Source organism: Podarcis gaigeae (assembly GCF_964106915.1).
Source record: "Podarcis gaigeae genome assembly, chromosome: Z".
Classification (NCBI taxonomy): Eukaryota; Metazoa; Chordata; class Lepidosauria; order Squamata; family Lacertidae; genus Podarcis; species Podarcis gaigeae.
In genome coordinates this window covers 8508141-8580229 of record NC_139691.1, presented here as the reverse complement: position 1 = coordinate 8580229, position 72089 = coordinate 8508141, and the positions used below count along the sequence as shown (strand labels likewise).

At 42.8% G+C, this 72089-nt stretch overlaps 1 protein-coding gene across 1 annotated transcript; it reads right to left on the bottom strand.

Annotated features, from left to right (window-relative positions):
* Positions 1–26402: 26402 nt before the first annotated feature.
* On the bottom strand, positions 26403–60411 carry TNFSF8 (TNF superfamily member 8). Its single transcript, XM_083721901.1, has 4 exons — positions 59788–60411; positions 48631–48676; positions 43930–44007; positions 26403–26868 (listed from the first exon to the last, which is right to left on the bottom strand). Exons 1-4 carry the CDS (start codon positions 59983–59985, stop codon positions 26435–26437), a joined length of 756 nt encoding a protein of 251 aa, XP_083578027.1. The 5' UTR covers positions 59986–60411; the 3' UTR covers positions 26403–26434.
* Positions 60412–72089: the final 11678 nt, after the last annotated feature.

Below are 72089 nucleotides of genomic sequence, written 5' to 3'. Positions count from 1 at the left end.
AAGAAGGGACTAAAACTGTCCTATGATGATCAACACTGCGAGATCTACAAAGATGGAGAGTTGTATCTTTCTGCCAAAGAGAAAGATGGACTGTATTTGTTGACTTTTGATCAAGTGATTACATGGAATGTAATTCTTATGATTCTAACATGATTTCTTTTGCAGGTGTAGCCAAGGAGAACACCAAGAAGGTGACCTCGAGGGTCAACAGGGCATTTCAGCGGGTGTATGCTGATGTGATTGGTCCTTTAGCACCATCTAGAGGCAATGCAAAGTATTACCTAATATGTGTTGATTCTTTTACAGGTTTTGTCTGGATTTATCTTTTGGAGAGACCGCAAGAAGCCTTAGAAAGGTTTAAAGAGTTTTGTGACAAGGTTAAAAATATGCATGATGCTGACATAAATTGTCTTTGCACAGATGAGAAGCCAATTTTTCTTTCACAGGATTTCCAGAAGTTCCTGAAGAAGAAAGGGATAAGACACAAAATTGCTAGTTCCGAAGAAGCTTGGAACAGATGTGTCTGTGTATGGGTGAACAAAGAATTGCAAAAGGGAATGGAAGCGCAATTGATTAGTTCACATCTGTCACATGAGTACTGGGCTGAGTCGCTAATGTCATTTTGTTATACGTGGTTGAGAAAGTTTTCAAAAGAGTTGGGAAGTTCTCCTTTTGAGAAACTGTTCCACAGAAAACCTTCTGTTGCCCATTTCAAGGTGTTTGGGTCTCATGTGAGGACAGAAGCTCCGGGTGGAGTAAAGAATGCCAGAGGCATTTTTGTGGGTTATGAAAAGGGTCTCTACAGAGTAATTTTGTCTGAATCTGGTAAGGTGATTCTCACAAAATTTCTAGAGAGTGCTCCTGAACAGGAGAGAGTGATTGTTCACACATTTCCCACAGGAAGTGATGATGATTCTGATGATGATGATGATGTTGATTTTATTGAGTTCAGTAGTACTGATGATGACAGCGATAGCTCAGACAGCTCAGTTGTCACAGTCATTGAGAGGAAATCTCACATAATGACTAGACCCTCAGAAGAGGAGGATGAACCACTGTTTACAATTGGTACTGGTTCTCCAAAGAGTCCAAAGGTTGAACCAGAAAGCAAAGAAGAGCAGCACCTCTTACGTAGGTCTGAGAGAGCAACGAAGGGTGTACCACCCAAGAGGTATTCACAAGAGTTTGCTAACTTAGCTGTTGCTGTTGTAAACGACCAAGGTCAAATTGAAGCTGTGTCTGAGTCAGAGACAAAGGCACAACAGAGAGTTGTTAACCAAGGTAATGCAGAAGCACTCATTCCTTGGAAGTCACACAACCAGAGAGGTACATTGGTAAAACCAGTGGCGGGTAGTTCCAAGGGTGGAACTGAAACAACAGGGGAATGTTATAAGTATAACAACTGTTTGTTTTCTTCTCTGGATGACGCTTTGCTCGCGGCACGCATTGATACTTTAGGGGGAGTATGTTATTCTAAAGCAGCAATGCTGCAGCAAGCAAAGGCTCTAGCAGCTCAGTCTGCTGCTTGTGGCTGGAAAGCCAAACAGGAAGTATGTGACTGTTGCCATGAAAACGAAGGGGCAGTCCATTCTCCTTATTGAGCACAGGATGTGAGCTCAGGATGTGTCATATGACCTGTACAGGATGTACGTGGGTGGAGTTTGGAGTTTCTCTCTGTTTGTTGAAGAGAGCAGACATCTTTTACTGTATGGCTGCTAAAGACAGGAATAAAAGCATGTAGTTACATTTCTGTCTGTGTCTGATTCCCCTCCCTGGGGATATGCAGGGAGCAGGGAGGAGGAGAAGCAGTTGGTGTGTTTTTCTCACAGCCTGAGGAAAATCGCCGGAACGGACCTCGTATGTTTTTCCTGCCGGGAGTCGCCGGAGGGAGGTCAAAGGAATTCAGCCGGTGCCTGAACAGATAGGCACATACCTCTGACCGGGCTAGAATTCCAACACTGACTACTGTTCGCTCACCTGCCTGTGCCCAAGACTAAGCACAGACTGCCCTGAGTTTGCTTCCCACCTGACCCTTGCTGTGAACTCTGCTAGTTTGGATCCTGACCCAGAACTTTCCAAATTGTGTGTTGCGGCACGTTAGTGTGTCGGCTGCAGTGTGTAGGTCTGTCGCATGAATGCTCCCAGGGCTGGAAAGGGCTTAGTTTTTTAACCTCCGTTTTGCCAGTAAAACAGAATTACTGGGTCACGAAATGATGCATGCCTTAAAAAGTGTGTCACCAACATGACAAGTTTGGAAAGCTCTGCCTTAGAGTGTTCAGATTTAGCATCTCAGATTGTGGACTCTTACTTAGATGGGCCCTGAATACTGCTTTGTTGCTGCCTGCTTGTTGTTGCTTCTGTCAAGTCCCCTGTTTTTTCAGGAGCCTTGTGAGAACAGAATATGGCCTGGATTAAAACTCTTATTTGTAAAAAAAGTAAATGCCTTTCCAAAATTAACCCCCCCCCCCCGCGAGCACCAAAAAAATGGAACACATATTGGTCAGACTCATGTTTGTAGCTTCAAGAACACTGTCCAACCATCTCGTCCTCTGTCATCCCCTTCTTCTTGTGCCCTCAATCTTTCCCAACATCAGGGTCTTTTCCAGGGAGTCTTCTCTTCTCATGAGGTGGCCAAAGTATTAGAGCCTCAGCTTCACGATCTGTCCTTCCAGTGAGCATTCAGGCCTGATTTCCTTAAGAATGGATGCTTTTGATCTTCTTGCTGTCCATGGGACTCTCAAGAGTCTCCTCCAGCACCATAATTCAAAAGCATCAATTCTTCGGTGATCAGCCTTCTTTATGGTCCAGCTCTCACTTCCATACATCACTACTGGGAAAACCATGGCTTTAACTATACGGACCTCTGTTGGTAAGGTAACGTCTCTGCTTTTCAAGATGCTGTCTAGGTTTGCCATCGCCTTTCTCCCAAGGAGCAGGCGTCCAAACGTGATCCACCTGGAGCAGGAACCGGCAAGCCACTCCAGTATCCCTGCAAGAAAACTCCATGGACAAAGACAAATACATGTCTAGGAGTTTCAAATTGCCAATATTGTCCACTTCTGATGGAAACATAAAGCAAAGACTTGTATGGTGGGTTACTTTCCTACAAGATTTTGCAGGGCATGTGATTCCACTGGACCCTATGTCCCTCTCCCATTGAGCTACATAAAAGACTAATGAATCAATAATACTGTAAGAGATCCAGTGCAAGAGTCAGCACTTATCTAGTTTCTTAAGAAAAGGCATTATTTTGTGTGTGTGATTTTTTTTGAGAGTGAGGCTGAACCAGGAGTAGACATATTTATGAATCAAAACATGCAAAGGTGATACATGCTTTCAGTGCCTGAGTCAGGTACAAAAGGGCCTGGCAGGAACCTCTCATGGTCGTAAGTGAGAAAGTTCAGATAGCCTAAGTGACTCAGTGATTGTGGAATGTGGTGGATCTTGATTTGCTTACACAGGCAGTGAAAGTTCTCCACCTAATCCAGGGTTGTATGTTAAGATAACTTCCTGAACACTAAATCAGCTTGAGCTAGGTGAGTGACACCCTTATTTTATCAGTAATGATATCTACCTGAATGAACACACACCCCTCATGCACACACTCTTACATCACTGTTGAAGGGATACTGTTCTCTGTCTGCTGTATGCAATAGTTTGCTTTGTGTTCACCTGAAAAGGCAAAGGAAGGCATTTCTTTCTTTCTTTTGTTGAACAATATATGCAGGCTGGGGAAAACAATGGGAATGGATGTTTTTATTGGCAGAACAGACACATCTCTAAAAGAGACAGACCACACACACAACAGCTTAAATCTCATGTTGCAATAGGTTTTTATTGCTGTTATAACTAAATTGGCTTGTTTTACTGTTCATTTTATTTGTGGGTGCTCTTGTACTGAGGTCCTGCCTGCGAGATTCCCATAGGTATCTAGTTGGCTAGTGTGAGAATAGGATGCTTGACTAGATGGGGCCTGTGGCCTGATCCAGCAGGATCTTATGTTCTTCAGTGCTTGGTAAAGGTACCCCTGACCATTAGGTCCAGTCGCAGATGACTCTGGGGTTGCGTGCTCATCTCATTCTATAGGCCGAGGGAGCCAGCGTTCATCCGCAGACAGTTTTTGTGGGTCATGTGGCCAGCATGACTAAGCCACTTCTGGTGAACCAGAGCAGCGCACAGAAACGCTGTTTACCTTCCTGCCGGAGCAGTACCTATTTATCTACTTGCACTTTGATGTACTTTTGAACTGCCAGGTGGGCAGGAGCAGGGACCAAACAACGGGAGCTCACCCCGTCACGGGGATTCGAACCCTGACCTTCTGATCGGCAAGCCCCAGGCTCAGTGGTTTAGACCACAGCACCACCTGCATCCCATTTCAGTGCTTGGTACCTGGCACCAAAATTAAGGCAGTGCCAGCACCAGGTGAACTTCCCAAGAAGTGAGCAGCTAACTCAAAAAGACTCTGTTTCCATTACAAACCATAGCTGATAACTGCATTTAGATACTGTGCAGTTTCAGGGGAAGACAAATCCAGCAGTTCCTAATCTACTCCCAGGGCAATGCAAAACGAAAGGTCTGGTTGCAGCCAAGGTCAAAATAAAGGGAGAGCAACATGAGAAGCAAAGTCTGGAAGCAGTCCAAGGTTGCATCACCATTTACAATACAAGCTGAGTCATACAGAAGAGCTAGTATGAATACAGTTGTAGCTCGGGTTAAGAACTAAATTCGTTCTGGAGGTCTGTTCTCAACCTGAAACTGTTCTTAACTTGAAGCACCACTTTAGCTAATGGGGCCTCCCGCTGCTGCTGCGCCGTCGTCATGCGATTTCTGTTCTCATCCTGAAGCAAAGTTCTTAACCCAAGGTACTATTTCTGGGTTAGCGGAGTCTGTAACCTGAAGCATCTGTAACCTGAAGCATCTGTAACCCGAGGTACCACTGTTTGTCATATCAATACTCTGCCAGGATCCACACCCTGAGCCAAAAGGCATCTGATATTTTCCAAACAAAGATTTAAACCTGCTCCTCCATCTCAGGAACCATCTTGCCAAATTGGGTGCCAATATGCTTAGAGGAACAGTTTAGCCTGCCACCTTCATTCAAAATAGAGTTCAACAGTATCCAAACATAGATCAAAACCAGCTTAAACTTAAGAAGTTCCAAATGCACAGAGAATGACCACACCGGGGTGGGTGGGGTGGAGAGGGAATGCTCAAAAGATATAGTAGATAAATCACAAACAATAACTTTCTCAAGCTTCCTTATAGAGACAGTAATAACAATAACAATAACAATAACAATAACAATAACAATAACAATAACAATAACAATAACAATAACAATAACAATAATAATAATAATAATAATAATAATAATAATAATAATAATATATTATTTATACCCCACCCATCTGGCTGAGTTTCCCCAGCCACTCTGGGCGGCTCCCAATCAAGTGTTAAAAACAGTACAGCATTACATATTTTAAACTTCCCTGAACAGGGCTGCCTTAAGATGTCTTCTGAATGTCAGGTAGTTGTTTATCTCTTTGACATCAGATGGGAGGGCATTCCACAGGGCGGGCGCCACAACTGAGAAGGCCCTCTGCCTGGTTCCCTGTAGCCTCACTTCTCACAATGATGAAACCACCAGAAGGCCCTTGGCGCTGGATCTCAGTGTCCAGGCTGAACGATGGGGGTGGAGATGCTCCTTCAGTAGGTGGCTTCATCATTCTTTCAGTCTTACTGTCCAATCATATTTGTATTTTCTTGTAAGTTAAGACTCACTGTGTTCAGTAGACTTTACTATCTAGATAAGTGTGCATGGGATTGCTGCCAGAAGCCTCCAGTCTGCTACATGATAATAACAGTATTTGTGAACCCAGTGCTTTTTTTCGGGGTTTTTTGTGAATCTATGTTTCGCCTCATTGAGGGGGATTATTTCAATGTGAGTGGGAAAATGAGAGTACCTCTAAACATTTTTTTAAAGAAAAAAAGCAGGGGGTGAACCTTACAGGAACAGTGTAAGGACATGTGTGCTTTGAACAAACCAATTGCTCCATATATGCTGAAAACACATTTCATTACCCTGGCGTTTGGCTATAGTCATATAGCGTATATAGCCTGACTTGTGTTGTACTCCTTTTTATAGGATATTTTAAGATTACTGGGGCCCACCCTGGGGCCTTATGCTGAAGGTGTGTAACAAATTGCAACTTTAATGATAAGGATAACATTTTATTTATTTCTTTATTGAAATTTATATCCCTCCCTTCCTCTCAAAGATGCTCAGAGTGGCAGACAATGAGTGATAAAACCAACAAAACAATTCCAGTACAGACTCTGTCTGTGGGAGTTTTCAATTTAAAAGACTTGTTGGAAGAGGAAGGGCTTCAGTTAGGCACTGAAAAGACAGCAGAGGTGGTAGCTGTCTAATATTCCAGGGAAGGGAATTCCTCAAAGGATTGCTGCCACAAGAGGAAATGCCCTGTTCCTCCATTGTGTGAAGGGATTTCCTGCTGAGATGGTGAACTCCACTGAACAACCCAGCTGTCCCCAATTACTTGGAATCATCCTCTTTTGTCTGCAGGCAGGGGTATGAAGAGGGGGATAAACCAGAAGAGATAAGGGCCTGCCAAGAGTGCACAAGCTTCAAGTTTAAACTTCCCATGCTTGGAAAAATTAAAAAACAAGGTGCGAGATTGGTTGCACTATGCACAAATTCAAGAGGTTTTTAAAGTAGACAAGAAAGTTGGATTCCAGGTGGAAAAATCGAAACTAGAGACAGAACTGCTAGAGCCAAAAAGTAAACTACTTTCGAGAATGTATAACCTGCTGCTTAAATGGAATACTCAGGATGAGACAGTCAAATCCGCCATGATAAAATGGGCGCAGGATTTGGGGCATAACATTATGTTTGAAGACTGGGAAAGGTTATGGAACACCGGAATGAAATTTACGGCATGTAGTGCCTTGAAGGAAAACATTATGAAAATGATATACTGGTGGTACATGACCCCAGTCAAGCTTGCTAAGATATATCACCTGTCTGACAATAAATGTTGGAAATGTAATGAGGCGGAAGGGACATTCTTTCACCTCTGGTGGACCTGCCCGAAAGTGAAGGCCTTTTGGGAGATGATTCATAATGAACTAAAAAAGGTACTTAGATTTACCTTACCTAAGAAACCGGAGGCCTTTCTCCTGGGCATGGTGGACCAGAGAGTGCTTAAGAAAGATAGGACTTTTTTTATGTACGCCACTACAGCAGCAAGGATCCTGATTGCAAAGCATTGGAAGACACAAGATCTACCCACGCTGGAGGAATGGCACATGCAGTTGATGGACTATATGGAACTGGCCGAAATGACTGGCAGAATCCGAGACTTGGGAGAAGAAACAATCGAGGAGGATTGGAAAAAATTTAAGGACTATTTGAAAAAACATTATAAGCTGTACGAATGTTAAAAGATGCACCTTTTAGGAAATTCTAGCTTCAGCAATGATAAATTAATGAAATGGAAATTAAGGCACAAGAAGTCAGAGGTAGAACAATGAAATAACTTTATTGTGTTTAAATGAAAAGGTACATGATTTGGGGTATAACACATTTGATATTAGGTAACATGATAAAATGAAGGATACAATAAGTATTGAAACAAGGTAACAAATTGCTGATGTTCTGTATTACAGAGAATGCAGGGTTGGGAGGATGTGGGGAAGTCCATTAGATTTGATGGAAAAAAGAACACGGAAATTCGTAACTTTTCTATTTTATTTCTATAATCTGTTTTCTACTCTTTTTTCTGTACCTTATAAACTCAATAAAAAATATTATAAAAAAAAAAATAAACTTCCCATGCCATAGAAGTGAAGGAGGCTTTCAGATGCCATATGCAAAATAGTATACTGATCTATTGTGAAATCAATATTCTATTGAACTTCATGTTTTTGTTTGCTTAGCAAAGAACTCAGAAAGCTCTTACATTTACAGTCAGATGCTAACATAACCAGTTTTGGAAGTCAGCACAGGACCCACCCTTGGTGAGCAGATACATAAAGTGTACAGCAAGCAGGCAGAGGCAGAAAGAAAACGTCAGCAAAACACAGGGGTGGGGGAGGTAATGAGGCACCTAATCATAAGCCTGCATTTTTATCAAAGCTTATATATTGCAATCAAGGCTTGTATTTAAAAATGAGCTTAAAAAAAGGATTTTCAAATGTTTCATGCCAGGCAGAAAGAACCTTGGCAAGAGGTTTTTCTCCTAAGACAAGGGGGCCCCATTGATTTATAGTAGAAAAACAATTCTCAAAGTCATAAAAAGGGAGAATTACATATGCTGCCCCAAGGCTGAAAAAAACACAATTAAAGGCAAGGGTAAATAAGTAAAATAATACCAATGTGCCTCCCAGTAAAATGAGCCAGATCTTCTTTCCAAGGTTGAAAGGCCAAGAGCAGTGAAAAAGGCAACTGGCTTGGCTAGAAGAAAAAAGAGCATTTTGGGGAAATTTTCTAAAGCTGTTTCTTTCTTAAACTGAGAGAGTTAAAAAAGGCAATAAATGTTGGGAAGAGCTAATGGGAGAAGCATCTAGCTGGCTGGGAAAGGAGGGGGAAAGGGGGGAGGTGTACACTGAAGAGGTTTATTTTAAAAGCTGTGTTTTTTTACTGAGTTCCTTCCTTTTTACTTTGAGAAGCTTTATTCTTTTAAAAGGCTACCTATGATAAATGAATGAAATATATTAGCTTAAATATATTGGCTTAAATGTAATTATGCAAAGGATTTAAGGAATGCTAGATTCTTATTTCATATGGTTGTAAGAGTTGTATTTATCCTGAAATTAAGTCAGCCACCAGCCTAGCCCCCCTGCCAGACAGAAGACGCCATCCAAGCACTCTTGATATATAGTTGTCAGGCATTTGTTTAGAAACTTTCAAATGAAGGAAATCTTTCAATATTGATGTGAAACTCAAGATCCTTGACATCTGTTGAACATAAAAATGTAAGATTAAACATTTGTTTTAGAAGGCAATAGGGCAAGGAGGGCAAGAGGTGAGCTGGTAATTAAGATTCCATGTAAGATATATTATTACTTATTTGTCATATATATAGCTCTTTGTCTCCCTTATAAGGGCAAGGAAGTGGGTGTATCTTTTGTGGGTGTATCTTTTGTGATTGGTTCTAGCAAACAGCCAATAGGAATATTCAACCAGGCTGATTGGACAGAGGCAGCCACAGGAGGAGCAAAGGGGGCTGGATTAAGGGAATATAAGTGCTGGCCAGGATGGCAAGAGGCCAGGCCAGAGCTTGGTAACCATATACCACTGAGCCTCTCATTTATTTGTCTGACAAATAAATTATTATTTTAATTTCTCTATTGCTGCGTTGAATATTTCATTCCAGCTAAGCGTTAACCACAAGCAGGGTGCTACATTTTATGGTGCCTCTGTGACTCGGATAAGTGGTCTGCTGGAACGCAGCCCCTTCGCCCTACTGGGCAGGGTACAAGAGAGAGGATCTCTAAACTGCTTACCCAGCGCGCACTGGTAATTTTTTCCAGGGGGAACGCAGAAGTCTCGTCTGTCTGATACCCTGCTCATTGGCGGCGACGGACCGGGGGAAACAGGGAACCAACCAAGGGTAAGTGCACAAAGGGATTTTTGGCCCTCCAATTAATTAGGAGGAAGAGAAGTCTTGATCAAACTTCTGCGTCTCAGTAAGGGGAAACTGAGTACGCTAGGTGGTTGGGTACATCAGATGGTGATCTGGTGGAGGAAAAGGGAAAATTGGGAGGTAGAGTGTGGTGAAGTATCCAGCGCATTGTATGTGTGAGAAAGTACAGAGCAATCTGTAGCTGACCTGAGTGTGGAGTGGGTAGTACTTCGGTTCCCAGTGAGGCGACTCCATCTGGGCAAGGAAACTCACGAAGTGTGTGTGCGAGTGACTGAGTGGATACTTCACAGGGCCATACAATGGGAGTTGGGGGTTCAAAGGGGGAAAATACACCTCTTGAGTGTATGTTAAATAATTTTAAGAAAGCCTTCTCAGGGGCATATGGAGTCAAAATGACGCCAGAGCGCTTGAGAACGTTATGTGAACTAGAATGGCCGAAACAAAATACTGAATGGCCATCTCAGGGAACTTTTGATATAAATTTAGTAAGCAAACTTTGGTCTAACATCGCCAAAGAAACTGGAGGGTGCCCAGAACAATTTCCATATATAGATTCCTGGCTGAGCACATTAAATAAAAATCCTCCATGGATAAGGGAATGCAAAGTCAAACGATGCAAATTATTGGCTGTAAAAGCTGAAGCTAGGAAAGGAATCTTGCCAAATAAACTCAAACCCATTTTTGAAGGACCAGAGGAAGAGGTGCTTCCACCTCCACCCTATGCTCCACATCGAAGGGAGCTTAATTCAAACACTCCACCAGTTGTAACCCCAAGGCAAGAAAGTGGAATGAATAATGGGAGTGGAGTCACAGAGCTTGATTCCTTGATAGATTATGATAAATATCTTCAGGAGGCATTGGAGTCCTATAATAAAGCCCAAGCAGAAGTGGTTATTCCACCTGTGACTCCTAATAGACCTGCATCTAAAGTCTCCTTTAGTGGAACAACTGATTGCCCACCCCAAACCCCTGTACATCCAAGTCCTAGAGAATTATTACAGAAGTTACAGGGAGACCTTAATCGGTCAGCAAGCAATACAGCCAGGCGTATAAAGCTGCTAAAAGAACGCCTTGGGACAAATACCATCCCCTATGATTTGAGGCCCCTAGAGCAAAGCGAAGAGAAAGATCACGTAGTAGCCCCTCTTAGAAGAGTATTTGATGCACTTGAGGAGCCTGCGCTGGTTAACGGGCAACCCGGACCACGGCCACCTCGAACTTCGACCCTGCAATATATTCCATTCACAACTACAGATTTGATGAATTGGAAAACACACACCCCATCTTTTGCAGAAAAACCTCAGGCTATGATGGACTTGGTGACTTCAATAGTAAATACTCATAGTCCTACTTGGACAGATTGTCGCCAGCTCCTAAATACTCTTTTCACCACTGAGGAAAGGAGAGACATAATTGAAAAGGCACAGATATATTTGCGTGAGCAGGCCAGAGTGGGAAATATTTTTAATATTGACCGTCATCTCCAAGATAACTTTCCCTTGGAAGATCCTAATTGGGATCCAAACAATGGAATTCACCTGGCCAGACTTACCACCTACCGCCAGACACTTGTGCAAGGTATCCGCAGGACATGCCAGAAGCCCACTAATATGTCTAAAGTCTCAGAAGTAGAACAGAAACCAAATGAGAGTCCAGGAGACTTTTTAGAGAGGCTGCAGGAAGCCTATCGTATATGGACTCCTTTTGACCCTGAAGCCCCTGAAAACAGCAGAATGATTACTGCTACATTTGTGGCCCAGTGCGCTTCTGACATTCGTAAGAAAATTCAGAAATCAGAAGGATGGGAAGGGATGCTGATGAGCCAAATTATGGCCATTGCACGCCGAGTTTATCGGAATAGGGATGAGGCTGAGAAGCAAGAGAAGAAGAAGTGGCAGAAGGAAAAGATGGTAATGCTAGCCACAGCAGTGAAGCAAGACCACCGCCCCTTAAATGGAGGGAGAGGGCGAGGAAGGAATCCACCACTGGGAAGGAATCAATGTGCAAATTGCAAGAAGGAGGGTCACTGGAAGCGGGAGTGTCCTGAACCCCTGAGGTTGGAAGAAGTACGCCCAGGCCCAGGCCCAGGCCCAGGCTCCGGCCCAAGAAACCAGGGACGGGGACGGGGAATGATCCGAAATGGAAGATATCAGAGACCAGGACAAGGACAGAGTAGAGACAATTTCATTGGACTGGCAGAAGAGGATTTTACTCAAGACTAGGAACGACCGGACTCCATAAAGTTAGGCTTCCAGGAGCCCACGGTCACGATTCAATTAGGGAGCCATTTAATAGACTTTATGATAGATACTGGGGCTGAATACTCAGTACTCCCAGAACTATTGCAGAAAAAGGCATCCAAAAGTGTAGTCATTAAAAGTGCCACTGGACAGTCAGCTAAGAGGTCTTTCCTCCAACCTTTGGAATGCCAGATTGGGGGACATCGTTTAACCCATCAGTTTTTGTAAAACTGAAAGAATGAATCGGACTCTGAAAACCCAATTGGCAAAATTAACCCAGGAAACGGGATTGGGATGGGTAGATGTGTTACCCATAACACTGTTTCGTGTTCGGTGTGCACCCACAAAAAGACTTAAGTTGTCACCTTTTGAGCTCCTGTATGGGAGACCGCCCTCCTTTGTTCAGGATATTCCAGCTGACCTTAAACAAATAGGAGATCATGTGACACAGGGACAAGTGCAATCTCTCTCCCGTGTTTTTGTTTCTCTTAACAGGTGGGCCCTCGAACGCACGCCGTGCAGCATTGCCGAGCCGATTCATCAGTTCCAGGCTGGCGATAGCGTATGGGTGAAAGAGTGGAAATGCGATCCACTTGCACCTAAATGGCGTGGACCTTACACCGTCTTGCTCTCTACTCCAACAGCGGTGAAGGTAGCTGAGGTGACCCCCTGGATTCATCACTCTCGTTTGAAGAAGTCCGAAGGCAGTTGGACGTGCAAAGGTGACCCCTCTAATCCTTTAAAACTAACTCTCTCCAAAAACCCCTGTATCTAGCCCTACCGGGAACGGGCTAGGTCACGGGCAACATTTGACGACCGGCCTGCTGCAGCCACAACCTGGAAGCTGGCTGACCTGCGCACGCCTGAAGCTTGAGGAGCGTCTGAACCAGCGACTGTGAACGGAAAGATTCTCTAATACAATTGATTGACTGCCCCCTTGTGGAACAATTATCAGAGATATTACTCATTGGGGATCCTCGGGATATATGTTTTGGTCTTGGTGGTACCCCATTTCTGTCACTGGGGGAATTATATTGGGGCTAATAATTATTTGCTATCACAATAAGGTAATCTTTTGTGGAAGGAATGCATATGCTAGACATCAACATGATTTTATTATTAATCCTGATCCCTTGGGAAGGGGAAGGGTCCTTGAATCTGACCAAATTGGCTAAATATGGATTCAGCCATGACCACAATATGTGGGTAGGTTTAGCTGAAATGGTAGCCAATGTTGCAAATAGGACCAATTGCCTTGTTTGCTCTCTTGGGCCAGATGATTCAGAGGGAGGTATGCCCTTATTACCGATACCATTAGATGCCATTGGTATGGTAAGCGAAATGCCACACCAAACAGAAATACAGAATTTCCCCGGATGGAACTCAACTAAACCATTACGAGTTATACCTGTACAAGGGGAATTCTGTGTACATAAATCATCAGATGCAGCTGATTCTCCCATGATAGGCTCTTCTCATTGTCACTATACTTGGGATTATATTAAGAATAGTCATACCTGGGCACACGGTACTACCTATCGAACTCGGAATACCTTGCCCTGTGCACCTCCTTTTATTCACGCATGGAAAGTGGTGTGGAACATAACTGTGACAGAAAAAGGCAATCTAACATACTGCACTGTGAACTCTCTACCTCTTTTGGTATTTCGCCTTCTGTACTCCACGTACCAAAAACCTCAGACCCGATGGTTGTGGTGGATATGTGGAGAATGGGCATACAAAAAGCTCCCTTCCAAATGGAGTGGGACTTGTTTCTTGGGTTGGGTATTACCACCAATGTGGATTATGCCCACTAGTTCGGCCAGGCGAACACGAAGGAATGCTGATATTTCTCATATAGCAGGAGGAAGTACCCAAAGTTGGAGCGGTACTGATGATTGGCCGCCAGAGCGCATTATAGCCTATTATGATCCTGCCTCCTGGAATCCTGGTGAGCTCATACAAGGGGCACGGGATCCTATTTATAATCTAAACAGAATAATTCGATTGCAAGCAGTAGTGGAACTTGTAACCAATGCAACGGCACAGAGTTTGAGACTTATTGCACAACAGTTGGATGAAAGTAGAGCCGCCATTTTGCAGCTGAAAATGGGAATGGATTATGTACTTGCCAGGCAGGGAGGCCTATGTGGAGTCTTGAACTTGACAGGGAATGCCTGTTGCTTTAACATTTCAGATAATGGTGAGGCAATCCGTGTGTTGGCCACAAAGATGGAGAATATAGCACATGTCCCAGTACAAACATGGGAAGGATGGGATATGGGATGGCTCACCAATTGGTTACCTAATGTCACAGGACTCAAAGGGATACTATTGTCTTGCTTATTTTTCTTGACAGTAGTGGTAATGGTTTTATGTATGATGCCATGTATCATTTCATGTTTTAGAAGTACAATTAGCAAGATGGTTTCAAATGGACTCTACCTCATATCATGGCCTTATACAGAGCTTTACCTCAGGAATATGATGAAGGTCAAGCTATCAAGGACATTTGGGATGAAGGTCCTTGAGCTTGAAAGGGGGGAATGAGGCACCTAATCATAAGCCTGCATTTTTATCAAAGCTTATATATTGCAATCAAGGCTTGTATTTAAAAATGAGCTTAAAAAAAGGATTTTCAAATGTTTCATGCCAGGCAGAAAGAACCTTGGCAAGAGGTTTTTCTCCTAAGACAAGGGGGCCCCATTGATTTATAGTAGAAAAACAATTCTCAAAGTCATAAAAAGGGAGAATTACATATGCTGCCCCAAGGCTGAAAAAAACACAATTAAAGGCAAGGGTAAATAAGTAAAATAATACCAATGTGCCTCCCAGTAAAATGAGCCAGATCTTCTTTCCAAGGTTGAAAGGCCAAGAGCAGTGAAAAAGGCAACTGGCTTGGCTAGAAGAAAAAAGAGCATTTTGGGGAAATTTTCTAAAGCTGTTTCTTTCTTAAACTGAGAGAGTTAAAAAAGGCAATAAATGTTGGGAAGAGCTAATGGGAGAAGCATCTAGCTGGCTGGGAAAGGAGGGGGAAAGGGGGGAGGTGTACACTGAAGAGGTTTATTTTAAAAGCTGTGTTTTTTTACTGAGTTCCTTCCTTTTTACTTTGAGAAGCTTTATTCTTTTAAAAGGCTACCTATGATAAATGAATGAAATATATTAGCTTAAATATATTGGCTTAAATGTAATTATGCAAAGGATTTAAGGAATGCTAGATTCTTATTTCATATGGTTGTAAGAGTTGTATTTATCCTGAAATTAAGTCAGCCACCAGCCTAGCCCCCCTGCCAGACAGAAGACGCCATCCAAGCACTCTTGATATATAGTTGTCAGGCATTTGTTTAGAAACTTTCAAATGAAGGAAATCTTTCAATATTGATGTGAAACTCAAGATCCTTGACATCTGTTGAACATAAAAATGTAAGATTAAACATTTGTTTTAGAAGGCAATAGGGCAAGGTGTTGGAGATAAGCAGTGTCCAGTGCACAGCGGAATGATGAAAAGTACGTGCCAACATGCTCTATATTACTTTATTTACACTTCAAAGCTGGTAATTTACAGAAACACATCTTCCCTCTGCCGGAGCAGAGAAAGACATCCTCTCTCCTCTAAAGCACGGAGAGAATGACACTGAACTGCAAAGAACAGTGAAAAACAGGAAACCAGTGTACGTCACATCCAGTCTCCTTTCCCGTGAGAAAACCCAACAGCACTTGACTGTTGAATGTAAACATTGTCTTGTGACAAGCACTTCGCTGCTCAGTGAAGGAAGCAGAAACCAACATCCTCCCCCTTTCTGTGAACATCACTGGGCAGCGTGTTCGTACAATATTAGTACAAACCCAACTTCTGCACATAGGTACAGTGTTGATCCCTTGATACAATCTTGGACAATACATCAGCAGGAATTTCATTACCTGGCATATAGGACACCGTTACGAGTCCCTTTTGAATACGTTCCCTAGCATGTTGCAACTTCAATTGCAAGTGCTTCGTGCTTTGCTTACAACCTTCAGAATTCAGCAAAGCCAAACATGCTTTGTTGTCCTGGTAAACCTGGATTGGACATTTGACAGGAATTTTCATGTCTTTGCACAATTGTAACAACCATTCACAATCCTTAAGTGAATAAGACAGTGCATTCAGTTCAGCTTGACAAGTACTTAAGCTAACTGTTGTTTGCTTCTTGCATGACCAATCAAATAGACCCTGATTGTACTTATAGCAAACTCCAGACGTACTTTTCCTGTCTGTAGTGTCACTTCCAAAACTTGCATCTGCAAATATCTCAAGACCACCAGACTTCTGATTGTTAAATCTCAGTCTGTAATGCATAGTGCCTTTCAAATACCGCGCTATGCGTTTCAGAGCTTTCCAATCCTTAACAGTAGGATTGTTGACTTGTCTGCTTAGCAAATTACAGCTAACAGCAATGTCAGGTCTTGAACATCTGGCAATGAAGTTTAGCTTGCCTAGCACACTTCTGTACAGTGTAGTATCAGAAAATGCTTCTCCAGTGTCATCTACCTGATAACCTGTTGTCATCGGTGTGTCTACAGGGTTAGCATCCATCAGGTTTAGTTTGCTTAACACATCAGCAATTTTACGTGACTGGTGTACTAGAATGTTACCATCTTGATCTCTCTCTATTTCCAGAGATAGGTAGTTGTTTACCTCACCAAGATCTTTCATGTCAAAGTGCTCTTTCAATTGAGCTAGGGCATTATTGTACATTGTGACATCCTTCCAAAAGAATAAAAGATCATCAACATAAAACAAACAATACAGTTTCTTTTGCCCCTCCTCTTTGACAAATACGCATGGATCAGCTTTCCCTTGCTTAAAACCTAGAGAAAACAATACTTCAGTGAGTTTTGTGTGCCAACACCGTGCACTTTGTTTGAGACCATAAAGGGACTTCTTCAGAGCACAAACAAATCCTTGTTTTACCTTTACGCCATCAGGTGGAAGCATATAAAGTGATTCATCTAGAGATCCATACAGAAAAGCTGTATTCACATCATGGTGACTAATGTGTAGATTCTCTTCTGCAGCTAGCTTGAGCATAAGCCTAATGCTCTCATACCTCACGGTGGGTGAGTAGGTCTCGTGATAGTCTTCACCTGGTACCTGTGCAAAACCTCTGGCTACCAATCTGGCTTTGTGTCTGACTATCTTGCCATTTTGATCAGTCTTCGCTTTGAAGACCCATTTGCTTCCAAGCAGTTTCATTCCTGGAACTACTGGAACAAGATCCCATGTTTTGTTCCTTTCCAAGGAATCAAGCTCAGCCTTCATGGCATTTAACCATGGCTCTGCTTCCTTTGAATCCAAATCCTGGATTTCTTGGAAACTTGAAGGTTCAAATACCTTCTTGGAGCTTTTAACAGCTGTTACTGCTATCTTAGCAAACTCATCAGCAAATCTCTTTGGAGGTCTGCCTTTTGTTGCTCTCTGTGACCTGCGAATTAGCCTTAAGTCTTCAACACTCTCCTCTTCCTTCTTAGGAGAAAAGTGACCTATTGTGAACAATGGTTCCTCTAATTCTTGATCAGAGCTTTTAGAGGGTCGCATAGAGGCTTTCGCACTCTTGAAATCCTCTGAATCACCCGATTCAGTTTCAGACTCAGAATCAGAACCTTCATCAGTGGGTGTGGGTTGTTGCGGTTGCTTTTGACTATCCTCAGTTTCATCACTGTCATCAGGATAACATTGGAAAATTCCCACATTCCCCCCCCACTTGGCATTGTACTCAACACTTCTTGTGAGCTTAATTGTCTTAGAGTCAGTCATCATTATTCTGTAAGACCCTTTCTGATAACCTAGAAAGATACCATGCAATCCACGCTTGTCTAACTTGGAGCTTTGTGGTGAGTGAACCCACATGTCAGAACCAAAAATTTTCATGTGTTTGATGTATGGCTTCTTGCCAAACATCTTCTCATAGGGGGTACAACCAATCGCTGAAGATAACCTGCGATTATAACTGTAAGTGAAACATGAGAGAGCTTCGGCCCAATAACTCTCTGGAAGATTGGCATCATGCAGCAAGGTTTTTAACCCTTGAAGCAATGTCTGATTTGCTCGTTCCGCAAGTCCATTCTGCCATGGCGAGCGAGGACTAGACAAATCGTGTTGAATTCCTTTCTCAGTCAGAAAAGCTTCAAACTGCTGAGAAGTGAATTCTCCCCCGCGATCAGTGAAAAGAGTCTTTACCTTCTTACCATGCACATTTCCCAACCAAGCACAGAATTCCTTGAACCTTGGAAAAGCCTCTGATTTCTGCTTGAGATTGTACACATAAATATACCTGGAAAATGCATCAATGAGAACCATGAAGTACCTGTTTCCACCCAAAGAGGGCGCTAGTGGTCCAACCAAATCAGCATGAACAACCTGGTATGGTTCTGTAGCTTGCCTACTAGACACCTTACCTTTCGCAGCCATTTTTACCTTGTTTGCTGCGCATGCCTTGCACTTCATGTGGTACCTGCAGGGTTTAATAGTCATACCTTCAACCAAGGCAGGCATTTTAGATACTGCCTCAAAATGCAAATGACCAAATTTTCGATGAAAATCATGAATACATTCTGCATGCAAACTTTTGTTAGAACCTGCAATGCAACAAGTGTCATCCTGCACAACATCATCAAAATACAAAACATACAAACGATCAACATATTCAGCATGCAATACATAATCATTTTTCTTTGTGATGATGCACCTTTTGTTCTTAAAGGAAACGTCAATTTTCCGCTCATTCAGCTGTCCAACGCTGAGCAGATTATGCTTGGCATCTGGCACAAAAAGCACATCCTGTATCGATAAGTCCAAACTGTGAAGAACAACAGTTCCGTAGCCTTTACTGGGGATTGTGTGGTCATCCGCCTGGTGAATCGCACCTTCCTGCGGTGTAAAAGACACGAACAGTCGCTTATCGTTGCACATGTGGTGGGTCGCCGCTGAATCAACAACGAAGAAAGATCTAGACGTCTTCTGGACCTCTGCAACCTTTGGAGTGAAGCGTGAGACCATTGCCTTGTGCTGCGTTGTCCTGGACACCGGACCTTTGCCTTTGCCTCGGCCTTTTCCACGCGATGAGCTTTCGCTGCGCTGCTCTGTCTTGGCCCTGGGATATCTGCATTCCCTCTTCATATGGCCTAGACGTCCACACGAGTAGCATTTCACTGCCTTCAAAGCTTTGGCGCCATCTGGTGGTTCCACTGCACTCTGGGATGACGTCTGTGAAGACTCCCCCTTGCCCATGCAGCTATCACCCTGGCGGTCTGCTTCATTCTGAATCATGGCAGTATCACAGGCTACTCTGAGTTGAGCATTTGGCTGATTGGCATCAAATTCCCCACTTGCCTCATCCAGCCTTCTGCAGCTAGCCATCATGACTTTGGCATTAGCCTTCTGCGTCATCTCTGCTGCTTTAAATCAGGCTGCTTTATACATGCTGCGTCTGTGTACAGTTGCTTCAATCCAAAAGCAAATTCAAAAAAAAAATACTTTCGATTTCCAGCCTCTGCCTGTGAGCCTGTGCCACTCTGCTTATCTGCAGCTGCTGCAAAACCTCATTCCAAAGGCAAGTTCAAAAGTGAAAGTTCTCTCTGCTGTCTTAAATTCATGCTGCGACACTGCTGTAGCTGCTCTACTTTCGATTTCCCCCAGCATAGGAAAAATTTATCCTTCTAGCCTTTTGCCTGTGCCACGGCAAAACCGGCTATAAAAGTTCAAAGTCCAGCCATAAAGCCATTAATTAGAAGCTGGCAGGCTGCCCGGAGCTGTAGCACATACCTCATCAAATCATCTTGACGTGCAGAGATATCCGTTCCGATCTGTCCCTCTGCATTCCGATCCTTTGCCGGCACTCCAATTCTTTGCTCCTTTGTTCCTTTGCCAGGAGCCCGAATTCTGGAGTCCATTCTCAAAACACTGCGTTTTTCTGGGCCCGGAACCAAATGTTGGAGATAAGCAGTGTCCAGTGCACAGCGGAATGATGAAAAGTACGTGCCAACATGCTCTATATTACTTTATTTACACTTCAAAGCTGGTAATTTACAGAAACACATCTTCCCTCTGCCGGAGCAGAGAAAGACATCCTCTCTCCTCTAAAGCACGGAGAGAATGACACTGAACTGCAAAGAACAGTGAAAAACAGGAAACCAGTGTACGTCACATCCAGTCTCCTTTCCCGTGAGAAAACCCAACAGCACTTGACTGTTGAATGTAAACATTGTCTTGTGACAAGCACTTCGCTGCTCAGTGAAGGAAGCAGAAACCAACACAAGGAGGGCAAGAGGTGAGCTGGTAATTAAGATTCCATGTAAGATATATTATTACTTATTTGTCATATATATAGCTCTTTGTCTCCCTTATAAGGGCAAGGAAGTGGGTGTATCTTTTGTGGGTGTATCTTTTGTGATTGGTTCTAGCAAACAGCCAATAGGAATATTCAACCAGGCTGATTGGACAGAGGCAGCCACAGGAGGAGCAAAGGGGGCTGGATTAAGGGAATATAAGTGCTGGCCAGGATGGCAAGAGGCCAGGCCAGAGCTTGGTAACCATATACCACTGAGCCTCTCATTTATTTGTCTGACAAATAAATTATTATTTTAATTTCTCTATTGCTGCGTTGAATATTTCATTCCAGCTAAGCGTTAACCACAAGCAGGGTGCTACAGTAATTGGCGAGGATCCCTGGCCATGAGTCTACAAATGCTGTGAATACACGAGAGTGCTGGCAATGCAATCTGTGAAATTTCAGAAATTATGTCATCCTCTCAAGGCCTGATACATTCCCAGCTAAACAAATAGGAGTGGCTTCCTGGTCCACACAGATTTATATATTATGTAATTATCTCTCAAAGTTGTCAAATTTCAACCAAATGGTAGCTGCAAATCAGAAGCAGGCTTACTTGACAGGGAATTCTTGGTTGCATAAAGATGTGGGGAATGCTGTACAGTGGTACCTCGGATTACAGACACTTCAGGTTACAGATGCTTCAGGTTACAGACTCCGCTAACCCAGAAATAGTACCTTGGGTTAAGAACTTTACCTCAGGGTTAGAACAGAAATTGCACGACAATGGCGTGGTGGCAGCGGGAGGCCCCATTAGCTAAAGTGGTACCTCAGGTTAAGAACAGTTTCAGCTTAAGAACGGACCTCCAGAACGAATTAAGTTCTTAACCCGAGGTACCACTGTATTAGTTTCCCCAATATAATGCCAGTGTTTCTGTTCCATTTTCTAATGTTCCTTTCACACTGCAGTACCTGTTAGAATTGTAGAATTTTACAGTTGGAAGGGACCCAAGGGTCATCTAGTCCAACCCCCTGCAATGCAGGAATCTCAGCTAAAGCATCCATGACAGATGACCATCCAACCTCTGCTTAACCCGCCCACTCCATGAGAGTCCACCATCTCTCGTGGGAATCTGTTCCACTGTCAAACAGCTCTTATCATCAGAAATATCTTCCTGATGTTTAGTAGTGTTACCGGAAAAATCTGAGGGCTCCCTTGGACAAAAACAAAGACACCAACCAGGATAACTTGGAGCAAAACAGCAGCCTATAGGCTTGGCCTTTATTGAACTGTTGCAACAGGGTGTTCCCCTCACTTGCAGGAGAGAGGAAAGAGACAGAAAAATGGTGTGCAAGACCTTATAAAAACTTTTGAAATTCCCATCCAGTAGGTCAAGCCCACCCCCAGAAACATTATGCATACATTACAGAAAGGAGGGGTTGAGGGAGGAGTTGTGGTGGTAACCTGAGTGTCCTGTCACCTGGCTGGTTCCCTTCTCGCCCTCCCCATGAGTCATTTTCAGAAGACAAAAGGTAGGCAGTTTCCTGCCCCCTGAGGGAAAATCTGATCATTGTACTTTGTTCCAGTCCATGCTGAATCCACTCCCATATGGAAGTTCTTTGTGATCTTGATTGCCTTCTGTCTAGGACCATCAGGGTTGGCATAGCAACTGGGCAGGGTTCCTGTGGATGTGCTGGGATGTTCAAGGGATTATGGCTGGCCTGTACCAAACCTTCCCCATTTTGTAGTCCTTCCTTTATGGAGTAAAATAAAAGTGGAACAGTGCAAATCCAATGTATGGTTGATTGTCTATGAATTTATAACAGAAGCGTAGCTTATGTAGTGTGTGAGTGTGAGTGTGTGTGAAGTTTGTACAAACTGAATGATGGGGGGGAGGTCCTGCTACAGTAGGAATCTCCTTTTTTGTAACTTGAAGCCATTGGTTCGAGTCCTACCCTCCAGAGCAGGAGAAAACAAGCTTGCTCTCTCCTCCATGTGACAGCCCTTCAGATATTTGAAGGCAGCTATCATATCTCCTCTCAGTCCCCTCTTTCCCAGGCTAAACATATCCAGCTCCTTCAAGCATTCCTCATTTGGCTTACATAGTTTCCAGACCCTTGATCATCTTGACTGCCCTCTTCTGAACACATTGCAGCTAACATGAACCCCCTGCTTTTGAAAGTGTTGATAACTCTATGCATAGCTAGGGGGCAGGGCGACACTTACCTTGGGGGCGGCATGATGGAGATCAAGGTGATGTGCAAGTCCAGGTGCCCTAGAGCCCGGTTCTCTGCTCCCAAAAGCAGAGCAGCCTGGGGCTGGGCTCTTAGCATGCTGAGCTGCTGTCCCTCCCACCAGAGGGTGGCCAAAATGATGCAATTGGCACACGCTGGCCCCGCAAGCATCACTGGGCCTGCAGCACGCCCAAGTCACGGCATCTCTCCTGCAAGCAACACAGTGGCTCGAGTGCCTGCAGGCATTGTGCTGCCCGAAAAACATTTGGCTGGCGCCACCTGCCCCTTGGCCACCCTCCAGCAGGAGGGGGCTTGTGAGTGACTGCAGTGCGCCATGTCACTCGCAGGCAGCTCAGATCAGCAGTGTTTATCAGCTGAGATCATCGTGCAATATCGGCGGTGCCTTGAAATCAGCTGCCCTGCTTTCCCTCGTGCGAGGAGCAATATATTGTTGTGTATTGCTGGGTCAAAATCGTTATCGTGGTGTTATTTCAAAACCGATTTTGGCCAACATATCGAAAAATCACACAGCGCTAAAACAGACCATAAAATTTGTGATTTTGCCATGCAAATGTGACAAAAAATTAGTTGGGTGGAGGCAAGGGATGGGGCTGCAGAACCCCTGGGTCGGTTTCACAGACCTGCAGGCGTCCCCAAATCCCTAATTGGGAACCACTGCTATAGAATATTAATCAGCAAAAGGCCTGGTTGAAAAGGAATGTTTTCACCTGGCACTTAAAGATGTATAATGAAGGCAACAGGCAAACCTCCCTGAGGACAGCATTCCACAAATGGATGGAAGAAGTACTTTCTTCTATGTGTCTTGAATCTTCCAATAGTTAAGGAAATGGGGAAATGGAATAAACTGCTGTGTGAATACAACCTCTGTAACAATCAGTGGCAGTTGGCGATGACTGAGACCAAGCTTGAAGACATGTATACACACCTCCTACCCCAGGAAATGCCCAGAGGTGACAATTGCTGGGCTCATTGTTCTCCAAGGGAAGCCAAATCTCATCACCAGACTTGCCTCAGGCTCCAGATATGCAAAGGAATTTCTATTGTACTTTAGGTGGTGGGTACTTAAGACTTCCTTTCTTTCAAACTGAAACAAGAATGTTGCTAACTGAAATAAGAGCTCACTTGCCCTGTTCTCAAATATTGGCTTAAAACCCAAAGGAAGCGGAAGAAGAAAGGTTATTAAGATTATATCTGTTTTCTTTAGTTCTAACAATAGGTGGTTTCTGTTTCCCTCTCAACATACTCATCCACGTCAGTGGTTGATTCAGAGCATGGATGGGGAACTGGATGTCTTCCAGAAATGTGACTCAAAACTCCACCAGCTCCAGCAAGCATAGCCATGGTCCTCCATCTCTGAATTGCAGAATATAAATGTAATGAGACAATAGGTTCAATCAATATTAGTCCTGTTCAGAATAGCCCCACTGAAAATAATGAACATGACTGACTTAGATCCATTAATTCCAATGGGCCTACTCTGAGTAGAATTTAGTTGGACACAACCCAGTGTCGATTCGTTCTGTGGCACTTTTGCATAATGCACTATTAACTCTCTATTGACTGGGTGTTTTTTAGATTAAATTAAAACCTCAACTAATGGTTTTATGAGGTGGTCTGAGAGCTGCTTTTAGAATTTAAGTCCTTTGTTCAGACAGGTGACACAGCCTAGGGTTGCCATACATCTGGGAAATCCCGGACATGTCCTCTTTCGGGGGGGTCTACATGCCCATCTGGGGGCATTTTTGCAAGTTATAGCAATTGTCTGGGTCTGGTGTGTGTGTGTTCATTTTTAATTGACATGATTGCCCCTGAGTACTCTTTCTCACTTTGTGGAGCCTGCTTGCTTCTCTGGTATATTCAAGAGCTTAGGTTAAGGAAACAAGCTGGGAGATAGGTCGAACGTGAGTAGAGGAAAACTCTAGTCAAATGCAATTGAACACGGTGAGGGCTCATCATCAAGCCTACCTAGTGGCAATGAAGGCATACTTTGCTGCCTCCATTGCATCCTCACTGTGCTGCCCAGCAGAACTTCTATTGGGAGTGTGTGGTCTTGAACAGTCTGGCCCAGTTTGCAAAGCATTTTGAGGATAAAATTGCTTGCATCTGCAAGACTCTAGACTCTGCTATTACAGCAGATGAATCTCAAGAGGTGTCCAGGCTGTGAACCACTAGTGGCTCCCAACCCACCATTTTCCTTTTCATGTTGCATTATGGATTTAGGGATTTTTCCAAAAGAAAAGAGAAAAAATAACCAGTGGTATTCTAATAGTATTGTCATTGATTGGTAGTTTCATATAGTGCCTCCTAAGACATCAACAAAAGTTAAGAGTTATACCATCCCTCAGAAATTGAATTCCTGAAAAGAAACTTGCTAAGGTTTGACTTTTTGGAAGTCACATTGAAGTTCTATCAGATTTTGGGGAAATGTCATTTGGGCTTTAAGGTCATCTTGAAGATACAGCTTTTCTCTTCTAACAATATTATACACGGCTATTCCAATTCCTAAATAAATTCCACTGTGTTTAACTGGCTTATTCCCAGGAAATTGGGTGTGGGATTGCATCCCTGGAATATAAATCCAATGGGCAAAATTGACTTTTAGGTCCAATTATTCTCAGTGGGAGAGAGAAGGGCTGCAATCCTATGCACCAGGCCTGGGAAATAATTTTTATCCGAAGGGCCACATAACCTTCTGGGCAAGCTTCCTGCAGCCACATGCCAAAGTGGTGTGTAAGCCAGCTGAAAGACTAGGCAGAGCAAAAAATGTGAATGTTACTTTTTCCGGTAGGCTAGTTTCTATACACAGTCACGTACCGCTCTCTATCCTCTGACCAGGCTTGCAAGAGGCATTGACAGAGATAGTGAATGGTGTGGCCTAGGGAGAGGGGATGTGGCTGAAGAACTGATGCAGCCTGGTGGAAATCCCAAGGGCCAAATAAAGAAGCCTGGATGGGCACATATGGCCCCCACACCTGAGGTTCTTCTATCCCTGTCAGTGGACTCAATGTGGCTTATATCTGAGCAAACATGTAGAATTGCACCACAAAGCTCTTCCACTGAAATCAATGGGACATATAACTGCTAGATCATACCTGTATTTTCTCCTACCATATAAATAGAAAAAAAGAAAATATAGCACCCAGTCCCCCCATTTCTATGCCAGTTCAGGGTATCCTTGTACAGTCATACCTCGGGTTACAGATATTTCAGGTTGTGGTTTTTTGGGTTGCAGACCGCCGAAACCCAGAAGTACCGGAACGGGTTACTTCCAGGTTGCAGACCGCCAAAATTCAGAAGTACTGGAACGGGTTACTTCTGGGTTTTGGCGGTCGCGCATGCGCATGCGCAGAAGTGGTAAATCGCGCTTTGTGCATGCATAGAAGTGCTGAATCGCAACCCGCGTGTGCACAAACACGCAGACGCGGGTTGCGAATGCTGCGGGTTGCAAACGTGCATCCCGCACAGATCATGTTTGCAACCCGAGCATCCACTGTATTTTATAAGATCAGAAATACCTTTGGACTTTTTTGCAGCAATAACAGGTTTGTTTCTTTGTGTGTGCATGTGTATTTCACACCCCACTTTCTGCGATTGGTGAGTGGTGCCCAAAGGGACTGGGAGGGAGGGCAGAAGACAGATCCAGATCCAGAGCCAATGACAGGTGGAGTCAACTAATTCTGGTTTTGTAACCATCATCCTCCCCTTTGAGTTCTACCAGGATAACACTATGAAGCTGAAAGCCAGGGTCAACCCTTGTCTGGTTGTAAAGAAGGAGGCAGGCAACGGCAGGCTGGCTAAGGGCAGATTGATGTTGATGCCCTGTTTGTCCTAGTGGACCAGCCTCCACTGTTCTTTGCATAATAGCCACCAAATGTTCCATAGTCCCTTCAAGAGGGACTGAATTTGGCACATCTCAAATGACAGGCCCTCAGTATACATATACCTTTATTTAGAACAATTAAAGTCATTTTTCATCTTCTGTCCTGAACAAAGAATACCTCCAGTTTTCACCAGTGTACTTGAAGGCTCCAAAAACATTGTTTTCAGGAAAGTCAGCTACATCCACATAGCTGAATTCATTGACCTGTACTCCTATTGTATTCCCCTTCTTCAATTCTGCCAGTAAAGTTACGAAGAGGTCTTGTCTTTTGTCTCTGAAAGTTTTCTGAGAGCTGCACAAAGTGAGCAAAGTTGACCTGGCCACAGATGTGTTCACAAGAATCTCCAACTTTATGGTGATCTCCGCACCTTTGCACTCGGCAATGTAAAAGTGCAAATGACAATAGATGAAGTACATTCCAGGTGTTTGGATCACCAGCCTTCCATGGTTGTAGTGAATGTTGTACAGGATGCCCTCATTAATCCATCGCAGTTCTGACTGGTTGATTGGCCTAAGCACTAAAGAAAGGAGAGGATGAGATATAAGCATTCATCATTTAAAATGGGTGGGAAGCCAATTTCAGCCAGACCGTCACATTATCTTCTGGGACAACCATGTCAGAGGTGGGTGGGGCCAGGGACAAAAGTGAGAGGCCCGGCAAATGCAGTTTATGCCTTTGTACTTTGTACTGTTTTCTACATGTACTCACATACTCCTCTCTATCCTCCATCTAAGCAAGCAAGAAACATTACCACAGCTCAAGGACATATTCCACTGGGGGGGGGGGCACTCAATGAAGCAGAGCCAGTGGGGGAGGGAGTGTGCTTGGGGGAGAGAGTGTGGTGTGGAGAGTCCCAAGGGCCAGATAACTTAGAGGGTAACATTTGGTTCCAGCGTTTCCCACCCATGATTTATCCAATCCATGCTGTAATACAAGAGGCCTCATCTAGAATGGCATTCTGTCAGCTCTTGAAGAGACACCTGTTTAGAGAAACATCCCCCTGAACTTGAGCTTCCTGTTATAATTGTTTTAATTGCTTTACTAAAAAAGTTTTAAATTGCTATGTCTTTCAACCATATTGTAACTTGTTTTATTGCACATTTTAATCATGGATGTTTTTGAATGCTTTAATGAAATTGTTTTATTGTGGATTTTAATTCTGTGTGCATATTACAATTGATTATATACTTGTAAACTGCCTATAAGCTATTTTTGCCAGTAAGCAGTACAGTGGTACCTCGGGTTACAGACGCTTCAGGTTACAGACGCTTCAGGTTACAGACTCCGCTAACCCAAAAATAGTACCTCAGGTCATAGCTCTCAACCTTCCCTTATTTTGTGGGAAATTCCCTTATTCCAGCGCCGTTTCCCGCTGCTATCGCGGATTGTTAGATATCCGGTAGACTGTCCCCGGGAGAGGTGAGGCTGCTGATCCCTTATTTTCAAATCTGAAAGTTGACAGCTATGCCTCGGGTTAAGAACTTTATCTCAGGATGAGAACAGAAATTGTGCGGCGGCAGCAGGAGGCCCCATTAGCTAAAGTGGTGCCTCAGGTTAAATTTCAGGTTAAGAACGGACCTCCTGAACAAATTAACTTCTTAACCCAAGGTACCACTGTATAGCTATTAATCACAATAATACAAAAGGATAGCAATTAAATGTATTGGCGTAGAGACTAATTTAATGAATGCAAAAACTAGGTATGGATCTTATATGTAAACAGTTAATTATATATCTCTTGGTGGTCACTTGATTAATAATTGCTTAGGGCTGGAAAGATGTCTCATCTTATACTTTAGACTGGCTCAAGAAAATTATATCCAATGCTCGGCTTCCGGTTTGGATCGCTAGCAGTGTGGGAGTGCGGAGAAACCTCTCCGTCCTGCATGGGGTCTTTGAGGGGCAACGCACAGGCACTGCGACCCCAAAATCTCAAGGGGGTCCCCCTCGAGGGAAGCGCAGCCAGCAGCGTCTGAGTGGTCCAGAAACTCCTTCGGGTTTTTTCTATTTTTGGAGAAGACCCGGGAGCGACGGGATCGAGGGACGCATTCCGGTAAGCTCTGCGAACCCCATGCGGAAATGCCTCCAATAACCCACTGAAAAAGGCGACAAACCTCTGCAATTCTAACACCTGATGCCCTTGGTGTTGTGTGATAAATGAAGGGACTGAAAATTGAGATATAAAACCAGGGAGCGAAGGATGTCAGTAGATTAAATTAAAAGAGCCTGACCTGCTCTTTCGGATCTAAGATGGCGCTGAGACCAAAATCGCAAGAGTGAAACAAAGAGATCGTTACTCACCCGCTGTAGCAACGGAGAGTGAAAGTCCCCGTCAGCAGCGCGGCGGGGCAGAGAAATAAAATTGGAAGAAAGTAACCAAGTAAAAAAGAACCCTTAGAGACTTTGTATCACTTTTGGGTGAGCGAAAAAGAACTAGAGGAGGATTTAAAGGGTTCTAGCCAGAAGCGGAAGATTAACAGGGGGAGAGGAAAGAACGGAACAAAGAGGAAAGCATAAAGTATAGTTGGAGCTGAAGAAACTAACGCCCTCCCCCCCTCTTCGGATCGGACGGCGATTTAATTTCGAGCCTCCCTTTCTGACCTTTCTGGTCTCTCCAGATTCGGCTTTTTTGCCTACTTCTTATTAAAAACGGAAGGAGCCTTTGTATAAGATCCGTGTGCAAATGGCCCGCTAGTACCTACCTCCTCTTGGTAACAACCCAGTTGGACTTTGTATACCCTCGCCGGCTTTATAGAGGATTCATTTAGATGTTTGGGTGAAACCCGCGGTTGTAACACCGCCAGGATCTGATTTAGTTAGGAGTGGAAACCTCACAGAGTGGAAACCTCACAGAGACTTCGCCCTCGTTTTTTTCCTCTTTCTGTTGGATGTTGGATGAACAATAGACATGATTCGAAAGCCCCAGTAGAGAAGTGCAAAGCTAGGAAGCTGGAACTTGGTCCAGATTCCCTCTCTCCTTTGTGGATTGTTACTTGTGGACTATTTGTGGACTATTTTTGGTTAACAGAGAGAACTTGGGAAATCATTTTTTGCTTTTTGACTCTCATCCCCTTTGGAACTGCATTTTTCTTTTTTTCTTTTTTCTTTTCTTTTTTGTTCCCCTCCTGCTCTCCCTTGTTTTTAGCCCTTTCTTTTGTCTTCCCCTACCCTACCCTCCCTTTCCTCTGTCTTCCCCTACCCTACCCTCCCTCTGCCCCGCCTCCTCCCTGTCTTACTCCGAACAGGAATAGCAGCCAGAAAGGCCTCTGAACAAAGTTTCCATTACGCGGAAGTGGATTAGGCCAAGTAAGTGGCTGAAGAATAACTAAAGGAAGGAGAAATAAACTTTTATAATTTAGAAAACTGGATAAATAGAACAACATAACAAAACTTGGTAACTGAACAACATATAGTTTTACATCTAATCTCTATAGTTTCCCACTTAATTTGTATAAATTTGTCGTCTACCCCCCGACCCTTTCCCTCCACTTGCTCCTGTGTTTTTCATCCTTTACCCCTCTGGCCTCTCTCCTTCAAAGACAGTATCCTCAATATTTCTTGAATATCTAAGTGTAATAACTTCTCAAGGTGGGGACAGTACACTCTTATATTGTGTAAATGGTCAATAAGTTGTGATTTCGCCTGCTTAGCGGAATTTAGACGAGAAATAGAAGAGACTGTAATAAGGGAGTGCAAAATATTGGACTCCAAACAAAGCAGTCTCATTCTGACTTAACAGGATAGACCAACCACGGTGTCTCAATCCGGTTTAAAGATAGACTAACAAATTATTTGTTGAAATAATTAAGATCACATAAGATTGTGCGCCCTCTAGGGGAGAGTCTTAAGAAGTTAAATCAAGTTTTGTTTAGATTTAAAGAAAGAGGGAGATGGCGGGCAAGGACGGGAAGAAGTCAGTGGGAACACCACTAGAGAGGAGAACTTCACGACAGGAGGAAATTAGAGATTTAGATGTATTATGGATGAAAATAAAAGAAGAATTTAAACCGAACGAAATCCACATAGAGAAAAAATTAGGAGAGATGCAGGAATTGATCGATAAAAAAATAGAGGGTGTGGTAGGAGAATTGTCAAATAAGATAAAAGACTTAACGACCCGAACAAAGTCCCTAGAAGACTCAAATAAAAAAATACAAAGAGAGATGAGAGATCAGAGAAAGGAAGCTGAGAAAACAAAGGAGAACTTTGGAGAATTAAGTAAGACCCAGGACCAAGTCTTGGACAATTTAGCACTGATGGAAATGAAACAAAAACAGCTAAATCTAAAATTTAGAGGAGTAGGGGAAGAAATTAACGAAGATATTAAAGGAAAAATGATCAGAGAACTGGCGAAGTGGTTAACTTTGAAAGAAGAAGAAGTTGCCCAAACAATAGAAAACGCCTTCAGAATAAAAATAAGACCCAAACAAAACAAATTGAAAAAAGTTCCAGGAGACTGCTTGGTGATTTTTAAATCGATAGAGATGAGAAACATAATTTTGAGAGAGAGCTACCAGAAAAAACTAGTAATCGATGGAAAACCAATCATTATCTTCAAAGAAATACCGATTAGGCTTCTGCGCAAGAGAGAAGGCTACAAACAATTAGTTAACATTCTAAAAAAAAATGGAATACAACATAGATGGGAATTCCCAGAAGGGATTTCCTTTTTCTATAAAGAAAAAAGATTTAAGATTACAGAAAGTCAGGAAGTCAGTAAATTTCTACGTAGATATGAGAGAGACCTTGGGAGGATGGAGGATAGAGGTGGGGGGAGAGGTGGGACGAGGGAGGAAAGGGGTGGTGTGGGATCAGGGGAGGGGGGGGTGAGAAGGGACCGGAGGGAGGGGATGAAGGGGAGGGGGAGGGGGATGTGATAGGGGAGGAAGAAGGAGGTGAGGAAGAAGAAGAAACAGAAAGCGAAACTACCCGAATTTAAATCGGTAAAACCCAAACTAGTAGACTACTGACTTATTACTAGACAAAAGCAATAATGAATCTTAAAATTTTAACATGGAATGTAAATGGCTTGAATGACAAAACCAAAAGGAATAAAGATGTAAATGTTTTGAAAAAGAAAAAATTAGATGTAATCTGTATGCAAGAGACTCATGTAGCCAAGAAGCACAAACACGTCTTGTTAAGTAAGAACCTAGGAACAGAATTTATAAGCTCTACGGCAGAGAAAAAAAAAGGAGTAGTAACATATGTTAATGAAAAATGGGAACCTAAACTGATTTACAAAGACGAAGAAGGAAGGATACTGGGAGTACAAATTAGCTTTCAGGGGGAAAAAATCAATGTTGTAAATATATATGCCCCAAACTCAAATAGGCCAGAGTTTTTTAAGAAACTGGAACAAGTTTTAATAAAATTAGGAAACAACAGGACGATATTATTGGGAGACTTCAATGCAGTGTCAATACCAGAAATTGACAGACAAACAGAAAAGAAAAAACGAAACCAAGGAAAATTACCAAAATCATTCCAAGACTTGGAAGAGAATATGGACCTAATAGATATTTGGAGATATAAGCACCCAACAGAAAAGCAGTTCACGTTTTTTTCAGAGGTACACAAAAGTTGGGGCAGAATAGATCAAATATGGACCTCGAGGGAACTTACACTAAGAGCCACCAAATGTGAAATCCAACCGAGAACCCTCTCCGATCATAATTCAATAACATTGGAAATAAGAGGGGTAATGCAGGGAGGTTTCAGATGGAGGCTAAACGAATATTTATTAGACAATGAGGAGGTTATTGAAAAAGCCAAAACCACCTTAAAAGAGTATTTTGATTTGAATCTTAACATAGGAATAAATTCAGAAGTAGTATGGGATGCCAGTAAGGCGGTCATAAGAGGTTTCTTCATCCAACAAAACAGTTATAAAAAGAAAATAAGACAGCAAAAAAAGGAAGAAATTCTCAGACAACTTAGGGAGTCTGAGAAAAAATTAACAGATAACCCGAAAGATGAACAAAGCATACAAACAATAAAGATACTACAAACACAATACTCGATGCTAACGAGCCAAGAAATTGAATGGAAAATCAAGCTAATGAGGCAGAGATATTTTGAGTCAGCAAATAAAACCGGGAAATTATTAGCCTGGCAACTCAGGAAAAGACAAAAACAAAATGTGATAAACAAAATAAAAGTAGGGGAGGAACTGATAGAAGACCCAAAAAAGATACAGGAAAATTTTCTCAAATTTTATGAGAAGTTATACAAAAAAGGAGAAGAAGACCTAATCCAGATAGAAGAGTATCTCAAGAACTGTGAAGGAAAGATTGTAACAGAAGAAGAAAGGTCCCAATTAAACAGACCCATAAGAATAGAAGAGATTCAGGATGCGATTAAAAAAATGAAGTTAGGGAAGGCACCGGGACCGGATGGCTTATCGGCGAAATACTATAAAGTTTTGGGAAATCAATTGGCACCAGCGCTTTGTAAGGCCATGAACAATATCCTGAGAGGGGGAAAAATACCTGAGTCTTGGAGGGAGGCATTTATAACGTTAATTCCAAAACCAGACACAGACAAACTGAACATTAAAAATTACAGGCCAATATCTTTATTAAATAATGATTATAAAATATATGCAGACATCATGGCTAATAGATTGAAAAAGTGTCTAACAAATTTAATCCACAAAGATCAGGCGGGTTTCCTCCCGAACAGGTATTTGAAAGATAATGTGAGACATGTTATTAATATAATTGAATACTTGGAGATCAATAATGAGATACCAGCGGCACTGATCTTCATAGACGCCGAAAAGGCATTCGATAATGTCTCTTGGGCGTTTTTAATAAAATCTATGGAAAAGGCAGGGATAGAGGGAGAATTCCTGAAAGGAATTCAGGCAATATATTCAACCCAATTTGCCAAACTGGTAATAAATAACAATCTCACAAATACATTTAAAATAGAGAAGGGAACAAGGCAGGGGTGCCCTCTCTCCCCGCTCTTATTCATCATGGTGTTAGAAGTACTGGCGAGTAAATTAAGATCGATACCAGAAATACAAGGAATAAAAATAGGATCGAAGGAGTATAAGTTAAGAGCCTATGCGGACGACCTGATGCTATCTCTGGAAGAGCCGCAAGGAAGTATCGGCAAAGCGCTGGAGACTTTGGAAGAATACGGTAAACTTTCAGGCTTTAAACTGAATAAACTAAAGACAAAGATGTTAATAAAGAACTTAGGAAAGGTAGAAAAAGAAAAATTAGAGAGAAAATATGGAATAATGGTAGCTAAAAAAATAAAATATCTAGGAATATGGCTCACATCAAAAAACATAAACTTAATTGAAGACAATTACTCGACAACATGGAAAGAAATCAAAAAAGATATGGATGTCTGGAACAGAGTCAATCTCTCATGGATGGGTAGGATGGAGGCAATAAAGATGAATGTCCTCCCAAAAATGCTGTTCTTATTCCAAAACATTCCGGGAATTAGGGGGCCTAAATTGTTCAAAGATTGGCAGAAAACCCTCTCAAAATTCATATGGCAGGGAAGGAGGCCAAGGATTAGATTTAAATTACTTACGGATCGAAAGGAGAGAGGAGGATTTGCAGTCCCTAATTTAAGATTATATTATGAGGCCGCCTGCCTATGTTGGGTGAAGGATTGGATAACCTTGGAAGATACCGACTTATTGGATTTGGAAGGGGTAGACAACAGGTTTGGCTGGCACGCCTACCTGTGGTCAAATAAGGAGAAAGCGCACAAAGGATTTTCAAACCATATTATCAGGGGTCCATTGTACGAAGTTTGGGAAAAAAACAAAAAACTGCTAGAATGGAGAACTCCTTGGTGGCTGTCCCCAACAAATATCTTAACAATTAAAAAAATAAATATGGAGGAGCAAAAATTGACATATGAAGATTTATTAATAAGATCGGAAGACAGCTGGAAACTAAAACCATATGAGGAGCTGAAGGGGAAGTTGAAAAATTGGCTACAGTATCATCAAATCAATGCAATATGGACAGAAGACAAAAAAATTGGAATGAATGACAAGAAATCAAAATTTCAGATAGAAATAATTGAAAGCAAATCTAAGTTACTATCCAAAATGTACAACATACTATTAGAATGGGATACAAAAGATGAAGAGATTAAGGAAGTTATGGTGAAGTGGGCCATAGACCTGGGACATAATATAGAATATGAAAAATGGGCAAAACTGTGGAATGAGGGTATAAAATTCACGGTGAGTGTGGCAATCATAGAAAACTTAGAGAAGATGATACATAGATGGTATATAACACCAGAGAAACTAAACAAGATGTATAAGACTGGAAATAAGGCCTGCTGGAAATGCAAAACAAAAGAAGGCAACTTTATACATATGTGGTGGACATGTGAGGAAATAAAAAAAATTTGGGATACGATATATAATGAGTTAAAAAAAATATTTAGATACACGTTCCCTAAAAAACCAGAGGCCTTCTTATTAGGTATTATTGGGGAGGAAATTAGGAAGGAAGATAAAATCTTATTTCAATATTCAACAGCAGCGGCCAGAATGTTAATTGCCCAAAACTGGAAAAGTACAAATATACCAACGGTGAGGGAGTGGCAAACGAAACTATACGACTTTGTCGAATTGGCAAAAATGACGCAGAGAATCAGAAACCAAAAGAATACAAAGTTGAATAATGATTGGACTAAATTCATGGCATATATAGAAGGCAATTATAGAAACCTACCAACTACAGCAGGTATATTATAAAACTTCCGATGTATAAACTAATAACCAATATCAGCTGAAAAAACGGAATCTTTAAAACTAGGAGTCCGAAATCAGGAGGGAAGGAAGTCAGATAGTGAATGTTATGTATTAGTTTAATTTTTATTCATTCCTTTTTTTTTGACCTGCCCCCCCTTTTTTTCTCTTTTGTGTTGGTGCATTTTTGTTTTTTCATTTAATGTCTATGTGCTATTTTCTTTTTTTGTGTATGTGATGAATGAAACTTAATAAAAAGAATTAAAAAAGAAAAAGAAAATTATATCCAATGCTCAGGGAAATTGACCTGTTGACTTTATGTGGTTAGGGATAACACTGATCTTTCTGATTTCACTTCTATTTGAGGGTTAATGATTAGTTATGTGGGGCTGCCTCTGAAGATGGTTCAGAAGCTTCAGCTGGTGCAGAATTTGACAGCCAGGCTGCTCACTGGGACAAGACGGTTTGAGCATATTATTACACTGATCCTGGCCTGACTGCACTGGCTGCCAATTAGCGTATGGGCCCAGTCCAAAGTGCTGGTTTTGACCTATAAAGCCTTAAATGGCTCAGGACCACAATACAGTGGTGCCTCGCAAGACGAAAATAATCCGTTCCGTGAGTCTCTTCGTCTAGCGGTTTTTTCGTCTTGCGAAGCAACCCTATTAGCGGATTAGCGGATTAGCGCTATTAGCGGCTTAGCGGCTATTAAAGGCTTAGTGTCTTAGCGGCTAAAAGGCTATTAGCGGCTTAGCGGCTTAGAAAAAAGGGGGGAAGCGAAAAAAATTGCAAGACTCGCAAGACGTTTTCGTCTTGCGAAGCAAGCCCATAGGGAAATTCGTCTTGCGAAGTGGATCGAAAAACGGAAAACCCTTTCGTCTAGCGGGTTTTTCGTCTTGCGAGGCATTCGTCTTGCGGGGTACCACTGTACCTCAAGGCCTGCCTCTCCCCATTTAACTGTCATGGTCTCTGCATTCATCCTCTGAGGCCCTTTTTTTGTGTGCCTCCTCCATGTGAGGTCCGGAGGGTGGCAACACAAGAACTCCCTGCTTGTGGAATGCTCTCCACAGGGAGACACCTTCATTAGATATTTTTAGATGCCAGGCAAAAATATTCGTCTTCTGCCTTCAGCTGATTAATATTCCATAGCCTTTTAAATGTATCTGTGAGAAGGGGGGGTAAAGTGTAGGTGAGTTCCCACGAGGTAAGACATAGTGATAACATCAAGAACCTTTACTGAACTACGTAACTGGGAAACAGAGCCAAAGCAACTACTTATATACATTTCTGAAAGCCTGGGTCACTCCACTCCCAACGAGATTGGCTGTCTACACTTCCAAACTGGAAATCATGACTCAGAGTTCAAGGGCCAATGGCAGAGGCAAAAATCCTGAAATGTTCTGTGATTGGACAACATGTATCGAATCAGAACACAGGAGCTCAGATTCCTAGGCCAGACTCCAGACTCAACCTCAGGCAAACACAGACCACTGAATACATAACACCGGGGTTATTGTTTTGCTGATTTGTTTTAATTATTTACTTGTGTTTTTATCCAGTATTTTATTCTGTGAACTGCACTGAGATCTTATGATGAAGGGTGGTATATAAATCTAATGAACAATAAATAATAATAAAAACTATACGACAACACAATTACACGGGAGTAATTTACAAACAGGCAATATCCTTTTCTTTTCTTTTCTTGTTCAATGTAAATCCCATTTATTACTTTTACACCCCATTTATAACTTTATAACTATATTCGTTCTATTTACTCCTGATGTGTTACTATTTGAGTTTTGGATTTTATCATCAAAAGCTCCTTGTACTGAATTCATATAATTTTTTGTTTGTCTTTTTCCATTTGTACTGTCTGCTTTACTGTTTAATAAAATAATAATAATCCATCAATAATTTTATTTAGAAAAAGCTGGGTACCAGGGTTGGTGCCAGGATTTTGGGGGACCTAGGGCAAGCTGTCACCAGTGGGTCACACTACCCAGTGTTTACATCACCTCTGCATCACTGACCACCCATTGGCTTTCCTTCTGTCCCTACTCTGACCACCTCCCAGAGTAAAAGTCAAGGACTCTGGCAGTGAACTGCTCCTTCTTCTCCCACTGCTCATTTCCTCAGAAATAATAGGTATTCAATAGTGATAAGAAGATGCAGTTGGGCCAGATGGCTCCAGATATTGCACATGTACCTCCTGCTGGGGCATGCTCCTTGCCATGAGCTCAATAATGTTGACCCTGCCCAATAGGATTTTCACTTTTTCACTTCTTTGTTCTTCTGTGGCTTTGCTTTATCCTCAGTTCCTGTCCTGAATTCTTGTTTAAAATTGAGAGTGTCTTTAAAAATTTTTTTTTTATAATGTGCTCTAAAACTTTCCATTCATTTGTCCGCCCCCCTTGCTACCAATGCTCATTAATAAGAAACTGCAAAACCTAACAGCCAAATCTGATTGTATGATGAAATGCAACATACTTCTGTTTGTGTGGCATTGTGTGGATTCTGTTTGTGTTGCATTTTACTAATGGGAACACACACATTTCTGCCCATGCAAAAAAAGTTAATACAACCTTATGTTACCCTTAAGTAGGCAATAGTGTACCACCTTCTCAAAAGGTTGTCATTGGATCTGGGAATATTAGATAAGGTATCTTCAGCTTTCTCAGGCCCAGGACCACTTTTCTTATATATTTGCATTGCACTGGTGCTCCTATTGCAACCCACATTGGATCAGGCCATGACCCAGTAGTGGGTCCTGAGTCCTGACCCAGACACAGATCTAGATTCATTTCAAGCAAACTTCAGACTCAGGTGGGATGAACAAGCCTTTTAGTTTCAGCTTCTCTCAGAAACTATCACTGTCAAATTCACTAATGTTGTGTTGTTGTTGTTGTTGTTGTTGTTGTTGTTGTTGTTGTTTTATTTTATTTTATTTTTTGCAATTGCACCAAGAAGCACAAATAGATGTTGGTATATATTCAAAGAACCAGGTACTGAAAAGTCTTGAAGCAGGGTAGAGATTGAGAACCTGTAACCCTCCAGATGTAGTTTAACTATAACTCCCATCATCCTTGGCCATTGGACATAGTGGCAGAGGCTGATGGGAGTCCAATAGCAGCTGGAGGGCTAAAGGTTCCCCATCCCTGAATTAGTAACTCCAGCAAACGGGGTTTGGTGCCTGACCTTCTGCTACATAACCATCAGAAACAGGTATGTTAGGATCTGTGAATTAAGCACCCACTTCTGAGCTTGAATCTAGTCAGGAGTGTCAATGTGAACACACCACCAAGTCAATGTGGACACAGCAGGCCATATACAGCAGAAGTAGAGAACTTCTGGCTCTCCATATGTTGTTGGGCTCCAACTGTCAACAGCCTCAATGGACATGTCCAGTGGCCAGGGATCTTAGTCCAGCAGCATTTGGAGGTTGACAGGTTCCTCACCCCTGATATAATAAAGCCTTCAGTTGTGTTCAACCAAGTCATACTCAAAGTGTAGACCCACTGAAATGAATGGGCATGGCTATCTGAAGCCTATTCATTTCAGTGGGTCTGTTCTGAGTAGAATTCAGTTGACTTCATTCAGTTGAATTCATATCCAAAATCTTCTCAATTGCAACCTGTTTTAGAATTTAGTCAAGGAAACATGCTAGGAGCAAAATCTGTAAATAATTGACTCAAGACAAAGCATGTTCCTCCTGAAGATGTAATCCCAGAGGAACTTCTTTGTGTATCAGAAACTTCAGTTACATCAGTAACTGTGTATGACTATTGCATAGGACTGAGTCAAATCCTGTCATGCAGCACATCTGCAGGTGGTGGCACACACTTCTGCAGTCCCAGCAGCAGCATAGGAGAAAGCTGAAGGAAATTACTCATCAAATAGTTTCTAGTTTTGGCTCCTCATTTGACCTTCCTGCTCTTAAGTCTGGTTCAGTTTCGCCCTTATGGCTGCTTTCAGCTGAGCTCTGAGAATGCAAGTGGATGTGGATTGAGGTCATCCAGTTGATGCAACCATTTGTTGCATGACCAGCTGATGACATTGTGGTGAGATAGAAGCTCATCAATCAAAAGGCTTTCAAGGCAATCTGAAACCTCCCACTGTGCCAAACTAATCAGCAGATTACTTTGCCTCACCCAGAGCAGAAGAGCAGAAGGCCCTTCATCAGGGCTAGATTAACTATTAAGCAAAGTAAGCAGTGTTTAAGGCATCAAGGGAAGGGGGGCACCACAAACATTTTCCATTGCCAGATTTTTAACATTAATTGGCAGAAATTGCTCAGGTGACCTTTCATTTTCTTGGTTGAAGTATATTAAAAACCACAAAAGAACAACCAACAACTATGCAACAAGGCAAGCTGGGTGCTTTATCTCTACTAAATATAGAAGCAGATGTTGTTCTAGGAAATGATATATAATGAGCTGGCGGGGGGGATGTTCAATATAACTTTTTTTAAGAAACCAGAAGCTTTTCTTTTAGGAATACTTGGTGACCCTTGGGGTGTTCCTTCCAACTCTACAATTATATAATTCTACTATTATTATTATTAGTTAAGCGTGTTAGATGCCTACTATAAAAAATTGTCTCAAGGTGACAAGAAGATAGTTGTTGGAAATCCTGCAGTAGATTGGCCTAATGAGGACTCTTGGTTTCTCCCTATGACCCATGAAGCCTTTTAAGCCAAGTCACATGCACCTGTCATCAGTTTAGTGCAAATTTCTGCAACAGACACATTTGCCAACAACATAATTCTTTACTTCATGTGCTGTGGTGTTGAAGTTAGAGTGTTGGACTAGGACCTGGGAGACCAGGTTTCAAATCCCCACTTGGCAATGAAGCTCACTGGGTCGTCATCTCTTAGCCTACCTCACAGGGCTCTTGTGGGGGTTAAATGAGGAGGGTAAGAACCATGTATGCCACCTTGAGCTCCATGGGGGGGGGAGGGGTGGGGGAAATGCAACACACAGAAGCACAAAAGCGCCTGATTGTTGAGCTTGGTGACATCTGGAGATGGTGTGGGTGTTTTGTTCCTCTGTAACCAATTCCTTCCCTCTCTACAACACTCCCAAAGGTTAATTAGACTTCAATAAGAAAGATGTGTTGAACAATAAAGTTCTTATTATATGGTTCTGTAATGTACTGAGTTGAATAGGATCCAAAATCCAGCAGCCTGATTGGTCCACAGGAGCCACCCAATCCAGCTCCAGGTGGAAGTGAATCCGTGATCTGATTGGCTTACAGGAGAATTAGCCAATCACATGCGGGCCATTGTATAAATAATGTACTGTATATAAAGCTGATACTTTGAGGGGACTTCCATTCCCTCCTCACCACTATGAGCTGAATAAAGAGCATGAAATCCACTCTCGACTCTGAGTATATTTCACTGGCGACGAGGATGGGAGCTAAGCTCAACACATGTAAGGTATCTGAATTCTACTTTGGTGGAGGAGAATAATTCAGGAAAGTCTGAGCAGTGTTCACAAGCCTACTGCTCATTTACATTTAACCATTGCTTGTTTAAGACATGCTTACTGTGACATGTACACTAGGCCAATATGCAGGGGAAGTGTGTCCCTTTTCTCCATCTGAGGCTCAGCAAGAAAAGGCCACCCTGCCCCTGCCCCTGCCCCCTGGCCATAATGTAGCCTTCCTTACCTGGGTAGTGTAGTGGTGACCACAAAGCAGTTGGGGCAGGTTCCACATGAGATCTTGCAAGATGTCAATGAAATCTCACAAGATTTCACTGGAAGCACCCCTGCTTCTCTGTCACTGCCAGAGGTAGCAGGGCAGGCAAGGTGTTTACAGGGACATCACCTCTTGGGCTTCTATCACTGGTGACAGCTGCCTCAGCCTGCCTCATGGGTAGGCCTGCCTGCCAATATGTGTAGGCTGGTATGGAGATAAGCTACAAATTTCCTGATTGGTTTTTTTTATATGTGATACAAGGTGTAGGGCAGGCAAAGACAGTGAGTGAGGCAGTCACCTCAGGCAGCATGCTGGGAACAGCTGGGAGGGGCAGCAGGTCTGGGGCCCCAAGAGCACATCTCTCACTGCCTCCTGTGCTTGTTGCTTGCTGTCACCACCACCTCACTTCCTGCTTCACTCCTACCCACTGTTTGCTACTCTCTGGCCGCCTTTTTTCTCCCCTGCTTCCTTCAGCAATCAGAGGCTCCCCTGGACTGCCTCTGGTTGCCTCAGGTGAAGGAGGTGGCAGTGGTGGGGGAAGGGTGCCCCATTTTCTTCTTTGCCTCAAGCAACAACACATCATGGGCTGGCCCTGGCCAAAGATGCCATAAGGCCAAATGAGTGTTTGTGGTGTTGGGGGCTTCTTTTCTTCCCACCCCTAATCTGGATTGAGTCTCAATCCCAGCTATGCCTGGGAAATTCTGGATAATAATAATAATAATAATAATAATAATATTTCTACCCCGCCCATCAGGCTGAGTTCCCCCAGCCACTCTGAGCGGCTTCCAATCGAGTGTTAAAAACAATACAGCATTAAATATTAAAAACTTCCCTAAACAGGGCTGCCTCCAGATGTCTTTTAAAGATAAGATAGCTGCTTATTTCCTTCCCATTTAAAGGGAGGGTGTTCCACAGGGCAGGCGCCACCACGAGAAGGCCCTCTGCCTGGTTCCCTGTAACCTCACTTCTTGCAATGAGGGCACCACCAGAAGGCCCTTGGTGCTGGATCTCAGTGTCTGGGTTGAACGATGTGGGTGGAGATGCTCCTTCAGGTATACAGGATTGAGGCCGTTTAGGATGTATGGCAGCCCTGAAATGTATCCCCATCCCTGCCATGTATCCCCATCCCTGCCATAAAGTACAAAAACTTTATGGCAGGGATGGGGAACCTTTGGTCTTCTGGATGTCATTGGAGTACAACTCCCATCAGCCCCCAAAGGGCATTGTTAAGAGCCAAGAATGACAAGGCCAATATCTTGTTAGGACCAACACTTCCCCATTCTTGCTCTATGGAAACACGAGCAAGGAAAATTATCCCAGTTGTAACCACCAGATCCTTATTTCTGGTTGCCTGCTGCAGCCAGGACAGGAGCAGAATGTATGGAGATTTGTTTTCCTTCTATTGTCACCATGGCTGGCACAGTTTGAGCCTAATTTTGTAGGGAATGAGAGGGACTGAATCCTTGTCATACCCAGCCCTCACCTGATAGCAGACATGGAGTCCTTAGAGCAGGGCTTCAGTCCTCCAGATGTTGCTGAACTACAACTCCCGTCAGCCCCAGCAAACATGGCCAATAACTAGGGATGATGGGAGTTGTAGTTCAGCAACACCTTCCTTAGAGGATAAACCAGGTGCCCCAAGGACCCTGAGGAGCAGACAGGTTTCCTTGGAGCCAGGACTGAGGGGCCCTCTGGGAGAGACCTGCTAAAGAACCCTTGGAACTGTCAGAGGAAGTGCAGTTATCACAACTCCAGACATGCAGAACACCAGCACCAAAAAGTCTGCTAAGACAGATGACATGACATGTGGCTGCAGACCCAGTCATCATGTGGCATGTGAGTAGTGTGGGATGTAATCCACTGGTACAGTCAAATGCAACAATCCTTATTCCCCTAGAGTGGGCACAGGCAGGGGGACATCCAGTCAGTGTAACTTCCTATTCCACTGGTCTGGAGTTTCCTCCCCCTGCATGTGATCTGGGAGATGGGCATGGCTCTGGCTGACTCCATAAAAGGAGTCATACACCCATTTTGTCAGTCTTGAAGTTGTCTTGTTCCAGTGTTGTCTTGTTCTCTTTTTTTGCTATCATGCTGCTCTCCTCCAGCCATTTTGTTGTCTTAATCTAATTTTGCTGTCTGCTGGCTCTCAGCCAGCAGCACACGAGTTCAGTCTCCATATGAGACAAACTCACTGCTTCTTTGTGTAACTATTAAGTAAAGCCTTCCTTTCAGGGATCAAATCGTGAACTGAAATGTGAGTAAACTTTTTGTTACTTTACTCAGAAAGACTCTTGTGTCTTTATTCTTTTAAGAGGGATCAAAAGAGACACCAGGAAATAATCTTAACTAAGAGATTCAAGCAAATTCACAAACTAGCTTCCAGCTACATTGAGGGGAATTTGCTCTGCTACATCACTCACTAGCGTGAGTGAAGGAAGGATACTACTTAATCATTATATCCTTTCCTACAATCCTTAACATTCCCACAAGTAGAAGTAGACCAGGTCTCCTTGTGTGTAAGCGGTCCCTGAAATGCATTTATTATCAGCAGCTGTGGCTAGGGTTTGTTCTAAGAAGTCAGAAGGGGAGCCTTCCATTTTCTGGTGACAACAAAAGTCTCTGTTTCCTTCTTCCCAAGTCTATCTTGCTACGCTGTACCTTGTTGGAATTCTTTGTGATATTGACCTTGAACTGGCCTTATCTCTGGATCATGTTTTTGACCTCGGCTGATAATCTGTGCTTGACCTTGGTTTAGACTGCACTGCATTACCAACCATGACTTTGCAAGTGAGTGTGCCCACTTACTGTCTCCTAGGATTGGGACCTTAGCTGCTGAAGGCACCGGCTGGAGCACGACAAAACACGAAGGCCCAGATAGGGGACTCACTCTAGGTGAATAGCAAAAGGAGCATAGGAAGCTGGCTTATTCTGAGTCAGACTATTGGTCCATCTAGCAGAGGACCGCCTACACTGACTGGCAATCCTATGGATCCATACAACATGTACACAATGGAGAGTCATGGGGTAGATAAGAGCACTTGTGGAACTCAAAGAATATAAGGCATACAGAATGAGGCTTTTATGGTGGGAGAGGGCGACCTCTCATACTTTGATTTATAGACTATTCTCACTGACCTTGAAGATATGCAGCTGCTTTCTCAGATGCCATTGTCTGCAGACCTTTCAAAGCCTCTGCTGATATTTCCCATGGCACTGAAAAGACAAGAAGAAAACAAACAAAACCCTTGTTACTACCAGGGCCTTGCGGAGCCAGGCAGAGGCCCGGGCCAGATAATATGCCCCTCCCTTTTTTTTTTACCCTGGGGATAACTGAAGTCTTATAAATAAGTAAGTATATAAATAATTTTGTTAATATGCTTACTGAGGCCCCCTTTGGAATCAAAGGGTCCCCCCTCCATCTGGGCCTGGTTACTACTGCTCTTTCTTTAAACAAAAATGATGCTCCTAGTTGACTTAGCATCCCCAGTAAGGGCCACAGAAAAGTGCCAAAGTTGTGGGATTCAAATTGCTGTTTTTTGGAATTATTATCTGAGCTCCAGGAAGCAGCTGTGGGAGAAAAGTAGGGGTTTTTTTATTTTAAAAAAACACATTTCATTATTAATGCATTGAATCAGATCATGTGAGTTTATCGGCGGGATAATGAACTTTCAGTGTGCTTAATTCACCAAGAATCACCTAGACACACCATCTCAAATTAGAAGCAGTGATTCAGCTTTTTGAGTTCCATCACCAAGGAAGAATTTCACGACTTAAGAAAATTACTGTATTGGCTTGGCAAGGATCAGAGCCAGATGCTGAGGCTTGATTGGTGTCATTAATTCTGACTTTACACTAGATGGATGCAGGATTCTTAGAAACAGGTTGTGTGCATCTAACACATTTCTCATATGTGATAGAACAGAGCCTTCTACTGGCTTTTGGTGGAAATTTCATGCCTGAACTCAGCTGGGACAACAAATATGTTATTAATGCTTCTCTAGGTTCTTTCACTTGACTAAACATGTTTTTCAGTTATTGCCTGGCTTTCTGAATGGTTTATGTATCACAACACTTGACAAACAGCATTGTAACTACAAGATCTAAGCAAAGACTTCTACGGGTACAAGGAATAGAATGGAGGTAGCCTACATGGTGCTCTCCAGATGTTTTTTTGGACTCAAAGTCACATCAGCTGTAGTCAGCAGGGCTGATGGAAGTTGGAACCTAGCAACCTCTAGAGCACTGGTGAGGAATCCCCTACCAGCAGACCTAAGTAGGTGAGACACAGGTTCCAATTTAGCCCATCAGTGTGAGATGTGGAACACATTCTATGGCTGTGTCCACATTCAGAGTCCACCTTGGATCCAGGCTCCAAATTGATTTGGGGGCCTGTTTTAAAGTTGTCAGAAGGGTGGTAACAGGGGAAGAAGAAAAACTGCATTCAATCCTTCTGGGTACTGCCTTGCCAACATGTTCCCTGGGGAAATTGCACTAGTCAAGGAGCCCGTGCAGAAAGCAGGAGTTAATGTTCTGCTCATTGGCTGCTTGTTGTTTCACCACTTGTGCTCCTTGCAAGGAAGGGTTGGTGAAGGATGCTGTGCAGAGATTGCCTGCCCTGTCTTTTGACAGCACCGGATTGCTCTAGGTGAGTCAATTTGGCATGGGACAACCCAATCCAGCCAAAGCTGATTTTGTTCAGAATTTGGGTTTCATCAGAATCGGGGCATAGCCCTAGTACAGTGATGGTGAACCTTTTAGAGGCCGAGTGCCCAAACTGCAACCCAAAACCCACTTATTTATTGCAAAGTGCCAATGGGGCAATTTAACCTGTATATCCCAGTTTTTGATTAGCTTAGTTCGACATCTGGTAACCTTAGCATAACAGGATTTAACCCCTTCACTTATCAGCCGATGAATGGGACTTAAATCCTGCTCAGTTTGGTAGGGTTCCACATCAAATCAGGAAGGGATTTGTATCAGAATCCTTTGCTAAAACTGAGAGGAGAAGGGTAAGCTTCCTTTTAGCAACACCTTGCAAGGTGCTTTCCAAAGTACATTGCAGCTGGCATTGTATCATGTCTTCAGATGACTGACAACTGGGAGGTCCCTCAAGGCTGATCCTGATAAGGATCTGACCTGTTGAACCAAGAAGATTGTCTACCCTAGGACTAAATGGATGGGCTATCTTTCTGGATCAGTAGAAAATACCATAGATTTCAATATTCAGTCAAGGGTAAATGAATGAAACATAGCATTGACTGCACAAAAGCAGAGCTTTGCCTCTCTAGGATGATTGATACTGTGACACTTCCTCCTTGCTCACAACATAGGCTACACTATGTCACTGAATACAAGCATGATACCCCTTCAATTATCTATCCATGCATTAATCTCAATTAAATCCTAGTGGGCTGTTTCCAATTCGGCCCTTGATGATTGATAGCTGAGTAATGTGTGTGTGTACACATAAAGTCACATTTGAGTACCTCTAGGTATTTAGCTAATGGTATCCTGTTCTCTGCCAAAAGAAATGTGGGATGAAGATTTATTAGGTGGTTTTAATAGCTCTGAATCAACTCGGCAAGGCTGTTTGGCCTTGAGAGTCTTGTAGATAATCTGCTCAATTTTAGACATGAGCTTCCTTTATCTTGCCAACAAAATACCCTTGCATTAAGATTGGATACTTTGCTCTTTTAATGGATATACCTGTATTGACTACTCGTGAACTCATTAACCCCCAACCATCTTATATTCTAATTCTATGGAGGCAAAATGGAAAAAGCCAGATGAACTGGACTAGGAGAACTACCATTCTTGTTGCCCTGTCTACTATGCCCATGTACTAGCACTGGTGTAATGTATTGGTTAGTATGTTGGCCTTGGGAAACCAAGGTTCAAATCCTCACTCGGCCATGAAGCTCACTGCGTGACTTTGGGCCAGTCACAGTCCCTCAGTCTAATCCACCTCACAGGGCTGTTGCAAGGATAAAACCTGGGGGGCGGGGGGAAGCCAGGATTGCTGCCTTGATAAAAGTTGGGACAGAAATGCTGATAATAGGAAGAAAAAGGAGAATGAGTGTCCAAAACAGTTCACCATTCCCTATGTGCTTCTTGTATACATGTGGTGAAGTTGCAAATGGAAGTTTCATATTTGGTGGTGGTGGGGGAGCAAAGTATTTCTCCCTGCAAACGGTCCCACTGCTGCTACTCTTCTCTCTTTCACTTCTTTGCAGTCATTGTTCACACACATGCACATTCATGAGTAAGCTACTCCTCCCGAGAAGAACAAATCCCCAGGCAACCTGGATGGCCTGCAGGTGTGCTCAGAGTGGGGTTCTGAAGACTCAGGGTTAAAACATAAAGTCACAGGCACAGGAGTGTTGGGACAACAGCTCTGTACCATTTCCCCAATGTGTGGATACCTGTTAGTTCATTCAAGCCTTAAATTCAGTTCTCCACATTTCCTCGTCAGTTTATGAGTTAGTAGTAGTTCTTTTATTTTTAAAGTCCTCATCAGGATTTTAGTGCAAATTTCTCAGTTTAAGACTTGCCAAGGTTAGTGGATGACCAACTCTCCATCTCTTACTGAACACTTTTTGTTTCTCTTTACATTTTACACCTCTCTTGTGGGGAGTGTGGCACATGCTACAAAGGAAGGAATCAATCTGATCAAATGATATCAGCATGTAGAACAGGGGAGCTTCAGGCTTGGGTGCATGGGAGAAAATGTGGTCCACTAGGCTTCTCTATCTGGTCCTTGGTTTCTCTCTCTAGGCCAAACAGACCCTCCTGAACCACAACCCTCACTAGTTCTGCTTTGCAACCTTCTGGAGTGCTTTTGCCTGTCATGGAACTCTGTTGATGCCTCTTGCTTTCCTGGATGGAAAATAGACGGGGCAATATGAGTGTTAGTGTAGAAACCAGGTCAATGTACAAAGGCAGAACTTTGCACTTGTTGCTCTGATCACTTTTGCCTCTGACCTCCACCCATCAATGGCATGTGGCCCTCAGGAGGATGATCAGAATGGAATGTATCCCTCATTCTGGAAAATGTCCCCCACAGTGATGTAGAATAGGTCCATCTTTGCCCAACCAATGAAGATTGTGCAATGCAGCTGACAAAGGCAAGGCGAAAATTATAGGATACACATCCGGCATACAGAAACCTCTGTTTTCTAGCACTGAAACCACTTCATCCTGTCACTGGTACTAGTTCAAGTAGGCACCATGGGTGAATAGCTCTTGTTTCTAAGAAACTGGTCAGTTGCCTACCTTGGATGAGGTTGCTTTCTCCTTTAAGGAGCAGGTTCGCAGTTTGGGGTGCTTATGGATCCAGCTGTGTCACTGGAGGCTCAGGTAGCCACAGTGTCTGGAAGTACCTTTTACCAAGTGCTGCTGTTTTGACAGCAACAGCCGTTCCTGGACTGGGGAAGCCTTGCCATAATAGTTCATGCACCGATTACTTCAAAACTGGATTACTGCAATGTGTTCCATGTGGGACTTCCCTCACATTTGATCTGGAAGCTGCAGTTAGTGCAAAATGCTGCAGGACAATCACTGACAGGAGTGAGGCATGTAACACCTGTGCTTTACACTGGTTACTGATTTGCTACTAGGTCAAGTATATAAAGCGCTTAGCAACTTGGGACCTGTTTACATTGTTTTGCGTGACTCGGCAAACCCACCTGGCAGGTGTGACTGTGCCTGCTTTAAGTGGCCCCCCCTCCACCACCAAGGAATTATCAGCCCAAGCAACAACTGGCTCAAATCCAACATTTTCAGGCCATCCATGCCAAAAATATTCACTTGTAATTTATCTCATTCATATCATCTTACCACATTTCTCTCTACCTTGGTGTCCATCATACTCAGCCGTAGATCCCTTCAAAGAGACAAAAAGTCAAGAGAAAGTTACATCTATGATGTCCTAGACTCCCCCCCCCCTGTTCCTTGCTTTCATTACCCTAGATTACATTTAAATGAACTTTAACTCATAATAGGCTTTATTTTAAATCACAGGTGGCTAAACTGCAGCCCATATGTTAAGATACAACATCCATCACCCCTAAGAAGCATCCCAGGCTTTGGGAAGGAGGCGCCAGGGGAACATTTAGGGGACTAGCCTAGTCTCCCTAGTCCACTGACCAATAGCATATTTTTCAAATAACATAATATTATTTTGGGAAATTGTGGTAATGAGTATCCAGTTGTTTCACTGATAAAATTGCAACTGTGCCCCATAAAACCTGGACCATTAGACAATGCCAATGTTTGTAAAGAAGTCAATGATGTTTTGAAACCCCACAATCTCAAAATGATATGGAGCATCCTTAGGTGTTGTGAGACACTAACAATGGGACATGAAGTTTCAGGAGTGGTAACATCCAGATTTGGATTATTGCAATGCACTCTGCATGGCACTGCCCTTGAAGATGACTCAGAAACTTCAGTTGGCCTAAAATGCAGCAGCCAGATTACTGGGTTGGGTTCCATTTAAATCTCACATAACTCCCTTTTGTTGCTAGTTCATTTCTGGGCCCATTTAAAGCTGCTTATCTTAGCATTTTAAGCCCTAGATGACACAGACCCCAAATACCTGAAAGACCACGTCCTTCTCTACAGGCCTCCCTGGGTATTAAAATCAACAGTCTTTATAGATCTTGGCCAGGGGTAGGCAGATGCGGTCCAATCACCTTCTCAATCCGGCCCAAGGACAGTCCAGGAATCAGCGTGTTTTTACATGAGTAGAATGTGTCCATTTATTTAAAATGCATCTCTGGGTTATTTGTGGGGCCTGCCTGGCGTTTTTACATGAGTAGAATGTGTCCTTTTATTTAAAATGCGTCTCTGAGTTATTTGTGGGGCACAGGAATTTGTTCTTTTTTCCCCTTTCAAAATATAGTTCAGCCCACCACATGGTCTGAGGGATGGTGGACCAGCCCATGGCTGAGAAAGGTTGCTGACCCCTGATCTTGGCAGTGCTTCCCCCCCCTAAACATTTTGTGAATCTTTGTACTTTTGTCCATTTACTGTATTTGTTTTCCCCAAGTATAAAATGGTGATTTTCTTGAGTAAAAATGAGAGTACCCCTAAACATTTTTTTAAAGAAAAAAAAAACTGGATCTTGGCAATTCCTTCACCCTAAGAAGCTTGGGAGAGAGTTATTCTCTATGGCAGGCTAGTGCCCTAAATATTCCCTCCCCATGGAGGGTGAATTTGGAATCTTCATTACAGTGGTATCTCTGGTTAAGAACTTAATTCGTTCCGGAGATCCGTTCTTAACCTGAAACCATTCTTAACCTGAGCTACCACTTTAGCTAATGGGGCCTCCTGCTGCCGCTGCGCCGTCAGCGCACGATTTCTGTTCTCATCCTGAGGTACTACTTCTAGGTTAGCGGAGTTGGTAACCCAAAGTGTGTTTGTAACCTGAGGTACCACTGTATATAAAGGTAAAGGGACCCCTGACCATTAGGTCCAGTCACGGACGACTCTGGGGTTGTGGCGCTCATCTCGCTTTATTGGCCGAAGGGCCAGTGTACAGCTTCCAGGTCATGTGGTCAGCATGACAAAGCCGCTTCTGGCGAACCACAGCAGCGCATGGAAACACCATTTACCTTCCTGCCGGAGCGGTACCTATTTACCGGTATCTACTTGCATTTTGGGGACGCAGGTGGCGCTGTGGGTTAAAGCCTCAGCGCCTAGGACTTGCCGATTGAAAGGTCGGCGGTTCGAATCCCTGCGGCGGGGTGTGCTCCCGCTGCTCGGTCCCAGCGCCTGCCAACCTAGCAGTTCGAAAGCACCTCCGGGTGCAAGTAGATAAATAGGGACCGCTTACCAGCGGGAAGGTAAACGGCGTTTCCGTGTGCGGCTCTGGCTCGCCAGAGCAGCGATGTCACGCTGGCCACGTGACCCGGAAGTGTCTCCGGACAGCGCTGGCCCCCGGCCTCTTGAGTGAGATGGGCACACAACCCCAGAGTCTGTCAAGACTGGCCCGTACGGGCAGGGGTACCTTTACCTTTACCTTTACCTACTTGCATTTTGACGTGCTTTTGAACTGCTAGGTTGGCAGGAGTTGGGACCGAACAATGGAGCTCACCCTGCTGCGGGATTTGAACCGCTGACCTTCTGATCGGCAAGTCCTAGGCTCTGTGGTTTAACCCATAGCACCACCCGTGTCCCTACTACTGTATATAGCTTTCAGTTAATGCTGAGGACAGACCTCTTTACCCTTGGTTTTGACATCTGGGATGTATATTTTTAGGATCCCTGTTATTTCTGTGATCTTACTTTGTTTTAAACTAGTTTTGACACTGTGTTAAAAAACCTTAGGGTGAAGGGTTAGTAAATAATACTCATAATGATTACATTTGAGTTCAGAATAAAAAGCAGCTGCTCCAGATATTGTTGAAGCTCTATTCCCATTCATATTGCCAGCTTTGGTTGGACAAAATAAAGCACAGATCGAAAGGGATTGTGAGATGCCCACCCACTCATGATACCAAATCCTCCCTTCCCTTTATGGAGGGGTTTCCCTTGCATTCATTTGAAGCACAAAGGGACAGGGGACAGGTGATCCCATTTTTCTAGGGATGGGTGGCAATCTTAATTCCAAAAGCCCCTGCTATCAAGACCATCATAGCTAATGATCAGGGATGCTCCAGACTCAGAAGCTTGGTCTTTTGGAAAAGGAACCTATGTACAAGCCTTTGCTTTATCTCACACACACACACACACACACACACACACACACACACACACACACCTGTAATTTTATACCCAGGTTAAAATTAATTAAATGGTCTTCACATAATGAATGCACTGTCAAAAGAGGTGGTGAAGACTGCTAACATAGGCCAGATCCACACCATACCAAGAGCATTTGATACACATTTAAATCACATGGCTTCCCTCAAAGAGGCTTTTAAAAAGGGATTAGACAAATCCATGGAGGAAGAGTCTATCAATGGCTATTGGCCATGATTAACACAGTGGAACTTCCATGTTTATCTGAATACCAGTTGCTGGAGGATGACAGCAAGAGAGACATGTTGCTATCACATCCTACTTATGGGCTTCCACAGCAAGATGCTGGTCTAGATGGGCCTTTGGTGTGCTATTCTGTGATGAATCTGCCAGTATAACTTTGGACTAACCTACCTCACAGGGGTGTTGTGAGGTTAAAATGAGGATGGGATAGAGGACACTTTGTATGCTGCTCTGATTTCTTTGGGTGAAAGGCATATAGCAATGTAATAAGCAGACATTTTTTGTTTTTAAAAAAGTAATTTTGCATCTGTTTTGTTGCAATACTTGAAATAATTACTTCAAAAATATAAAAAATAACAACAGTGCCCTCTCTTAGTAAAACAATAGCAGCAGCCACCCAAAACCTTCTTAAACTGTGAGTTCAACGAGTTCTTAACATACTGCAGAGGAAGTAAGCTGGCTCTCTGGGCATGGCCTCAATTTTGCCAGATGGAAAGTAATCTTGCCCTTCTTTTATCAAAACATAGCTCTGATCAGAAAGGTTAGTGTTTCCTCTTGGGTGCTGGTGCAGTTTTTTTCAATCCTGATATAGCTGGTCACTTACAAGCTTGAGGCTGCAACAACATCTGTCTTCCTTAGAAAATCAATTTGGTGGCATTATGCCAAAAATGTTATTCTAGGGAGTTGTAGTGATTGCTTGTCAGGAGTGTGGATCACTTCCTGAGGATGGCTGTCAAATGTCTTTGAGACCAATGAGATCAATGGTTGGTTTGAAGGAGGGGGAAAAGACCCCTCTTCTCACCTCTCATAATTTTGTTTGGGTGGTGTGCGGGAGCAAAAGATGCTGTCTTATAGTGAGTCAGAACATTGGTCCATCTAGTTCAATACTATCTAGAATGACTGGCAGTGGTTCTTTCCAGGCTCAGCCCACCTGGAGACACTAGGAATTGAAGTTGGATTCTTCTGCATGCAAAACAAATACCCTACCACTAGGGAAGGGGGACAACTTTAATTCAGTTTGCATTTAAAGTCAAATGGATAGGTTTGCACTTTCCAAAACAATTTGAGAACTGAAACACAGCCATACCTTAAAATGCGCACTTCTTTGAATTTTGTGATTCATTTCTCCAACCAAGCAATGTTTACAAAAATGCACATGCCAGGGGAAGGTGTGCATAAAGAATGAAAATGGTATACCAAACTGCATTATATGACGAGAAATTGCCAAACAAAATACTGAAGAATGTTTATGGTGATTATTATTTATTAGAATTGTGGAGAACCAAATTTAAGAAAAACCAGACTGAGAGCACCAAAATTACAGAGCTTTCCATCCTTAACTGCCAGTGAGCTATGGCCCTCTCAACCTTCCCTAGAAAGATACACACACAGCTTTCTACCTCTCTGTCATTCAGTCCATCCTGGGGAACTGAACCTATCTCCTGGGTCAGATACTTAACTCCCTCAAACCCCTGAGGGACAAGCTTGATAGGTGGCTGGGTTTACCAATCTGTCAATCACCCGAGATCAAGTTACACTTTCTCCATCAGGAGTAGGGCCAGTGGATGTGACTTCACCAAAATAGCCTCACTGGCCACATGTGGAGATCTAGCAGGACTAGGACTGGTCAAATCTGTCAATACCAATTTCTCTTGATTTTTCATTTTCCTACATCACTTTGTAAAGAAAACAAATCCTCATTAAAATTCATCAGCCCTGCCTTGGGTATTATGGAGTAGGACTCTTCTTATGTTCTGTCATAGAGGCTGGGCAATCATGCATCAAGGATGCTGTAATTGGATCTGTTGCAGGAATTTATGTATAGGGTGTGTGTGTGGGGGGGGGGGTTGCCCCTCCAGCAGATATCATGCACATGCAACCCACTACCAAAATCAGCACAATCGCTTTTGTGACTTTGTTATTTGTCCCCACAAAACACTTCATCACAGTTTCTTTCTATCTATTCAAAGGGCCTTTGCTGCATGGTACCAAATGTAAGAATTCACTGATAAATGTATCTATGTACTTGCTCACAGGGAAAACTTTAGAAATTCATATAGACATGTGAGCTCAGCTACTCAGCAGCCCCTCTGCCTGAGTGATAATCCCTGGCATCCTGATACATGAGTGCCAGACAGGTAGCCATTCCAGAAATAATAAACCCAGATGAAGACAAAAGGGTGTGATTAACTTGGCTGGGAAACAGGGAAATGTAAATATCTCTTTTGTTACAATTGATGAGTGTTTTGTGGAGGGCAAGGAGAACCACGGGGCAGGGTCCAGGATGCTCAGATTACTGCCACCAGATCTCCCCTTTCATGATGTAACCATGATGTATGTAGTTTGGGGGGGTATAACATGGGGATTAGCAGCTAATAAAAGTTTGGGGGCTCTTTTGTTCGGGGATTCTTGTTCCACCTTGTAGCAGGTGGGAGTCCTGTCGTGACAGTCTTCAATAAAGACCAAGTCTACTGGCTGCTATTTTGCTCTGGTATTCCTGGCTGGTGTCCTTCTTTTTTGTCCAAGGGAGCCCTCAGATTTCTCCATTTACAGATCCTGCATGGAAGATCCAGCACAGACCCATGGGGTTGGATTAGCTAACTTTCAAGATCCCTTGTGACTCTTTGATTGTATGGCTTTATTTAGGAAAGAAATTCCATAGTGGTTGAGACTAGGAAGGATTGTAAGCTATGGAGATATGGGAATACGAAGGAGAGTTCTGTAGACCCAGGGTGGCTGAAGAAAGTGGTTGCTAAATGTCTAGAGTCTAGACATTAATGGGGGAATTGTCCTAGTTTTGGTTTCTATCTTTTACTCAGCTGTACTGGCTTGGCATTGCTAAGAAGAGGACCAGCAAGCAACACCTGATTTTCGTAGCTGAATTTGCATAAACACTATCAACCAATGTAATGACCGCAGGCTGCTACTTCTTGAAAGTATAGCAACATCATTTTCTTTCTGTCCTCCCCCGCTTTTGTGACGTCTGGGAAGTGAAGCACTGACGTCTACCAGATCAAAGCACAAATCCTGGGGGCTTTGTTTCTGGCACCACGGTGTCAATCCTGGTGGTGCTCACCCTCATGGATATTATTCTGGGGGCCACACACCAATGGTAAGTGGGACCAGATGCAGATGTGCATCTTAATTTGTGTGCTGTGTCTTACAAAATACTGCTTTCTGCACACACCCCTCATTCCTAGTATTCAGGAGGTAGAACTTAGCCATCAATATCCTCCTTATCCTCCATGAATTTGTCCGATCCTCTATTAAATCAATTCATGTTGGTGGTGGCCATACCACCTCTCGTGACATTGAAATTCATAGTTTAGCAAGGTGCTGTGTACTTTTTTTTGTCTGTCCTGAATCTTCCAGACTTAAAACCATAGAATCATAGAATCTTAGAACTGGAAGTTACCCAAGGGTCATCTAGTCCAACCCCCTGCAATGCAGGAATCTCAGCTAAGGCATCTTTGACAGATAGCCATCCAACCTCCAAGGAAGCAGAGTTCACCACCTCTTGTGGTAGTCTGTTCCACTGCTGAACAGTTCTTCCTATCAGAAAGTTTTTCTTAAAGCTTAGTTGAAATCTCCTTTCTTGGAGCTTGAAGCCATTACCTCGAATCCTACCCTCAAGGGCAGGAGAAAACAAGGAAGCTCCCTCTTCCATGTGACAGCACTTAAGATATCTGAAGATGGCTATCATATCTCCTCTCAGTCTCCTCTTTCCCAGGCTAAAAATACCCAGCTCCTTCAAGAATTTCTCATAAGACTTAGTTTCCAGACTCTTGATCATCTTGATTGCCCTCCTCTGCACACATTCCAGCTTGTCAACATCCTTCTTAAATTGTGGCGCCCGGAACTGGACAAAGTATTCCAGGTGTGGTCTAACCAAGGCAGAATAGAATGGTACTATGACTTCCCTTGATACTTCTGTTGATTCAGCCTAGAGTAGCGTATGCTTTTTTTGCTGCTGCATCACACTGTTGACTCATGTTAAGTTTGTGGTCCACCAAGACCCCTAGATCCTTTTCACATGTACTGCTAGTAAGCCAAATGTCCCCCTTCCTATATTTGTGCATCTTCCTGCCTAAGTGCAAAACCTTACATTTGTCCTTATTATAATTAATTTTGTTAGCTTGCGCCCTGTTCTCTAATCCATTAAGGTCATTTTGAATTCTGATTCTGCCTTCTGTGGCATTAGCTACCACTCCCAGTTTGGAGTCATCTGCAAATGTGATGAGCTTCCCCTCAATTCCTTCATCCAAATCATTTATAAAGATGTTGAACAACAACGGACCCAGGACAGAACCCTGCGGCACCCCAATTGTCACTTTTTCCCCAGTATGTTGAGGAACCATTAATGAGTACTCTTTGGGTCTGGTCAGTCAACCAGCTACAAATCCACCTAACAGTTACCTCATTCAACCCACATTTTAGCAGCTTCCTCGAGAGAAAATCATGGGGGACTTTGTCAAAAGCCTTACTGAAATCAAGATATACCTTATTTTTTGCTCTATAGGACACACTTTTCCCCCTCCAAAAATGAAGGGGAAATGTGTGTGCGTCCTATGGAACAAATGGAGAGCGAGAGGGGTCGGTGAGCACCGACCCCTCTCGCTCTCCACGCTTCAGGGATAGCCGCCTGAAGCCTTTGGAGTGCAGCGGGAACTCGCGCTGCGCTCCGAAGGCTTTGGGTTCCTTTTGCTGAAGCCAGGAGAGCAAGACTCTCCTGGCTTCAGTTAAAGGAACCCGAAGACTTTGGAGCACAGCACGAGGTCCCACTGCGCTGCGCTTCAAAGGCTTCAGGTGGCTATCCCTGAAGCCTTTGGAGCGCAGCGGGAACTCGCGCTGCGCTCCAAAGGCTTCGCAACCTTGCTGCGGCTCCCGGACCTGTTCTGGGGGCTGGGTTCGGGGGAAGCTGGGGCTTCCCCCACCCCAGCCCCGTGGCTAGAAACGAAGCCAAAACAGCGAGCGGGATTCCGCTGGCTGTCTTGGCTTCTTTGCTCTTTGGGGCTGGGGGGGGGGAAATAATTTTTTTTCTTTATTTCCCCCCCTAAAAACTAGGTGTGCCCTATGGTCCAGTGCGCCCTATGGAGCGAAAAATACGGTACTATAGCCACAGCATTTCCCTTATCCACCAAGTTTGTAATCCCCCCCCCCCCAAAAAAAAAATTGTTAGGAATCTCATGCTGGGTCTTAGTAACCACAGAATCCTTTTATAAATGCTCACAGACCGACTGTTGAATTATCTGTGCTAGGAACTTCCCTTCATAAGAACTTCGGAGTAGACCTGTTTGATCTAGTCACTAGCCCATCTAGTCCAGCATCCTGTTTGCAAGGTGGCAAACTGGATGCCCATGGAAAGCACACAAACTGTGGACCTGAGTGCAACAGCAGCACTGTCCACACTTATGAGTCCCAGCAACTGGTATTCAGAGGCATGCTACCTCTGACCATGAAGGCAAAGTACAGCCACCGTAGCTAGTATCCTTGATGGTTTTATCTTCCATGAACTTATCTAATCCTCTTTTAAAATCACCCAAGTTGGAGGCCACCAGTATAACTTGTGGGAGTGAACTTCATAGCTTTAACTATGCACTGCAGGGAGAAATAATTTGTCTATTCTGAATCTTCTGACATTCAGCTTCGTTGGATGAATAGCCTCAAATTCTAGTATTATGAGATCCTCATATTACATCCCTGTGTAATCCCATTGGGAAGACCTAGGTAAGCCCTGCCCCACATAATCGATCACATGATGCAATGCACACACACCATTTGAATGGCAATGCTCGTCAACTTTGGGGGCCCCCAGCCCCCTCAAATATTTTATTGGGGGGCCAAAGCCCCCTCAGCCCCCAGGAGTTGGCTCCTATGCCCTTGAGACTTTGGATTTCAAACCTTTTCAAAATTTTGCTTGTGAAATTTAGCTTAGACAGTCAGGTTTCTCCCTCCCCTCTTAACTCTTACTGATGATTTTTCTATGCAGTAACATTAAGAAACAATTTCCTAAATTCAATGCTATTAAGACCTTGTTTCCTATTGAAATAATAATAATCCTGGAAACCAATCACATCTATAATGTTAATTTATGACCTGCAAAATTTTGGAGAAGTACTCCAAATGGCTCTGTTTTGGTTTGCATACTGTTTCAGAAACTGCAAAGCAGGTTGATTTGCCTTTTAATAGGAATGGAAACCAACCCTCCATCTCTGTTGGCACAACTTTACAAAGTAGGTTCCATTCCTTCTAATACATACCACTGCCCTTGAGTGACATGCCCCCCCCCCACCTCAAACTCAGTTTCTCATGATATTATCATGGCTATTTCCACCACTATTCATCTTATCTCACTCCCCAAACATTTGGTTCTTTGGTTCTTTCCATTCCCAAATTACTACTACTACTACTACTACTACTACTACTACTACTACTACTACTATTTATTACTATATGGTTTTAAACAATATACAAAGAAAAGGATGACAAAAGAAAGAAACGAAAGTAGCATTCAACTGCCTCACTGCCAGGGAAAAGAAATAAAACAAGTTAATATTGCATAGCAAATAGTCTGTCATGACTGTGTTTTACTCAGCAATCAGTTCAATTTATTGTGTTTAGTGAGCAGCCATTAAACACACAAAAATAATAACAAGAATACCTGAAGACATTTCAACAGCTCAGCGGATTAAAAAATTGTGCCTTAGGGGTTCATTTTGAACTGTTTTAAGTCATGTTTTCAGTATGTGCTTTGTACTGCTTTTAAAACTATGATCTTATTATATTTCTATAATTTTTCTTGAGATTTTTATGTAAAAAGAAACCCAAAAATTAATAATGACTAATCAAGGGTTGTGAGAGAGCTTCCTCTGGAGACTCATGAGGGAGAGTGTCCCAAAATCATCTACTAATGAGCCATACTTTTTGGAGGGGAAAGTATCTAAGTAAGGATATTGGAAACCCCTAAAGTTATTGCTTCTGCCATTTCTTTTCTAACCCTTCTCCCCATTCTCTGTTTTGAATCCTTATTGCTATCCTTACTGAGATTCTTGTCTTGCTGGGGGTTGGACTGAATGACCCTAAGGGTCACTCCAACTCTACCATTATATGATTTTATGAATTCAGTGTTTGTTCTGCTTAGAGTAGACCCATTGAAATGAATGGATATCTCTGGCTTAGGTTTATTAATTTCAATGGGTCTAGTGTGTGTATAATTTAGTTGGATCCCATATGTGTGTACATACATATGTGCACAATTATATGGGGCGCCTTTTTAGTCTATCAAACATTTTCTTTTCTTAAATAAGCATTCACTAGGTAGATTAGGACCATAGCTCAGTGCTAGAGCATAGTGTTTGCATGCAGAAGGTCCTAGGATCAGTTTCAGTCATTTCCCAGTTAAAGGACCTCAGCATGTGATAGGAAAGACCTGTCTCTGCCTTAGACTCAAAGAAGTAAGATATGACCACATATAAGACAGTTTCCAATTAGGGATGGAGGAGAATTTAAATTGAGCAAACCAACCCATTTCTCACCTTCTAGACTAATACACAAAACAAAATGTAATAGCGCTTTAAATTTTGCTGTTCTCTGTATTTGTGAAATAGTTCTTGGCTTAAAACATGCTTGAATATTGACCACATTTCTAATGAGAATTTGAGTCCAACAATATCTGGATGTCAACATTTTACCTACCCATGTTTTACAGAATACCATCAGCAAAACAAATGTCCTTATTCCAAGAGCTTGAAATCAACACGTTGAGTCTGCTTGTAGGAATTTTGTGACATTTCAAGCACTAAAGATCTCAGACTGTATTTCATATCCAGTCACCTACTCTCTGCAATGCAATTGACCGGCATTGTACAGTGGAGTTGGCTTTCATGGATCAGTTGAAGCCAAAGCCTGAATAATTGCAAAAGGTGTGCCGTGAAAGCTGAAACTCAACATTTTATCTGGATAACAGGAGTTAAGAGAGCCCTAGGGCAGAAGCAGGAAGCAACTTACCGTCCTTTGAAGTACCAAGACCACAATGGTTCCCAAAGATGCAAGAAGGCAGATTGTGAGAGAAATGATGGCGAAACAGAAGTATGTTTGGATTGGGGCACTGAACTTCCTGGTGACACTTTCTTCAGTCATATCTCTGGTAGCTTCCTGAGGACAATTCACTTGCATGAAAGCTTTCTGTTCTGCCTGAGAGTTCATCCCCTTATGAAGTCCTCAAGTCTTTCACTCCATACCTCTTTCTGATCATCTTCAAACAAGTCTCTGCTCCTTAGAGGATTCCCCCACATTTTGGCTCATGTGATCTGGAAAAAATAGATTCATCACTTGCCGTATGAAGAAAAAAAAAGGAGAGGAGATCTGGAGGCGGGAGGTGAGTCGACTATGATCTCAACAAAGAGAAGGCTTTTCAGTACTCCCAAAACAGACTTCCACCAGGACAGTGCTTGTGTGAGCCCATTTGTAGTGCCTCACACTGAATAGTGAGTAGCAACAAAACACGGCTCATTCCCCTCTCTCAGTAGATTTGTACAACCCCATTGTCACATTTTGGTAAAATAAATCACTCTCAATTTGGGTGACTTCCTCTTTCACAAATTGCAGACTTGTTTCCTTTCTTCATGTGATGATGCAGCTACACTGAGTGATTTCCGCTTTGGAGATCTGAATTCCCAGAGCTGCTGATTCAGATATATATATATATATATATATATAGAAACAAGTGTACAGCCTCAACATAAATGCAATAGAAAACATGTTCCTTTCTTTCTACACTGTTCCACTCCATGGTATCAAATATTCACAGTTTTCCCCCCCTGGGTATCTAGAGACTTCCCAAGCACATTTGTTCATTATTTATTTATTTATTTATTTAGTTATTTATTTATTTATTTATTTAAAAATAATATTTATTACTTTTCCAACAATTTAAACACTACAAAACAAAATAGACAATACAATACAATACAAAAACACCACACAACACTAACACATTAGACTAACACAACAAAATCAAAACAGTTTAAAACACATCATACAGTTTCATCATCCTATCCTTCATTCACTTATTTCAACGACCTCCTCACACCTCCCTTTTTGTATTCCACTTCTGTTAATTGTTTCAGCAATTCCTTTCCATCTTCCTCTGTTTTCTATCCTATAATTATCTTAACATATTCTAACCTTATTTTTTCTTTTAATACTCTAATAATCTATTTACAATTAATTCCTTCATTATTTATTTATTTAAGTTACGCATATACTGCTCCATGTTATAAAGAAATCTCTGAGCAGTTTACAGCATCAAGATATCAGAACAGTAAAAATAAAAGAAATAAAAGCGCAAACACAACAAAAAGAAAACAAAAATCAAAAATTTAAATCATAAGGCATCACAGAAGTACAAAGATACAGCACAACTCCAAAGGAATAATAATGCATTAATTCATACAAAGATTTCCTTTACAAATAATAAAGTTTTGTAAAAATAAAAGTATTTCCCATCTATGAATTCCATCATTATTGAGAATAAATGCTCTATATAGCCTTAAATGAGCCAGGCATTTGCATATGTGATGGCACTGAGCGATCATGTGCCTCAATACAGTGGTACCTCGGGTTACAGACGCTTCAGGTTACAGACACTTCAGGTTACAGACTCTGCTAACCCAGAAATAGTACCTCGGGTTAAGGACTTTGCTTCAGGATGAGAACAGAAATCACGCCGTGGCAGCAGTGGGAGGCCCCATTGGCTAAAGTAGTACCTCAGGTTAAGAACAGTTTCAGGTTAAGAATGGACCTCCAGAACGAATTAAGTTCTTAACCCAAGGTACCACTGTATTTGTATGAGAAATAAAATCATGCCACATATTTTTTTAAAGGTCATTTGACCTTTGCCCTTTAAATATGTTTCGTTTGTGAGAAGACCAATTAGTCAAAGCCTTGAATACCTGCAATCTAGATTATTAAAATTGAAGTTCTTTCAGTACAGCCCTGGAGATGAGAAATAAATTTTTTACTTTCTGAATCTCATTCTATTTCCGTATACAGGTTCAAAAGGGCCGCTACAGTTTAGAGTAGCACTGGTCAATTGGAGAAGACAGGCGTAGCCAATGTTGTGGTCTCAAGATGCTTTCAGGCTCCAACGCCCATCAACCCAAGACAGCATGACCAGCAGCCAGAGGTGGAGGGAGTTATGGGACTTTTAATCTCAGGACATGGGCTTCAGCTCCACGTTGGGCAAAAGATTCCTGTATTGCAGGTGCTTAGACTAGATGATCCTCATGGTCCCTTCCAACTCTATAATTCTATGATTCTATAGTCCAACATCTAGAGTGCACCATGTTGACTATGCCTGAGATAAGATACCCTCTTAAAACATCAGTATAAACTACAAACAATAACAACATCCAGGGCTCATAATAACTATTAGCAGATCCACAATACAAAAGAAAAAAGATCAGCCATACCTACAAATATACAAGCATGTATTTATAGATAAAAGCACTCTCATTTCTGTTGCTGTCTCCCTACCTTAATATCACACTGAAAGGTGGGCCATGCTGTCCCCTCTCTACTGATCATCACGTTCACTGGCCCTGCTCCATGCTCACATGGAGTGTTGTTGCCTGACTGCAATGTGTCCTCCAACTGTGCAAATGTCTCTTGTTTGTCTGGACAGGAAATGGAGAAGCATAAACGGAAGCTGAGAAACATCTGGATTTTGCATGGCTGAAAAGTAGAGTACTGTACTAAGAGTCACATCAATTGCCTTGTCCACTTTTGGCTGAGGCCTCACCCACCCATGGTATGTGTACTGCTGGGAGACTGGCTACGAGGGAATGGAAACAGCTCCCCATCTCATGTCTTCCAACTGCTGAAGCTTGCCAATTTCATCTTTTCTGTTCTGTGGTGAGGTCTCACATCTTGATTAGGCTTCTTTCCCCTGCCCTCTATCTCTGCAGTGAATCAGAGATATCATTTCACTCTGGAGATGAATATTGCAGTGGGTTTGAACTTCTTGTCATTTTCACCTCTATCTGTACTTGTGGTGGTAGAGAGAAAGCATGTTAGTTTCACTAAGGCTTCTTGTGGCCTTTTGTACACAAACATTTATACAATTGGCAGAGCGGAGCTGGGAACTGAGCATCAGGCCTGTGCTGGGGCCCAGTCAAGATGGAAGCAAGAGTTCAGGGGCAAAGTCACAAGCTAAAAGTGAATCACATCAACCCAGGAATATTATTTTCCAGCAAAATCCAGCCTAATAAGAACCCTTGTGAAACTCTTCCTGCTTCGATGGATATGGCCAGTGAGATGAGCAAGGTTAGACCAGATTTTAGAAACATGATACTGCCCAGATGCTTCACCTTTTCAGACTGAAAACCCCCAAATGTTGCCACTTTTTCTCACTTGGGAGTTGTTTCACTCCCCCTGATTGTTTTGGTTGCCTTTTTCTGAATCTCTTTCAGATTCTTTATTGAGGCGAGATTACCAGAAATGTAAAGGTAAAGGTAAAGGTAAAGGGACCCCTGACCATTAGGTCCGGTTGTGGCCGACTCTGGGGTTGAGGCGCTCATCTCGCTTTACTGGCCAAGGGAGCCAGCATACAGCTTATGGGGCATGTGGCTAGCATGACTAAGCCGCTTCTGGCGAAACCAGAGCAGTGCATGGAAACGCCATTTACCTTCCTGCTAGAGCGTACCTATTTATTTACTTGCACTTTTGATGTGCTTTCGAACTGCTAGGTTAGCAGGAGCAGGGACTGAGCAACGGGAGCTCACCCTGTCGCGGGGATTCAAACCGCTGACCTTCTGATCGGCAAGTCCTAGGCTCTGTGGTTTAACCCACAGCGCCACCCGTGTTCCTTACCAGAACTGTACAGAATATTTAAAATGGGATTGCATTGTAGCTTTCTATAACAACATTATAATATTGGCAGTTCCTGGTCAGTCAGTCACTATCAGTTCAGAACCATTAGTGTATATGTGATTCCTATTATTTTTGCCCAGTGTGCATCACTTTACAGTTGTTTACATTGAATTGTATTTGACATTTTGCTACCTAAATTCTTCTGCAGCTTGAATTTCTGAACTGGGAAAGAATTCAGTGTGTTTAAAAACTTACCCCTGCTTTTTGGTGGGTATTAACAAGTCCCTGAAAAACTTTGCTGAGACTGTTTTGGGAGAAATTCTGCAGCATCCCTATTAATTAACATGTACCTGGAATACTCACTTCAGCTGATATTGTGATGACCACAACTGTACAAGCCCACAGAAAATGGAGGCATCCAATACCATATGAACAGACTCAAAGTGACTGTACTTCCTCATCATGGTTTCATGTTTCATATTTCATATTGCACAACCTGTAGGTTGGATTATGATCATAGCTACTCAAGCGCATAGTTAATGACAGAAAATACTTTTGCTGTTCTTTCCCACAAGAGTGAATTATTTCAGCATTGATTGAATAATGTATTGTCGGATGTGATTATGGAATTTTTTGGAGGGAGGGAAAGTTCTCATAGATCTGTGGCCCGTTCCTCCATGAATTTGTCTAATTCACTATGTGCTGTGTGAAGAAGTAAGCAATACTGTAGACAATACTAATCTGGGGGAATAGCTTTCTTTGTAACTCATGCCAACTGCCACTTCGCAGGTAAGATTCACCTTCTGTTGTGTGGGCAGGATGGTCCCTCCCCTTACCTGGCCAATCCCTTGGCAAAGCCTCCCCAGGCAGGATTGGGCGATTGGCTGAGGTAGGTGGAGACCTCCAGGTATCCAGCCTGGGAAGGATGAAGCCAGCCCCAACTATCAGGAGTCACATTGGGATTCGGGGGGGCTGCATGCAACCAATCAGAAGGCGCCCCCCATTTGATGTGGGGAGCGGTCATTGGTGTGGCACAATCCCTTGATGAATAATTTATTTCCAGAAAAGGTTAGAGTAAATAAACATGAACTAACAGTACAACCAAAGTTCTTGGTTACAGGTTCCTATCTGCCTTAATGGAGGCAGTTCCCATGACACTGAGGGGATTGAAGGCAGAGAAAAACAGGAATGATAGAGGATAAATCATTATTGGAAATTCCTCTCAGGGAAGGGAGGAATAGGCTTCACTGTGGTCTAAACCACTGAGCCTCTTGGACTTGCCGATCAGAAGGCTGGCGGTTCGAATCCGCATAATGGGGTGAGCTCCTGTTGCTCGTCCCAGCTCCTGCCTATCTAGCAGATCGAAAACACACCAGTGCAAGTAGATAAATAGGTACCACTCCGGCGGGAATGTAAACAGCGTTTCCATGTGTTCTGGTTTCCATAACGGTGTTCTGTTGCATGAGAAGTGGTTTAGTCATGCTGGCCACATGACCCGGAAAGCTCTCTGTGGACAAACACTGGCTCCCTCGGCCTGAAAGCGAGATGAGCGCCACACCCCATAATCGCTTTTGTTTGGACTTAGCCATCCAGGGGTCCTTTACCTTTTTTTACCTTGTCTCAGTACCTGGCTCTCACTCTCACTTTGGCATGGAATGGCAGGGAGGTGCCGAGTGTAAAAGCACTTTGCCTGCTAAAAACTCTCCTACGCTGCCATTAAGAAGCATAGGTTTTCCTGTTAATTGGGTTTTTAATTGGGTTTAAAGTCAGGTGCGCTCTGAGAGATGTTGTCATCCGAACTGCGAAATTACCCAGCTGCATTGATCTGAGGTTTAAAACTGAGAAAATGATTTTATTTGGTGTGGGCAGTGGATGATGGAGAGGGGAGCCTCTAGTTTCCTGTTTATTTTGAGATTCTTTATTAATGATTTGGCGACCCTCTCCAGATGCAAAATTTTAAAGATACAAAATTAGATTTGATTGCAGTATGGAATAAAACTTATGATTAAAAGAACAATTAGTTGTGTGGTGGTGGTGGTGAGCTCTATTGATTGAATGGATTATCTTGAAAAGTTACAGATAGGTAGCCGTGTTGGTCTGCCATAGTCAAAACAAATTTTTTTCCCCTTCCAGTAGCACCTTAAAGACCAACTAAGTTAGTTCTTGGTATGAGCTTTCCTGTGCATGCACACTTCTTCAGATACACTTCTGAAGAAGTGTGCATGCACATGAAAGCTCATACCAAGAAGTAACTTAGTTGGTCTTTAAGGTGCTACTGGAAGGAAAAAAATTTTTTGTTTTATCTTGGAAAATTAGAGCAGATACCATCTCTACCCCCCAAACAACAACAACAACAACAACAACAACAACAACAACAACAACAACAGAGAAGAGATACAACTTTAGTGGACTTTGGCCAAAATGCAGCCGTAAAGATGAAAGGAATCTGGAGCCATGGATGAGGGAGGCATGGAGACCCTGATGGTGATTAATTAAAATGAAAGTACTTGAAGATCCTCTGTGGCGGAAGCTGGATCCCTCTTTCCTGGGCTGTGGAAATTTCTAGATGTTGACTGAGTAGTGAGAAAGAGTGGACTGGGAGTATGCTGTTGTCCGGAAACACCAAGCAAGATGAGAGCATGATGGGAGGGAGCTATTGAGATACTTTGAGAATTCTCCAGGATTATAGCACCACCCCAGTTACACTGAGAGACAACAGCATTTGGAGGAATTTCAAGAATAGGACAGCAGGCAAATGCCAAGGACTACATAACTGGACATATTCAGACTGACACATGCAGGAAAAAGGAGTTCTAATTATTTTCAATTAGAAGAATTCATTTGAAATCCTATGGAAAGTTAGATAAGGTATTAAAATGGATAGAAATTGCTAAAAATGCAGCTGTTATCTTAATGATTAAAATACCAACTGAAATGTAATTAGGTGTTAATAAAAGATATGAACTACAGCAATATAAGAACTGGACAAAAAACATTGATCAAGGAGCATGGGAAACCACTTTGATGAAATTGTATAAATCTGGAAATAATTGGAATTATTTTGATATAAATTGAAATCTGTATAATTGGCAAAACTGTGAAAATATTGGGCAAATATTGGAAAATTAATAAAAAAATATTATTAAAAAAAAGTACAGTCAAAATTCTCATGGCTTTTATCCACTAAGCCCATTCCAAATATATACATCTGATTTTATTTTCACTGACTGAATCAATCTTTTTTGTCATCTTCAGGCAGATCATTAGCAAGAATTTCTGTTAGGGCTGCACTCAAACACATTCATTCTCTTTCATTTATTATTTCTCATGCTGTGAATCAGTGATAGAGTATCTGCTTTGCATGATTCAATCTCCAGCATCTTCAGATAGGGCAGCGAAAGGCCCTTGCCTGCAATTCTTGGGAGCTGCTACCAACCAGGGTTGACAATAGATGAGCCAATGATTAGGCTCAGTATAAGGCAGATTCCTATGTTCCTATTTTAGGGGAAGGGTGGTAGCTCATTGGTAGTTCAGCATCTGCTTTGCATGCAGTAGGTCTCAGGTACAGGGAAGGGGTGGGCTGCATATTTCCTTCCTGCGATGAGTAAAAAATATATTAATAAATTATACATCAAACACAGCTTTGGAACACAAAGTGATCTGAATTCAAGATAAAAATAACTTTGGCAAAAAGAGATAAACTTGAAGATCTTTTTATATATTGGAGAAGGGTTTCAATGGAATGAGGGAGTTATTAATGATATACAAGATACCACAGAAGATTTAGATAACAGAAGATCTAATAACATGAAAGAAGCAGAGAGAGAGAGAGAGAGAGAGAGGTGGTTTAGTGCTATAATCAGAGGAGATACTCATAAGATTCATATGCTTTGACGTTAAGATGACAATAAAAATGGCTAGACCCCACTATTTAGTCATTTCAATGCTGCTCTTTGTATAGCAACTCAAGATGGCACAGAGCCGAAAAAATACAACAGTCCATTAAAAACATTAAAACAGTGTTAAAATCTTTGAAAAATAGCAATGCAACAGTGAGTCAGGGCAAATTAACATAATTCTCTGGAACTTGACATAAGCAAAGACCTGCGTACATAGGTATGAGTCAAGTGGGGTGGGGAAGACATTTGACACATTGCATTTAACATAGTGGAATGAATATTTATGAGAGAGACTTTGACATGTTTTGGCAGAAGTCAAGAGTGACTAACTTTTGGCTCTACAGATACTGCCACCAATTGCTCCCATCTGCCTATCTATCGGTCAGGGATAATGGGTGTTGGATTCCAGAAAAACCCAGAGAGATATAGGTTCCCCTCTTGGGCATAGGAGGAGATTCAAGTGGTTAGACAGATTTAACATTCGTAGAGCTAGAGTCCTGATTGATGGGCAGCAGTCAAAGAAGCCATCCTGGCAGAAGTGCACAATGAGGATGCTTACTCTTGCTCTTATTTGAGATGTATAGCGAAGTCCCATTCTCCAGGGATAAGGCATGTTGGGTGTTGTAGGGAAACAATATCTGGAGGGTCTCAGGTTCCCCATCCCTGCCACAGCCTATCTGGATAGATTGCAGCCAAACATTCATGAGGTAACTGTGGAACACAAAACATGCATGTGTGTGCCCACAGTCGTAATTCTTCTTCCTCCTCCTCTTCTTCTTCGATTGTATCAATGTGCACAAAAAGCTCTTGTAAGCATTGGTCAGAAGAGGAAAGGGTCAGAAGGAAAATGGGACTGCATTCCTACACCTGCTTACTCAAAGGGACTTGTGTTGTAAATCTGCTTACTTCTGCATAGGGTTGCACTGTTGTTGGGAAGAGATAGGAATTGCTGTTGCCTTCCACATTCTCCCTTTGCTGCCAGTTCAAATGAAGGCACAGGTGAGCCAGATATGATGGGACAGCAGCAGCTGTGAAACACTGTGAAACAGAGTCAGGTAGAGAGAAATGGGGGGGCGGGGGCGGAGAGGTTGCAGTGTTTGGGACTTTCTAGTTTAGAGAAAAGGTGAGTAAGAGCTGACATGATAAAAGTTTATAAAAGCATCTGTGGCATGGAGAAGGAGGATAAATAAAAGCTTTTCTCCCTCTCCCATAATGTTAGAACTCATAGACATAAAATGAAGCTGAATGCTGGTAGAGAAAAAATCTGTGGAACTCACTCCCACAGAATGCATTGATGGCTCAGAAAATGATGAGAGGGTTACCTTTGCCTGACTGGTGAAGGTCCCACCAGGAAATCTCTGACAAAATGAGACAACCTGGGGTTCTGAGAATCCATGGGGCCTTAAAGTGTAATTACGGTATAATCTCTTCTTGCTTTTTTTTTTTTTTTAAAAAAAAGAACACTAATGTGATTTTTAAAAATGTTATGCAGCCTAAAAACTGAAGGGGTAGAGCAGGGCATAAGTTTCAAAAAATGAGCACTTAGGGAAGCCAAATAAGAAGATGATTGAGGTGGAGGAGGCAGTGGTGGGTGTTATGAAATAAGCAATAACCTCAAGGGGAAGAAACTTCAGTTCTGGAATTTTGAGAAATAAGCCTCAGCATTTCAGTGGCAATAGATAAAGATCTGTCTGACTCTATGCTTTTGACTCTTGGCAGTTTGTGACTACAATAAGAAGTTTCCAATGTGTCATTTCCACTGGGGGTTTGCGTTCATCCTGTGTATTTGTATGTGTGTGTGTGTTTGCATGGGAAAATGCACATAGATGCACAAACATTTTGGGGTGTTATTTACCACACATCTACTATCTTTCAAGGACTGCATAAGGCTCCTGCAATGTGTGGGCATAGTGCTGAAAAAAGAATCCTGCCCCCCCCCGATAAATCCATTACAACTAAGCTGCCAAACCGAGTTCTCGTGATTCTAGAATATTAGATGACATGAGAAAGTTATCCAGTTCATCTACAAAACAGTCCTCTGAATGAGGAGATCGTAGAATTCCCCTGTTCTGTACCTTTTTTGTTCTCTTTGCTTGCTCTGAATTGTGGTTTACCTAGGAGGGTTTCTATAAAAATAATAATCTGGAAATCAAACATGCAGTGTCTGTGTAATGGTTCTAGGGGTTGCTCGTGCGTAAGCTGGTGCCAACACCTGGCTGGGTTGCCTGAGAGAACCCTTTCTGTCTGGACAGCCACTCACCCGTGGCTGTCTCAATCGCTGGCAGAATCCGTCAGTGGGCGTTTCTTAAACTTTTTCCAGCAAAGAAGCTCTTTGACGCCTAGTCTCCTCCTACTCTCCCCGCAAGGAAGCCTTCTGCGCAAGGAGGGCGTAGGCAGCGGAGGACCCTTACTCTCCCCGCTGGTCCCCAGCAAGGAGTCATGGGACCGCCTCGCTGATTCCCCCATCTGCCCCCCTTCTCCACTGGTGCTACGCTGATTCCCTTCCCCAGAAGATGGGCTGCCTCTCCCCATCCCAGGACGCTCTCTGGAATCCCTCTGGAGCTTGCTCTTTCCCTCCGGCACTGATGGCAGTTCCCTGACAGTCTGTTTTAGCTTTTTTTTGATAGGTAACAAGTATGGGAACCAAGCAAGACAAACTGGAGCTTTTAATACAGGATGGCAAATGTGGGATGAGACTCTTGACTAGAATGTAGGAATTGAGAGGTATAACTTGTTCAAAAGGAATAGACCAAACAGGACAGGAGGAGGAGTAGCATTTTATGTAAAGGATATGCACACTTATGAAGAAATTCATGACTTGGAACATAGAAAGCAGATTGAGAGTATATGGGGGGGAGAGAGAAATAACAGTGACTTTACTATATATGAATGCTATAGCCTGCCAAGCCATATTGAAAACTTGGATGATGCCTTACTAGAGCAGATTACCAAACATTCAAAATAGAGAGAAATAGCAATCATGGGGGACTTCAACTTCCCCAATATCTGTTGGGACTCAAACTCACACAAGAATGTAAGGTCTGACAAATTCCTCCATTGCTTCACTGACAATTTCATTTCCCAGAAGGTGGAAGAAGCAACAAGGGGATCATCTACTTTGGACCAGGTCCTCACCAACAGGGAGGAAGTGGATACACTTGGAAACTTGGTATGAAATGATAATGTCCTCCTATGTTTCACAATAGGGGACGCAGGTGGCGCTGTGGGTAAAACCTCAGCGCCTAGAGCTTGCCGATCGTATGGTCGGCGGTTCGAATCCCCGCGGCGGGGTGAGCTCCCGTCGTACAGTCCCAGCTCCTGCCCACCTAGCAGTTCAAAAGCACCCCTAAGTGCAAGTAGATAAATAGGTACCGCTTTCTAGCGGGAAGGTAAACGGCGTTTCCGTGTGCTGCGCTGGTGCCGACTCGCCAGAGCAGCTTCGTCACGCTGGCCACGTGACCCGGAAGTGTCTCCGGACAGCGCTGGCCCCCGGCCTCTTAAGTGAGATGGATGCACAACCCTAGAGTCGGACACGACTGGCCCGTACGGGCAGGGGTAGCTTTTTTATGCTTCACAATACAAAGGAAAGGGCTAAGTGTTGTCGGACACGCACTCTGGATTTTAAGAAGGCCAATTTCAAAAAACTGAAGGAGCCAATGGGTGAGATCCCATGGTCAGAAGTACTCAAAGAGAAGGGAGATCAAGATGGATGGGAGTTTCTAAAAAGAGAAATATTGAAGGCCCAAATGCAGACAATTCCAAGAAGAAAGAAAAGTGGGAGGCATATAAAGAAACCGGCGTGGCGGGTTAAGGAATGAACAGATAAGCTGAGAGTTAAGAAGGGCATGGATAAAAGTGTAAAAAGGGGAAATCACGAAGGAAGAGTATACATGAGGAGCCAACAGTTGCTATCAGAATAACAATAGAATAAATGATGTAAGGAGGGAGCTGCAGCCCAAGATAGGAAAAGAGGTAGTAAGGGAATACCTAGCTACTTTATTTTTTATATAAATTTTATTTATAATTTTCATTGTTGCCAAACATCACATGACAGTTCCCAAGATGGAGGAACTGTTTTTTGCCTACATTTGGAAACTTAAACATTTTAAATCAATACGATGATCAAAGTTAGAATGATCCAGATGCCTCGGGAGATACAGTGGTACCTCAGGTTAAGTACTTACCGTAATTTGTTCCGGAGGTCTGTTCTTAACCTGAAGCACCACTTTAGCTAATGGGGTCTCCTGCTGCTGCCGCGCCGCCAGAGCCCAATTTCTGTTCTCATCCTGAAGCAAAGTTCTTAACCCGAGGTACTATTTCTGGGTTAGTGGAGTCTGTAACCTGAAGCGTATGTAACCTGAAGCATATGTAACCTGAGGTACCACTGTACTGTCTCCATTTGGCATGAAAGTTCTTGAAATTGAGGAGTGGATTTTGGCCTAAATTGAAAACTGTTGGATGCTATTTTGAATCAAGGTGGTGGGCCTAACTGTTCCAAACTGCTTTGACTGGGACGCTTTTGAGGCTATCATTGCCCCA

Excerpts from the sequence above, each read along its gene's own strand:
- TNFSF8 (XM_083721901.1), bottom strand. The coding sequence starts at position 59,985 with ATGAACTCTCAGGCAGAACAGAAAGCTTTCATGCAAGTGAATTGTCCT. Across the intron at positions 48,677-59,787 it reads TCTTGGTACTTCAAAGGACG|GGATCTACGGCTGAGTATGA; the intron begins GTAAGTTGCTTC and ends GTCTCTTTGAAG. Across the intron at positions 44,008-48,630 it reads CCAAGGTAGAGAGAAATGTG|TGCCATGGGAAATATCAGCA; the intron begins GTAAGATGATAT and ends TTGTCTTTTCAG.